This window comes from Nicotiana tabacum, chromosome 4 (assembly GCF_000715075.1).
Source record: "Nicotiana tabacum cultivar K326 chromosome 4, ASM71507v2, whole genome shotgun sequence".
Lineage (NCBI taxonomy): Eukaryota > Viridiplantae > Streptophyta > Magnoliopsida > Solanales > Solanaceae > Nicotiana > Nicotiana tabacum.
In genome coordinates, this window is record NC_134083.1 from 77,315,893 (window position 1) to 77,387,981 (window position 72,089).

Genomic DNA, 72,089 nt, shown 5'->3' on the forward strand with positions numbered 1-72,089 from the left:
TCTTTTAATCAGCTCATACTTTTGTTTTTCCCTGTGATCCTCCAATATGTGCCCAATCTTCAAAGACACTGAATTTATTGTCTCTTTAGGATTTCTTTCAATATCAGCAAGGAGAGTTCTTGGAAACCCTTTCAGACAATAGATTAGCTAGTTGCCCCACATGTCTTTCAAAGTTTCGAATGGTCGTGCCCTGTTCTATGATAGTTGCGCCATGGGTTTCAAGTCTCTCATCTGTCTTAATAATAATGGCCTTCATCAGGTCTTCCATGCTAGATTGATTAGACTGTGAATGCTGATATTGTTGCCTCTGCTAATTTTGAAAACCTAGAGCTCCTTGTCCCTGGGGTCTGGAGTTATTTTGCTGCCATGCATTTGCACTACCACCTGGTGAACTCCAAGAGAAACTTTGGTGCCTCTCCCCCATGGAGTAAAAATTGTTGCCACTTTGGTAGTTGACTCTATCAAAGCTCCCCACAACATTTACTTCAGCTAAAGCTTGACACTCATGTGTAGGGTGTCCCATTCCACAAAAGTCACATGCTGCTTGTGGCTCACTTACCTTGGCCAATGTTAAATTTTTTTTCTCTCTGGTCATGGTGTCTAGCTGGGCTTGCACTGATGTTTTTGAGTCTACCTGTAGACTCCAGCTGACTTTCTTCTATTTACTCTCAGCAGACCGTTGGTTAGCATCTTCAGAGAGCTCATCAAGAATTGCAACAATCTCCTCAGGAGTCTTCTTCATTAAAGGACTTCCAACTGCAATACTCTAAGTTCATCGTGAGCAAGGTGTCAGTCCATCCAAAAAGTCCTGGAGTTGCATCCATAATGCAATCCCATTTTTCTGATACTTTCTCACTATCTCTTTGAATCTTTTCCAAGCCTCGAAAACTGTTTCAGTGTCCCTTTGTCAGAAGTTATGAATTTCCCTTCTGCATTTCACTATTTTTGACAGCTGAGAAGTATTTATCAAAAAACTTTTTAGTCATATCTTCCCATGTCCCGATCGACCCAGTTGGTAAGCTACGAATTCAGTGCTTCGAGACATCCTTCAGTGAAAAGGGGAATGCCTTTAAGTAGACCGCATCTTTTGATACTTCATTGTACGAGAAAGAGTTCATGATTTCATCAAAGTCCATCAAGTGAATGTCCAGATCTTTATTCACCTTCCCTCTGAAGACACAGTTGTTCTGGATAGTTTGAAGCAAACCTTGCTTCAAATCAAAATTATTCGCTGCTATGGGTGGAGGTCTAATACTGAGCAATCCCTGATTGTAGGCTGGTCTGGCATAATCATGATGCTCTATCAAGACCGGGTACCATATTTTTGAACTGGTATTCAACCAAGGGTCGGTTTAGATTGAATCTTCGACCTCCACCATCTTTGATAGTGTCCTTGGTGGCTTTGAGGGCTGCCTCAGCTGCTATCCGTGCAGCTTCTCGTGCAGCCAAATCAACTACATGCTCACTGTTTTTAGCCATGTGTTCTTGGGTTGAAGGTAGTCCTAAGATTTTTTCCGGTGAATTCTTTCACTTTCCTCAACTATTGCGGACACTTTTCCACCTCTGGATTGTATGAAATTAATTCTTTTGACAAAGATCGAGTCATACACTAGAGAAGTCAACCAATTGCCTGCACACGGAAGAGAAAACCCGTGAAGAATAAAATAAAATAAGTTCCTGAATCAACACCAAAAACTATTTTAAACACTATTGATTGTCAATCCCTGGCAACGATGCCAAAATTTGACGAGCATAAAATACAACACGAAATTGATGTTCACTAGCCAAAGATAGTATAGTTAAATTATCGTCTCCACAGGGATTGGATTTAAACAATGCTCTAGTAATTTCTGGTTTAACTGCTATTCAGGATGATCAAAATTTGATTTTGATTGATTACGAATTACGATTAACTACTAACGTAAAGCAATTGATAATTGACTGCAAAGAACTAGAGATTAGCAGAGTTGATTTTTTTTTATCAATGTGAGTAATAAAGGTCATGACAGGATAGGTGCTAGATAGCTATTTGGGATTTAAAGCTATTAAATTCACTCTAATGTTCTAATGATTCTCATGAATTCACTCGATAATTAGTTCAAACGTGTAGTCAAGACTCCTCTCTTGATTAAATCTTACCTCTACGAGGTGAACTAATATAAGCACCGTGAAAATATGCAAGCATGCGTTAATGGATTAGTCTTTAGGAAAACGTCTCTCGAATATTCTCCTAACTTGATTTAATCAATAATTCAACAAGCTCGTTCGATTACTTAAGAGAACCACTGAATAAACCAAACAAAATAATGCAAATATAATCACAAAAATTTTCCTCTTTCGATTAAATAAATCGGTGAATAAAGTTGCATCAATTCAAAGCTCCATAAACGAATTCAAGCAAAGAACTAGAGTAAAATCCATAAATATTTATTAAAATACTATATCCGTCAAACCCTATGGGAAACTACCCCATAATCATGGAAGAAGTCATCACAACTATAATCAAAGAGTAAGAAAACATTAATCGAACGTTATGATCCAAACTCTCGTATTGAATTATTGTAAAAATAATGAAATTCTATGTCTTATAGCCTCCAATACTCTCCCAAAGCTTCCAAGGTCAAAAGTCCCTTCAAAAATATTTTTTTGGTATATTTATATCATGTAGGAGTGGCCCCGGATGAAACTACATTTTCCAAGCCGAAACAGAAAAATACTCTGAGAAAATTGTACAGGCGAGCCGCGCCATGCGCCTCCCCATGTCGGGCGCTAGTGGGAATGTTCAGAGAGCAGATTCTGACAGGGCAACGGCAATTTACACTGCCGCACTTCCCCATGCGGCGCGACAGTGTTAGTTTTCCAGAGTAATTCGTTTTCTTCAATTTTTGACATCCAGAATTCGCTCCCGACCCCCGAATGCAATCCCGGTTTAATTCCTTTGGCTTTTACTCAGACTTCAAAGCTCCAAATTGTTCGATTTAGCTCCAGATTATCTTCTTAACTCGGAATCACTTCCTGCAAGGTATAAAATACATAATAAATGCAATACACTAACATTTAAGCTCAAATACAAGTAAAATGCAGTAATTGGAGTGCAAACTACGACTAAAATATGGGTTTCTAGCCTACTATCAATGCCTTTCATGTATAACAGTCACACTCTAAATCTTACCACTGAAGTTAATTAAACATGAGTTTATCAAAAGATCTGTGTTTTTCCCAATTTACACATCAGATAAGACTTTTCATTTACCATTTAGCATGAGAAAATGCATCTTTATGCCTACATGTCAAGTAATCAGATGTCATGTCATTGTCTAGCATAAGGAAGGTGCATCTCTATACCTACATGCCAGATATATATGTCAAGTAATCAGATATCATGTCGTTGTCTTGCATGAGGAAGGCACATCTTTACGCCTACATGTTAGATATACATGTCAAGAACTCAGTTTTACAGTGGGATCGTTAAGTGCACACAATCTTAGCACACTCCAGGCGCCTGGCCTAAATGGCCCAACAATATCACCACGGATCCATCAAAATAATTACACTTAGAATTGTACGGGTGCCTGGCATAATTGTCCATCATCAAAGCACGTATATGAAATACTATGTCTGCACCCACTGCTGGCATGTCACACTCCGGAAGGGCGAATCCTACCCAAGCGCTAATCATAATCACTTAGCCCAAATTATGGGTCCTGGTGCCCGCATAACCTCAAATCAGTATAGCTTAGCCCAATGTGGGGCCTGTATACGCCTCACCTCGATATCAATATAACTGTTGCGGTGTGCAACTCGATCCAAATATCAATATAAATACATCTCTATAGCCCATATCAGTCACGAATCTGCTCAAGTCTCAATATACAGACATCTCAGAGAAACACAATCCAATTATATAACTCGAGGATAACATAATATGTCTCAAATACAATTCAAACTCGTGTCACGTACGTGGACACCAATAACACGTGAGGCTGCATATCTAAAGTGCACAGAGACCGAGATATAACATGCGAGTATAACTATAATGACTGTACAATATGACTACGGCTAAGACAAATAGCTCAACATGGCGAAAATTACCCTATCATGTCTCAAACATATGAACAGGTAGCCTAGGCATGATTCCTAACATGAATAATATCCCACGTAGTCACATAAATGGAGAAAAAATGAAATCAAAGAAGCATAATATCAAAACAAGGCATATAATAGCCTACAGACTACCCGGATCATGAATACCTCGGTGCACGTACCCGCACCCGTCACCTAGAACGTGCATCACCCTCAACCCATCTCAAATATCACAATTCTCAGGGATATCTACACCCAAATCCAAGTTTAGATATGTTACTTACATCGAACAAGTCAAATCTAATATCGAGCAAGCCAAACAATACTCTAGAATGCTATCCCGTGCAAATAAACCCCCGAACGGCTTGAAACTAGCCAAAAGCAACTCAAAATTATCAATATTACCAAAGGAAATAAACTCAAACGATAAAGGTCGAATCATTAATCAATTACTCAAAGTCAACCAAAAAGTCAAACTCGGGGCCGCATCACGGAATCCGATAAAACTCACAAATTCCGACAACCCATACGAATACGTGTCAAACCATACTAATTTCACTCAAATCCGACTCTGAATCGATGTTCAAAACTCAATTAATCACTTTAGGAAAGTTTAGACAAAACTCCCCAATTTCTCTTTTGAAATCATCAATCAAATTCCAAAATCGAAGATGGAATCACGAAATATTCAAAACCGAGTATAAAATACTTACCTCATTCCATGTGGTAAAAATCGCCTCCAAAATCGCCCAAATTCGAGCTCCATAGCTCAAAATATGATAAAATAACCAAGACCTTCGAAATAGAGTACTATATACACTGCTCCAGGGGTACCCTTCGCGAACGCAGAAGAAGCCTCGTGTTCGCGAAGCACAAACATAGTTGATCACATATTTACCCTTCGCATTCGCGACACATCCCTCGCGAACACGATGCACAACAAAACCAAACTCCGTGAACGCGAAGACAAGACCTCAAGCTCCCAACTCAGCTCTACGCGAACGCGATTACATTGACCCGAACGCGATGCTCATGCCTTTACAACCTATGCAAACGCGATTGCCCAGTCGCGAACACGAATAAAAAAATGTGCATTCCATATTTCCTCTACACGGTCGCGAGCCTAGCTCCGCGATCGCGATTCTCTGCAGATACACCAGGAATCAGCAACATAAAAACCACTGAAAATGGTCCAAAATCAATCTGAAACATACCCGAGCCGCTCGAGACCCTGCATGAACATACCAACAAGTCCTAAAATATAACACGGACCTACTCGAGACCTCAAATCACGCATAACAATATCAAAACCACGAATCGCACCTCAATTCAAATTCAATGAACTAATGAACATTTCCAAATTCAAAACTAACGGCGAACAAGACTAAATACATCGAAATGACCTCAAAGTTTGCACACAAGTTCCAAATGATGTAACGAACCTATTCCAACTCCCAGAACCACAATCTGAACCTGATATCATCAAAGTCAACTCTTATCCAAACTTATGAACATTCCAAACCTTCAATTTTCCAACTTTCGCCAAATAGTGCTGAAACCTTCTAGAAACATCCAAATGCAAATTCGGGCATATGCCCAAGTCCAAAATTACTATCATGACCTAACAGAACCATCAAAATTCCGATCCGAAGTCAAATACACAAAAGTCAAACTTGGTCAACTCTTCCAACTTAAAGCTTCAAACATGAAAATCATTCTTCCAAACTAATTCCAAATCACCCGAAAATCGAAACCGACGATACACACAAGTCATAATACAACATACGGAGCTACTCATGCCCTCAAACCACTGAACAAAATGAAAATATTCAAAATGACCGGTTGGATCATTACAGGTCCAGTGCCCATGCCTAAAAATGAATGGGCTTAGTATATTGGGCTTCTATTTGCCTAAGGTCCAAGACGTGGCCATTTTCAAGGGGACCTTAACTTCAGAGTGAGTTGGGACAATGATGGCAAGGCCCAACTTTCATTTCTTTTTTAAGTGTCTGGCAGATTGTGTTTCTCGGGTTCAACACTGCGATTAACTCTACCAGGTCCACACCTATCCATTTGTTACTACCAATGTTACTTCTAAGATCCAAATCAAGTTGGTCACTTGGAACTTATAAGCTTATTAGTTCCAAAGTCATTTCTTTGATTACTTGAATTCTCTTTTAGACACTTGCTAATGATTAGCCTCTTACGTTATTCTCGTAGTTTGCCAAAAATCAAAGTGTTAACATTTCTAATAGATCGAATCGACTCTAATATTTTCATTTCACTTATTTTCAAGATTTGTTTAGTTTCGAGTAAACTTTAGCACGTTAATAGTTCAACCTTTTATCCCCTAAATAATCGCAAAGCTCGAGTGTGCGCAAAGTATTAAGTTATGAATATTTCTAATGGCTTAACAATTCAAGTGACATTTAAAATCTTACACACCCTGCTACAATAATCTCCATAAGCTATGCCTCACAATAATCTCAAAATTAATTTAGGAAAAATAAATACGATAGTTGCTTTAGGCACAACTTAACAAAGTTACTCATCATGGTTATGGGTCGGTTTACGTGGCATAACTATGATGCATAAACCCAAATTCAAGTATGCGCTCACACGACTTGACTAATTAACTTCAAACAATAATAAAGTGTTACTAATCATGAGTACATGTACATGGCATGTTTTTTGGCACACAACCAAAACAAGGATATGGTTCATGTGACTTGTTCAAGATAAATTCCATAACTCCTTCAATAAGCAATCTAAAAGTGAAAATATGTAAATTTCCTAAAAACATAGAGTATCCGGATTAATTAAATCAAGTATAATTATTAAGCAACCATACTAGAACCATAGGACTCGGGGAAGTGTTTTACACCTTGTCCTCGGTCAACAGAATTACTTACATGATCTTATGTGTTCCCAGACCATACCCGGAGTCAAAACTTTTACCTTGAAATACCAAAATCAAATAATTTCAAGTGGCAACTTCTTTAAATAATAAATCAATCTCTTTTCAAATTGTGTCACTTTAATTGAAAAGCCTATTTTTTTCACGATCCCCGAAAAAAGGATGTGTGACAATATACATATTGTTATTTTTCAAAAATTGTAATGTTTAATATTACAAATGGTATATTACGTCTTTTAAATTGAATATTTTGAAATAAGAAAGAAATTGAGGCGTGGAAAAACAGAGGAGAGAGAAAAGAACCATGTGAGAAGAAATTACGACTGTACAGCGTGGAGAGGAAAGAGGAAGAAGTAAACAGATGCCGTAAATTAACTTGTAGTAACAACCTATGACTAGTTGGGAAAAGTTCACCATTGATATTTAAGTACTGGTTCTCTAGAAATTAGCAAAAATTGACTTTGAATATTTGATTGAATTTTGAGAGAGATGATATTATCGCAATGAAATATTGAGTAAAGATACGTGAGAGAATCTTTGAGAGAGAATCTAGTCCATTAAAACGTAAAATTTGATAAGTGACATATAATGATATTAAAAATTGAATAAAATTTTATAAAGTAGGTATAAGGGTAAAATATATATTTATATACTATGTTAAAAGTACGAATATCCTTAGCGAAATGTTGTTCGCTTTTTTTATCCTTTAAAATAAATTTTACATTGAATAAAATTATAATTTAAGTTATTTTTCTAAAATATTTACATTAATTATATCCTAATATTTAGGACTTCAAAATTTATCATTCGCCTTTTTTATCCTTTAAAAAAAAAAATTACATTGGACAAAATGATAATTTAAGTCATTTTCCTAAATTTTTGACGTTACCTATATCCTAATATTTAGGACTTCAAAATTTTAATATTTCATGTGAAGTAAATATTACTTATACTCTTTCCTTATTTGAATGCAATTTAAGACTCTAAAAAGATATCGGGCTAATAATTACTTAAAATTATTTGAAGATTTTACGTATTAATTTGGACGCTGGTAGAAAAGGCATTGGATTGCTACATTGAGTTTTAGTTATTACTTGGGATTTTTTTATATTTCTTTTATTTATTTCTACGATGCGTAGAAATTTTTGTTAGAAGGCCTAATATTTAGGGTTACTCCTTTTCTTTTCCTGTACAAAATGAACTCTTTCAAGCATCACAAAAGGTAACATAGTGTTTAAACACCAAACTCTTCACAAAATTTAGATAAGCTTATATTTAAAATTTTGAAATTAATTGTGAATTTTTACTTTAAGTTTCCAAGAACTTAACCTTCGAAATTTTATTTAATATAGAAAGAAGTTCGTTAGAATTAAATTCAACATGTTAAAAATACACTCATCTCATGGAAAATAGATTTTTTTAACAATCTGCAATTAGCGATGAATTTCTACTATTTAACTACAAAATACTATTTCTTTTATAGTTGACATGTTTAGAATACATAATATCTCAAAATTATTTCATGCGATGTTAAAATAAAATAAGGGGATACATAATAGTCACGTAGCTTTCAAAATTATCTAAGTTATTTTAATGCTTAGCTAGGTCATCCAGTACTTTGTTGACTAAATATGATTCATATTTGTCAATTTCAAAACTTTATATTTTTAATTTTTATTTATAACTCAAACGAATTACTTAATAGTATTTGTGATTTTTAAAAATTTTAATTTATTGAATAGAATGCGCGTCTTAGCGAAATATTTTTCATATTTTTACCCTTAATAGATGGATCTATGGGTTTATTTCAACGGAGAATAAATTAAGCCAATATGTCCACTATTGTCTTTGTTCTTTCCCCAAATTTGTGGGTAGAGAAAATGTGATCTATTATTTCTTGCGCCTTACACCTTCATATAACAAATATATGGGAGTGATCAGTGCCCAACTCTAAAGTGTTCAGTTAAAGGTATCAATGGTGGTAGAAAAAAATGTGTTCTCCTGTGATGATCATGGGCAGAATTTCTTTCTTGATTATATTAAGTTAGCTAAATACGATCAACTATCAATAATCATCATTTTTGAAAACTTACACAGATTTTTTTAACTTTTTATTTTATGAAATATTTTTATGTGAATTTTTAAAATTTGCACTCATTGAAATAGGGTATACGTGTAACGCGCGTATCTTAAAACTAGTGAGGTTAAATGTATAATGAATGTATACCACATAGATTTTTTAATGTTAGAACTCATTTTATCCCTGCCCATCTCAGCCCAACTAACTTTCATATAGGTCATACCGACCCGCCCATTTCTTTAGTACGGGTCATACTGACCTTCCCATTTTATTAGCACAATATCATCAGTCTAACACACTCATTTGACCCCTAAATTCCAATTTTATCTCTTCAACCATAATCCTCCGCTTCTCATCATATCTCGTGCTCGCTATACGTCAGCTTGGTTCTATTTTTCTTGTACAATAATTTCTATATGCTTTTTATGAATTTGTACTCCCTCGGAGCGATAATCCGTTGGATTTTATTAACCAAAGAGATTAAAAGTAAGACAAAAGTGATCAATATATTTTTATGCTTGTTCCTGAAATATAAAGCAGTCCATTTACTTTTGAATAACTTTTTTTGTTCAAAAGGGCTTATGGTTTATCGGCAAATGTCTTAATATGATATACGTTTTTTAATTTTTAAGTACGTATCTCAACAAAATAAATTTTTTATCTTATGGTAGTCTGCTCCCGTCCTTGAAAACCTTTTGTTATTGAGTTAGCCATACACGATGGCATATTTCTATCATTCGCATAGCATTATCAAATGATTCTACGGCCCCGTTTATCCATAATTTTTTTTTTTTTTCAATTTTATTTTCCAAAAATACGTTTATCCATAAAATTCTGCTAGTCTTTAAAATTTTTTTAAAAATGAGTTTTCAAGATATCATTTTTTCCCCAACTCACAAAAATATAATATTTTTTGAAATAAAATACATGTCCAACTACTATTGCAAATTACAAATAACATTTTTAAACTTAGCTTCAAATACAAAAAATTACAATTTTTATGTCCAAAGTCCTACTAGGATAAAAATCTGCCGTGCCCTTGTTACCCGCAGCTTCCTAAAACAGGGAAGGCGATGAACAGCTGCAGCGTTCCCCTGTTCTCCAAAAATGGTCTCACCACTCCTCAAATCATTGTCGCTCTTCTCAGAAATTCTCCCTTTCCGGACTTGTCCAATTTATATCATTGAATCATTGGTACGCACTTTGCTTCTAAATTTGTTGATTCTCGTAGCCTTCAACATCGTTACATGTTTGATTCCAAAATTGAAAAAGTAGATCTGCTTTAGTTGCTAATTACTTTCCCTAATTTATATTTGTCCAGTTGTGTGAATGTTCAAAGGTTTTCTTTCATCAAGTAAGGTAATATTTTATAATAAAAAAATGGCACAAAACAGGTGCAATTAACTGAGAATGGCACAAAAAGCAAAAGCTCAGTTCCTTTTCTGCACAATGAACTGAGAAAATCTATCAAGCTGTCTAGCTCTGATTATGTGAATTTTTAAAGGCTAATAAAACAGAAAAAGGAAAGCTTTTTTTAAAGGTTTTAATATATTTGCTTGTGCTAATTTTGATTTGGTGCCCTTTTTGTTGGGTGCGTCTTTGAAAACAAAAACAACTCTGCTTCAATCCCAAACAGATTGGGGTTGGCTATATGAATCCTCATTTTTCCATTTAAGCTCAATTCATATTATCGTAACACCGTCAGTATATGTATTATGAAGATTCATCATGAATTGACTAGTTTTAAGATTCTCTAATTTTTGTCTACTTGATTGTATACGAGGTTTAGTCCCATCATATCCATAAAACTTAACTTCTACAGAAGAGGAAAGTACTGTAGAGCAGGGTTCCTTGAGAGTGAGAATCAACCAAAACTTCCAAGTAAAACAAGTCTTAACCCATAATTTGCTCTTCTCTATCAGCTCGCAAGATAAATCTGATATAGTGATAACCATCACGTAAATGATACTGATTACAACCAAAGCATTTGTTGTATGTTGCCAGTGACGGCTTGCTTCTTTCTTATACCAGACGCAGAAACTCATATCTTTGGATATGTGTGTGATTTAATATTAATAAATAATATATGAAAATAATATGAGGTATCAAGGTTAGTCCTGTAGGTGCGTACATGCAATTTTAGAGGTTTTTGTGCTTTCTTTGATATGTAATGTAAACTTTTAGGAGTTTCATTGTTATAGCAAATGTACGAGTTGTAATAAACAAATAACGAAATTAACACTCAAATAAAGGATATTGATTTTGTACAATTTGTAGTTATGTTTTCTAGCACTGGCTTAGTGCAAGCATTTATAAAATCTTTGATTACTTATCTAAAAAAAGGAAAAAAGAAAGGATATTGACTACAGCCAGTGCAACATCTCTATCATCATTTCATCAGAGATCAGCGGGCACACTTTCTCCTTATGCACCATAACAAACTCAATATCCCCATATCCTCCAAACAAGAGTAATATCCTATAATCAAGTTATGGCTTCTAGCTGATATCAGATCCATATTGGCAGAAAAGGAATTTGGTCAGCATTTAGCCTTCTCTTGGCGTCCTATGAGGATAACGCAAGGGAACTGATAGTACCAGAAGAAAGCGAACCAAGTGATAAGGAAATAGTTTGAACTTTGTAAGTTAGAATGCAATACAAAGAGTGGGAAATGTTGTGTGCAAGGATTGAACATGTAAGCAAAGGTCACTTTTGCACCCCCTTAACCGCTGGGCCAACACTTCAGCAATGTCAACTACAATAGGTTTTTGCACATTTCTTGAAAACAAGTGAACCCATTTAGGGGTATTTGTCTTCTAAAATAACTTATTTATTTATAGGAAAAAGGACACCTCAGGAGTATGACACGGGTGTGGGTCTCATGGGGGTAATTATAATACCCTAAAAATTAGCAAAATACTTCACGAACTCATAGTGGATACTAACACACTTCATTTGACTAGACACGAGGTTTAAAAAGATAGGAAGACTTTTGTGACATAAGTTAAATGTATATAGATGCCTTGTCATTTCTATAAGAGTATTTTATTAAAGGTAAAATAGGAAAGTTAGAAGTATATAGTTTCCAAAATATAGATGTGCCAATCTTCTTGGAACGGGCTAAAAAGAAAAAAGATTCATATAAAATGGAACAACGGGAGTAATACGTATCTGTGAACGAGTCCATGTAACGTCAATCCAAGTGCAAATAGCTCCCCAGCAACCACACACCGGAGACTGTGATTGATAGTTTAACAAACCCTTTCATATTTTACGCGTCAATGCCCTTGGCAAATTCGGCTGAACAAATCTCATGTCAATAAGCAAGGAATACCATGGCATTAGAATATTGTGTTTCAAATATTCCCAGAGGCAAAGTAGTACTAAAAGTAACATGTCTCTATTTGATAAAGTGAAATTTTTTAGGCAGAGAACTGAATAATAACGTCGGATTTCAAACGCAATAGTTCTGTAAATTTATACAAGCATATCCATAGTTTAAAATTGGTTATAGGGGTATATGTTATATGAAAGAGACTCTATTTTTATATTGAGAATGTCCATTTGCCTAGAAAACAAATGAAGAAAAGTCTATTTTGGTATTTAGAACTTAAATTTACGATCTTCTGGAAGAATTTCTTAATAAGTATCTAGTTCCATGATGATACAAACACAACCTCTTAAGTGGTAATTTATTATCTTAAAGGCAAAACAATGATAATCTTATCATTTAAACCCTTAATAACTGTTCAATATGTCCTTAGAACATAAGCCCTGTTATTTCTATTATTTTCGCTCGTTATTAGCTGATTCATTGTGCTATTTATTCCACGATGGTCGTATGAATTGGAATGTGAGACTATGCATGGTTCATCTAATTTGTCATAGGTTGTAAAATAGTGAATCCAAAATCAATAATAAAAAGTGAAGTCAATATCATCTACGACAATACTAGTGAGCTGAAAACGTATAAGACGAATCACACGACATTGTTGCTTAGCTAGAGCGCCGCACTTATTCATCACAGGTCTCCTATATCTTCATTAACGACTAACACTCTGTTTGGATTATTGTTACCCATCATTTTATAATGTATCGTATTGTATTGTATCGTTTTATGAATACAATGTTTGGTTAGATTGTATTGTTTGCTGTTGTTAATAACATTTTGCTATTTGGTTTGACTGTATCGTACTGTACCTGATATGTTTACTAAAATACCCTCAATTGTTTAAATATTTAATTTATCAAGAATTACGCATAAAAATAATTTAAGAAACCCCTTTCTACTAATTTATCACCAATTATGTCTTATATATAAATTAAGCAATTAAATTCATGCAAATTTTATTGAAATTAGTGGAACAAGTTAATAATATTAAAAACAATAATAAGTACACTTTGCACACTTGAAAACAACCAATATTATACAACTAATTGGAGATAAAGTAATTAGAAGTGGAATTAAAATCAAAGTAGAAGAAAGAATGAAACAAAAGGAAGGCAAAACCTATACATAACGTTGGAGTTGGAAGCGGCAGAAGGAAAAAAGAGAGACGAAACGTAGGTTATAGGTTGGAGTTAAAATAAAAAAAATAAAGGGTAAAATAGAATTATAAGGTAATAAGTTAGGGCATAATTGGAAAGAAAAATAGAAAACAATCCCACCATACCAAATCGGTTGTTTCAAAAAATGGGACTTTTCATTGTTTCGGAACAATAGATTTAACAATACAATACAATCAATTTTAATTAAACAATCAAAACAAACATTGTTTAGGGATAACAATATAATACGATACAATGGGTAGCAACCATCCAAACAAGCTGTAAGTTTTTATTTCTAATCTAACATTCATTTAAAGATTAAGGATCAGTGGTACTGGATTCATTAGCTTGAACGAAAATAATATATAGGCTTCAAAAAATCATGAGCACTTGTATGCAAAGCATATAACATCTATAAAACATATCTAGGTTATGGTTAAAGCCTAAAGCAAGCATGGATACCTGTTTACTTAATTAAAAAAAACAAGGTAATCTTCGACAATTGGTGGGATACCTGTTTGCTTAATCAAAAAATAATAATTCTGCAAGTCCAATAAAACTTGGTAATCTTCGACAATTGGCGAGGACATACACATAAATTTTATGGTTTCCAGTTTGATTCATTCTCTCTCTCTCTCTCTCTCTCTCTCTCTCTCTCTCTCTCTCTTCCTGTTTTCTTTTCCTTTTCCTTTTTAGTATTCCCCCCTCTGTTCTTTCCTCTTGCTTTAGCACAGCAGCTTCCCATTGTAGACCTTGCAAACTAAGTGATTTGTCGCCCGTAGGTAATTGAGGCAACTGGTGCTAACTACTGTTCTGTTCAGTTCTACTTTTGTCGGTGCTTGTCATTTATAAAAAGGGCAGCGCGGTGCACTAAGCTCCCACTATGCGCAGGGTTCGGGGAAGGGCCGGACCACAAGGGTCTATCATACGGAGTCTTACCCTGCATTTCTACAAGAGGCTGTTTCCACAGCTCGAACCCATGACCTCCTAGTCACATGGCAACAACTTTACCAGTTACGCCAAGGCTCCCCTTCGGTGCTTGTCATTTATATGAGCATAAATTGCACTTCACCAGTAAACATCTATCTCTACATTTTACAAGAAGTTGATGTACTTTTTTTTGGGTAAGTAGCAACAAGAGCAGCAGTAGCAGTACGGGGGATTGGTTCTGGTTTAGCAGAAGAGCAGGCAGAAGGTTGTGGAAGCCTAATGTCATTAATCTTTGTTCAATTTTGTTAACTGCATTAGTAAATGTCAAAATTGGCCGATTTGTCAAAAAAGTAAATGTTACGTGGAGATCATAATAGCATGTAGACTCAAAGCCGTAACGAGGTTATATTTCGTGCACTAAAACTATTCTTCCACTACTACACTCAGAATGGGGATTGATGCTGGTTTAGCAGAAGAGGAGGAAGAAGGTGGTGGAAGCCACTAGATTCATTAATTTTTGTTCAATGTAGCTAATTGCATTAGTAAATGTCAAAATTGGCCCATGTGTCAAAATATTAAAGGTTATGTCTGAACATAATAACATGGAGATTCAAAGTCGTAATGAGGTTATCTTTCAAGGACTAAAACTGCAGTTTACCCCTTCAAAGAAGCCTCCACTTAAGTGCATTTCAGATTTGCTCCTATTTCCTATTCATAGATCTTAGATTAAGATGTTATTAGGAAAGGAAACTTAATCATTTAATTCCTTACTGAAAATAGATCTGTAGTAGTTCTCAGATGAGGGATTCTTCTGTTACAGCCCTTAGGAGAGCTAATCAGGATATCTTTTCATTGCTAAACTCTTATGGATACCTGGGATTAGGAGAGCTAATCAGGATATCTTTTCATTGCTAAACTCTTATGGATACCTCGGATTCGTAAGATATTTCAGATAAGATAACCTTATTCCAAACACTCAACCTCATTTGTAGTGGTCAGTTTTGAGGCAATCTAATATATTGTCTTCTTGCATTATATAGCCTAGCAGAATCAGTCTGTTGCTAGATCTTGAACTGAATCTAATTCATGATGACAATTTTGTGATAGGCGTACCCAAACTAATGGAAGACTTATCTACTTTGGAAACAAAGTATAACTATTTCCTTTTCTCTACTACTTCTACTAGAATAGTAGTAGAACTCATTTAATTGAAAAGGGGATGATGCTTGAGAATTTTCTGCAGCAAAGCAAAACTATTTCCTTTTCTCAAAGTTCGATTGCTCAAATTCACGAAGAAGGCAATTGAACTTCAAGTTTCTTATAGTGCGTAACTCATGTACCCGTTTCCCAGTGATTATAATCGATTTTAAGAATGTTCTATCTTGCAGATGCTGAAGCTACAAAGTGAGTGCCCATGGTCTAGATTTTCTTTCCCAAATAAAAATCCCTTATGCTGCTGCAGTTATTTACTGATCTGTAAGTAATTATTGCAAATTTCTATTTTTGTGGCTGATATACATATAGTAGTCTGTAATCTTTGACTTTCTAAATTGTGAATCATTGTATTTGTTAAATTTGGATAATTACTGTCCTTATTGGCATTAACTTAGTGAGTTTTGCTAATGCAAGTATATTTTGACCTCGTATTATCTATATGCCCACAGCAAAAAACAAGCTGACTGCTGATGAAGCATGAATTTCTGTTGTTGGTTTTATCATTTGATCATAGCATAAAATTGATACTTTTGGTTTGGTTTATGGGAATTGCTTTTATTTTTTCGTTTTGGTTTATGGTGACACCTCTACCACTTGTGTACTTGAGTATTAAAGAGATACACAATGAAGCTAATAATCTGCTGCCATGTTCTATTGCAGCAGATATTGGAATTAAGAATGAAGCTTAAGAAGATTAAAGTTGAAAGCACAGGAATTTGGTAGTGGGTTTATCTCATCTTTAATTGAGAAGTTTATGAGTAATCAACAAAGATTTTCAGTAATGATTAACTAAGAATTTTGATTACTTTAGTGAGCCATTTTTGTTAGTGGTGCGATTCATGTCTTCTTATTCATCTGTCAACTGTTAACCTTTCAAAATAGTTTTATGTCACCGAAATATCTCAAAGCTAAAAGGTCATGGGTTTACGGCTTTCCCCACCTCAAGTAAAATGCATTGACTAAGATTTTTGATTCTGAACATTCATGTTGATGTGGTCAATGACCAAACATACAACAACGAATGGAGGAGCAGTCAAATTGATTAAAGTTGTAAAAACAAGCATAACACCTGAGATGACCAAACAATACATAGCTTATGATAAATGAAATTGGGATGGACTGAAATAAAGCAGATAATTATGCCAACGTTGGCCTGAAATTTATAACATTTCTTTACTATTTAATATGGGGGCAAACTCATATATTTCTGGCTCCAAGAACAGCAATGACATCCTGATGCTTAAGAAAATGCACCAGCAACTCCTTCCTTTTAGGCTCCATTTTATCAGCATTATTTTCTTCATCTTCATTGTCATCCGTCCCATCAGATGATAAATAAAGTGGAGGCAGTAACTCCCCTTTATCTAGCAAAGCAAGGCTCTCTTTGTAAGTGCCAAAATAAAAAGAGTACCTAGTGCCAAGAATATCGAGGTGCAGCTTTTCTTGTGTCTCAGGATTATATGAAGTTAGCATCCCTGATATCTCTGTCAACAGTATTTCAGTATCATTATGAAAACCCAGTATCATGCCAAACCGCTGGTGGTCGAGTTGCTGGTGGTTGAGTGCAACATTATATTCCATGCTCCATGACTCAGTGTCTCCATACTGTTTCATTACCCAAATGGAACAACTGCTGCTCCAAATACGTGTATTGTACTGATACACAACAAGTGATTTCCTACATTCCGCAGCAGTCAGATTCGTAGGTGGTTCATTAACCAAAATTTCTGGTAATGATATTTCCTGAAAAATCTCATCATTTAGATCAAACACCATTATCAAGTTCTCCACCCTTCTTTCCTCCCCAGTTATCTTGTATGCAGTCCAGTGGACTTTCCCACAAACAACAGCTTGTGTCCAAAAGTACTCTATAACACCATTGTCTGGAATAAAACCATCAAATTCCTTCCAAATTCCTGAACTAAGTGCATATACCTCAACTTTAGGTGGTACCAAGTACCCACCATCACCACGAGCATAGGCCATCCTCACGACCTTGTAATCTCTCGTTTTAATTGCATAGCCAAACCCACAAACAAGCATATAGTTGCCTAAGTTTTCAAGAGAAGACATTGGGAGGGTGATAGATCTGCCTATCATTGGGTTCCAAAGCACCAAAAGATTTTCAGATACAAATAAATCATCTGACAAACAGAGGACGCCATTGCATAGGCCCACGATCCTATAATAATATCGCACTATGCCATTAAAAGGGGCTCCTATTTTGAATTCAGTTTCAATACCGGCTAATACATCAATGAGTCGAATAGAGTATATTTCCTTTCTTTGAGTTAGTGAGAAGTATCTGATGATTTTACCTGCTGGCGGTTTTTGGAGAATGTTACAGTAGGTGTGCAGCGATATGAATTCAGAGCTTGAGATTAGTGAGTTCCACGATCGCGATATGCACCTAAATCGGAGTAGAGATTTGGGTGAGAGCCTTGAGAAGATTGGAACCATTAATTCTTCAGGGATATAGTCTGACATTTTTCTTGGGGTATGAAATTGAAGATCTTGTTATTTTTTCCCTCACTTTTCTATTGTTTGAGAAGAAAGGTTGGGTGGGGGAGGGGTAGTTCTTGAAAGAGAGACTGCTCGCTGGTGAGAGCAGGTTTTTGAAGTTGATTGCTAGTGAAGAGAGCTTCAAAAGCAAGTTGATGGCAAGAAGACAAGAGAAAGCACTATTTATACAAGGTAAATAGAGCAAAGACAAGAAGTTGTACCAGAAAAGTAGATGCTGGCTAATCCAGAAAGGGAAGCTGTTTAATTACTTGCTCAAAATCTTTTCTCACATTTGGAAGGTAGGAAATGAAGAAAGCAGAAATTCTTTTTGAGCTAGCTTATTTGAAGCAGGGTAGTAATTGCGGTTCAAACTCTTATTGAGTTTCTTAGAAGAAAACAATAGTCCAATTAATCACTTGCCTAATATCATTTATCTGTTAGTTGACCTTTGACAATCATAATAAACTAAATATATACTTTTATCACTTATGGTAATTGGGTTTTTCTATAAGTTGGTAAGTAGCTGATATAGTGATACTTGCTTACATCGGTAAGATATTACATACCAAATTTGGACTTTTAGGGAGGAAATTTATTTAGTTGTTAATAGTAGGAATGATGGAATTTCATAAAAAAATAAAGGAAGTGAATTTGAACTGTTCTTTTTCTTTGGAATTTTCTTTGGCTTGCTTACATTGTAGTTAAGGAATAAATTTACGTTGTTGTAATATACATAAAAGGTCCAAATACACCCCTAATATTTGTGATTTGTTCTATATATGCTCTCCATTTACTTTCGGCTCATAGGAACCCCTGTGTTATCTTTTATCTCAAATATGCTTCTCTTACTAATAGGTTTCCATCATCCTACTATTGGACCTTTTCAACTGTTTAGGGATATATTTTGACATTTTCAATAGTCCGGGGGCATGTTTCATATTGTTGTAGAGGGTGTATATTAACCAATTTGATAGTTTTGCGATAAACTTGGATATGATGTTTGTCTACATAGGCAACTGTCAAAGCCAAGCTGGGTAGTTGTTCGCGGGAGGGGAAAATATGAGACGAAATTAAAGGTATGGATCAAAAGGTAAATGAAGGGAAATTGAATACTTTGATTTGAACTTTCTCCCTTCATTAGCTTAGCGCGCACATATTTTTTCTCCCCGCGCATCTTTTATCTCAAGCATGCCCCTCTTACTAATAGGTTTCTACCGCATAAAAATCGGTCACCTTTTCAACTGTTTAGGGATATATTTTAATATTTTCAGTTGTTTAGGGGCATGCTTCATATTGTTGTAGAGGGTATATATTAACCAATTTGATAACTTTGCGATAAACATGGATTTGATGTTTGTCTACATGGGCAATTCTCAAAGCCAAGCTGGGTAGTTGTTAGCGGGAGGGGAAAATATGAGACGAAATTAAACCCTAAGGGACCAACGATATTTTTTATGGTTATTAAACTTAAATTGGATCTTGTTCATGTTTAGTGAATAATAAAATTATATACTTTTACTATATTTTTGACAAAATTACCTCTTCCCTAACAGTATATGAAGCTTAGTTTCTCGGATTAAACAAAAATATCTAACATGATACGTACATGCTTAAACACAAGAACAACTTTTATTCTTGCCTGCTAGTTTCAACTCAACGAACTCATGCATACACTTCTCAGACGAAGGACAATCTCTCAAATACACTTGTTGATGCTGTTGACACGTTTGTCTTTTCTTCGCTGAATCCTCTTAATGAAATTTTTCATGTTGCGCTAAGTTACTTATGGATGTATGCATGTTGTCCGTGAACACTTTGGAGTGAACACCCATCCGAACAAGTAGGGTCAATAGTTCAACATTTAGGCCATAACATTTAGCAACAAAAAAATATTTAACCTAACAAGTTATAGATAGCAGATTGACACATCCAATGAACCAACCAGTACGGCAGACAATTACTTTCTTATTCTAGGATTGGAAGATCCTCTACCTATTAGCGTACCCGTACCGGCAGTTAGACTAGCACTCTCTCCCCAATCAATCGCAGTAACTGACGGTAAGAGAGTTGACTGTCTACTATCTATGTCATGCCTTTGTCTCACTAGTTGATTTACATGAATTTTTGTGTAGAAAAAACGAAAGGAGATAATGTTAATATTTGAAACCGCATGAAAGGCAAACATTGCTAGCCTTAACCTCAAACAAGGGCTTTTTAGTTAGCCTATAAAAGAGTATATATTATCAAGTCTATCCAACTATGACTGTAAGGTGGAAAGGACAACTTGTCTGCAAGGAACTATTGACATAGGTTTTTACAATGTTGTTAAAAGTGTGCCTTTCCCTGAAGTTCGGTGCAACACTACTTAGATGTTTTGCCTCCTTACTATGGTTTAGTGACCCACTCAAACGAGGGCTTTTTAGTTAGCCTATAAAAGAGTATATATTATCAAGTCTATCCAACTATGACTGTAAGGTGGAAAGGACAACTTGTCTGCAAGGAACTATTGACATAGGTTTTTACAATGTTGTTAAAAGTGTGCCTTTCCCTGAAGTTCGGTGCAACACTACTTAGATGTTTTGCCTCCTTACTATGGTTTAGTGACCCAGACCTCACATGTGGGATTACACTGAGTTTATTGTTGTTGTTGTTGTTGTTACTATGGTTTAGTGAAGGCACCTAGGGGCGAATCTAGGATTTAATCTCTATGAGTTCAACCTTTAAGGTTTATAGTATTGAACTCATTATATTATTGAAGCTACGGGTTCATATCTACTATTTATTACAATTTTGATGAATTTTTACGCATAAATTTATACACAATATGGAAAGTACTAGGTTCAATTGAACCCGGTAATGAAGAGTTGCACCCGCCCCTGAAGGCACCATAAAGATCTCAATGTGAACAATCTCTATTTTTAAAAGGACAACACTAAATAACAAAAATAGATGACAAAAGTACTTTACGGATAAACATACTAGTGGTCAACAATAGGAATTAGAAATTTATTGAAAGAAAATTAGTCACAACTCTGAATTAAAGTCTTGCATATAGATCAAGTTAGAATGATTTTTGAACTCGAATGACATGGTTTTTACTTCATACATCCTATTTAATTTTAGTTTTGAGTTCTTTGGTACAAATAAGTATTGTTTCATTTATAGTTATCCTTTTTCATAACATATTGAGTATATATATATATTTTTTAATTTTTTTCTTGATCTTTGTCTTTCTTCATTAAGCTACACTTTAATTGTGTTTTGCGCTTAAAACCCCTGTAATCACTTATTACTCTTCTACGGCTTTGCTTGTGGTAATAATGGACTTATCTAATGCCTCGTGAAATTGAGTTATATAGTTTGAGTACCGGTTTGTAGAAACAATGAGTGTAAGAGATATCCATGATATACTGGTTGATAATACTCCCTCCTTTCCATTTTATTTGGCGGGTTCATAGTATAATGGTCAAATTACTTAATATTCTAAGTGAATTCAAACATAGATTCTTCAAATTTTTTGAAATAAAATTTACATATTTGAAAATTTCATAAAAACAGTATGAGTTACAATAGTAAATAATTTAAGATATTTTAGAAAATCGAGTTCAAAGAAGAACCTCTTTGACTCGTCACATGGTAATAGTACCCCATAAAATGGAATAGAGGGACTGGTAGTTAGATGAGGCTATTAATTGGATTGTGTGTTATGGTAATAGTGATGGGTTTTTAAATAAGCTATTGGCTCATAATTTAAGAAACTTCTAGTGAATTGATGGTTCCTGTATGAGCTAGTGCATGAATCTCTTTTTGGACTCGTCTGTTTATGAGAGGATTGGGTTGCTGTGTTTTGGTACAGGAGTCATGATTTTGGTAATCTCAATGTTTTACTGTTTGGGTACTGAACTGCTTTTGGAAAATGGAGTGTGCGACTGAGAATTTTTGTGGATTTGAAGCATGATATTTCAAATGCTATTGGGATCAGAAGAAATGGGTAGTGTCTGTTGAAGTAGCATATCAGGAATCTTGATTTTGTATGATCGAGCACATAAATTTAGGATAGCAATATCGATGATGGGAGAAATAATTCTTCTTGAGCAACTATGTTGAGAGTCTACTGTCCTTTGATGGAAGCAATGAGAGTCTAACACAGCTGTTATGATGAGGATATTGTCTTACCGCCTCAATTGGCGTTGACACTAAAGTTCGAGCTGTTGAAGTGCTGGTTTTCTGAGTATTCTTTTTGCAAAAAGCAGTTTCCTTAGTTAGCGTCTGTGTTCTAACTTCGTACCTCCATATGTTTATGACTAGTTATAAAGCTGAAGATTTTAAGGTTTTTGCGTTGAAGAAACTTATGCAGGATACTTGTGTGTACTCTAGGCGTGTGTTGGACAATAGAATTTTTGAAGGCAACAAGAGAAACATTCTTTGTCTTAAGTTTAAGGTTTTACCTTTTGCTTTTTGGTGCAAACTAGTACGGGGTATAGATGCCATGTTAGACATGATGGGGGAATTGTAGAACTTGTAATTTCTTTTTTGATGCACTAGCTTAGTGTTTATTCATCTTTAATAATATACCTTATCATTTAGCAAAACATTGGTGTGTATTGAGTATTAACTAACTTATATTGTCCTGAATAACATAGGTTGGGAAATCAGCTGCTTGACAGGGCTTTAGACAAACTGGAACAGGAAATTTGCAGAGGGGGAGGGAGGGATAGAATCTGATGGAATAAGAATTACAGGGGTAAGTTTTACTGGTAAAGGTTGCCAATGTGTTTTGGCAAACATGAAATATTGTATACTCCCGGCCATGGAAAAGGATATGGAAAATTAAAGCTCCAAAGTAATTTCTCTCCGCTGGATACTGATGTGTGAAGCTTTCTTAACGCAAGACAACTTGTTGAAGAGAGGATTTAAACTTTTGAATAGATGCTTTCTATGCAAAACATTTGCTGCTACACTGTGTGGTAGCCAGAGATATATGGAGCATGGTCTTAAACATTTGTGGAATTCAAGGGGTTAATTCCAAACAGTCCTAAGGATGCTTTGGTAAGCTGGTGGCTATGGAAAGTGGAGAAAGGAAAGGAAAAAGATACGGCAGGTAGTACCAAGCTGTATTTCTAGACACGGAGAAAGAAATGCAAGATGAAGATGCCTTGAAGAGACCTCTGGTACGATCCCTGCACTAAAAGCAAAATGCCTCTTGAACCTTTTTTGTTGGTGTAAGCAGAGGGATGTGACTGATGTAAATCTATTTTTGGACTTCATTGGCACCTTGAGTTTTGCATAGGGGTCATTAACGCTTTCCTAACTATGCATCTTCTGGATGTCAGTATTAATAAAAGTTTCTTTACTTCATCCAAAAAAAAAAGGCTTATGTCATCCTTGTCGTCTTTTGGCGTAAGTGATAAAATGCTAGATGCAATCAGTACCATGATGAAGTTCACTTTGTGTTTCTGAATTTAATACTGGCTTCACCACCTTAATGATCCCAAACTGGTTTGCAAATTACTAGTAAGTCCACTTAGGGGTCTTTTGGTTGGGCTTTTAGGAGATATATTCTCCTCATAAAAATTAATATTAGTTTATACGATGTTTGATTGGGATTTGAAGATATTTAATATCCTGCATGACAATCATTGCATTACTAATTCCTGCATTACAATCTCGGCATCACTAATCCCTACATAACTTATTTCTAAACCAAACAGCCATTTAATTGTGCTACAAGTTGCCTGTCCTTTCCTCATTCAGTAACTACTTGGACTGCTGCTAGGATGTTTGCATTGTACAAGTGGCTAACAGTTTTCTTTGCACAGTTACGTGCTATGATGATGAATCCTTCTAAAAAAAAAAAGTGCTATGATGATGAATTAATTCAGAGAAATTTATTTATAATATATGAGTTCTTTCTTCGTTTTAATGATTGGTGCCCAACTAACTTTTGTCTTGTCGAGTCCACAGAGGGGAGGCCTAGAATGAAGAAGGTTTTTGTTTACTGAATCCTTACATTGAAGTTTAGTTATGTCGTCTATAATCAGGTTTCAGTGTGGAGATTTTTGGCTAATACTTAACTATGAACTTGAAGTTCTTTTGTCCTTTGCATTTACTTATTCTTGTGTGTAAATTTATAGTTGTCTGTCTAGTAATTGCTTTTCTCTGTGTTTTTAAATTTATTTCAGTTCAAAAATTGACATCTTTTCTTTATTAATATGCTCTCTTACAGTATTGGACTTGAAGCCTATAGATTTGGAGATAGGTCGCGAGATTGAATAGCTCTCTATGTGCATTTCTTTGCCATTATGGCAGGCGGGTTTACTTTCCCTTCCTTTCCATTTTCACTTTCCAACCCTTCCCTTCGATAACTACTATGACCCCCCCCCCCTCCCACCTCCTTTGTTGTATCTCAACCGTGGATACCACCAAAATAACCTGATTTAACCTCTATGAATCTAGATGAGACAACAACCCAACCTTTTTAAAAAAACAAAAAACTAATTACCCCCTTTTCCTGCACTGTTGGGTCAAGAAACGCGGATACAGTGTTCTGTACCAAAGAGTTGCAGATGGAGAAAGATTCAGGTGACGAACTTAACGATGATAACACCATACCATTATCCCTGGAAGACAAGAACAGACTGTACCTCCCTTGGAAATTTTCAGTTATTATCAAATTATTCGGAAAACGAATGAGCCACCAATATCTTAAATCAAAATTGAAAGATCTGTGGAAGGTTTCAGAAGAGTTATTGTTAATCGATTCAAGATTTGACTACTTCATAGTCAAATTTCTCAAGGAAGAAAGTATGCAAAAAGCACTTCACAACGGGCCTTGGTTTATCAATGGTTTCTTTCTGTCAATTAAAAAGTGGCATCCAAATTTTGTTGCCTCTGAGGCAGAAGTCACCTCCTTGACTATTTGGGTCCGTTTACCAGAACTCCCTACTGAGTTCTATGACACAATTATCTTATCTAAGATTGGAAGCAAGTTGGGTCGTCTTCTTAAAATTGATACTTGTACATCTGCAACTTTAAGGGGCAGATATGCTCGTATTTGTGTTGAGGTCCCAATTGGAATACCAGTCAAAACACACATCACTATCGGAAGGCACAAACATAATCTTTTCTATGAAGGAGCAGATATTTTATGTAAAACATGTGGCAGATTAGGGCATATTCATCTTAATTGTGCCTATAAGACAACAACTTCACCAACGGAGATCGAGTAGGAACGAAGCACTAAACCTCAACATGGTAGGGGGAACCCAAACCCCACCACTTATTTACAACGAGGATGACACCTGACAAACTGTTGTTTTCCCCCGACGAAGAAATAGAAGTAGCTCTAAAGCGACGGCTCCCGGTCTCCCACTACCGGTGAGAAAAGAAACGGAACAAGGTATAAATGTTAAATTATATCATGCCACCACTGGTAAGTATCTTGATTCAAAAACTTTTAGTTACAAAGAAAAATCTAATTCTAACTCTTCTTCAAAATCTGTCTCATATGCTCACCTTAATTTGACTGCCGTTGACAATCATGAAAATGGTCTGACTAAGCCGCTAGCAAGCGACAGTGAAGCCGCTAATCAGGGGCAACTTAACTTAGAGTTAATAAAACCCAAGCTACAATCTAACCTAACTCCTTTAATGGCCCCTACTCCCAATCAGTCAATTGGTTTTGATAAAATAGAGAGCGCCCAGACCGCTAACATTCACATTTCTAAAAACAATTCTGGCAATGCTCACAATGATAGCCTTGCATCAACTATTATTGGAGACAAAATCATGGACGAAAATTCTTCTTCTGATGTTTCAAACTTGGTCCATACTGGGAAGCAACATATAGATGTTCACCAAAGTGAACGTCTAGGTAAATTAACCACTCCCACTGTAATTTCTTTACCTAATATGTTCGAAGCTCAACCTGAGACACAAATTCTCACCCCTGAAATAACTATAGACATTCCCGTACACACTTCACCCAGTTCTTCTATACTAATGAACCAAGAGGATTCCAATGAGAATGATATCAATTCCATAACCATAAAGAATTCTAATCTGACTTTTCAACTTGGTAAATCTACCAATAGTAGTGCTGATAAAAAACCCTTGATATCCTATCAAATTACACAACGACAATCCACAAGAAGAAGCCTCAAACCTAAGGCTTCAATTGTGGGGCAAACCCCTAGCCTTTCACACGAACACCCACTTCTCCACAATCTTGTGACCCACTCTCAATCTAACACAATAGAGAAACTAGATCAATCTACCAAACCTTCATCTATTGCAGATTCTCCAAGCAGTTCCACTGTCCCAACAAGTAATCTGGAACCATCTCACACTTTCTTCACTTTAAATCCACCAACTCTACATCAATTACTACCAACAGGAGCTCAACTAAGCGTACTAGTGCTGGCGTCCATGTCACAACCACCAACACTAGTAGTGACTCAAAAATGAGAGATAACATAGGAGTACAACTCACCGAACGCCTCACTTGCTGAGTTCAAAGCACTCAAATCTTCAGGGGGAACCAAGGAAAAAAGCATGTTTCCATCATGCAAATGAAACCATGTCGGGGCTTATTACTTGTGAGCCCTGTGAACCTAAACAATCCATTAGCCCCAATGAATAGCCACACTAACTTTGTCATATGGAACTGTAGAGGTTCCAATAATTCTGATTTTAGAAGAAATTTTGGATTTATGTTAGACTATCATAAGCCTTGCCTAGTTGCTCTCCTAGAGACCAAGATGGAGAATCACCAAACCCTTAGAGATGATTTCCTTTTCACGGATATGATTGAAGTGCCAGCTAATGGTCGCTCGGGTGGTATTGTGTTCCTTTGGTCTAGTAGACTTATCACTGTTGACAGAATCACCGTTACTAGCCAAGAAATTCATGCAATGGTTAAGGTATATTCCTCAACTCAACCCTGGCTCTTTTCTGTGATTTATGCTAGTAACTTATTTAATTGTCGCAAAATTCTGTGGGACAATCTTATAGCTCTTCGTGAAACTTATAATGGTCCTTGGCTTATTGGTGGTGATTTCAACGAGGTGCTCACTGCCAATGATAAATGGGGTGGTAGACATGTTAATAATAATAGAGCAGACATTTTTTGGTCATGTATAAACAACTGCAACTTATTTGATCTAGGTTTTAAGGGGAGCAAGTATACTTGGTCTAATAAACGAACTCGAAATGATTTGATTCTTGAAAGACTTGACAGATGATTCATTAATGATGATTGGCTTAATATTTTCCCAGACGCTCATGTTAGTCATCTACCTAAAACTTATTCTGATCACAACCCTTTATTTTTACATCTCCATGGTAATAACATTACTAGTATTAGCAAGCCCTTCAGATTTGAAACCATGTGGTGCTCACATCCTGATCTTGTTAATATTATTAATGACTCCTGGAATAGTAATCTTGACCTCCTACAAGCTACCTCTCTTTTTCAATATAACATTACCTGGTGGAACAAGAATGTTTTTGAAAATATTTTTACTAAAAATAAAGACTATTTTAGCTAGACTTACTGGTATACAAAATTCTGCCAAGTATGCCACTAGCTCATTCCTCCAAAATCTTGAAATCTCTCTTATAAAAGACTTCAATGATATCCTTAGGTTGGAAGAAGAGTTCTGGAAGCTGAAATCTCGTATAAACTGGATTACTGATGGAGATGCAAATGCTAAATTTTTTCACATCTCGACCATTAATCGAAGAAGAAGAAACTGTATTATCTCTTTTATAGATGATACTGGTAACTTGATTTATGACCAAGCTGATATAGATGCTCATATTTTCAATTACTTCAAAGCCTTGTATTCCACTATTCATCTTGACGCCGCTAATCACTACAATCATTATCCTTTTTTCATTCTCACAGATTCAGACAAAATACATTTAGGAAAAGACCTCTGTGACCATGAAATCTTAGAGGCTTTAAAATCTTTTAAGCCCTTCAAAGCACCTAGACCAGATGGTTTACACCCTTTTTTCTATAAGAAATACTGAAGAATTATGGGTCCCTCTGTCCTGTCACTCTGCCATAATATTTTCACCACTAGTACCATCCCTCCGGACCTAAACCGTACTTATTTGTGTCTCATCTCAAAATTCGAAAATGGCAATAATATAAAGAACATTAGACCCATTGGCCTTTGCAATACTGTCTATAAACTTGTCACAAAAGTTATTGTAAACCGTATTAAACCCCTTTTAGACAAGCTTATTGGTCCCTATCAAGCTAGTTTCCTGAAGAATAGAAGAGCGGCCGACTGTGCGATCATTGTTCAAGAAGTTGTGAACCACTACCAAAAGATGAAAGGTTCAAAAGCTAACATGATTCTTAAAGTCGACTTTGAAAAAGCTTTTGATCGATTGGAATGGTCTTTCATACATCGCACAGTCACTTTTTTCTAATTCCCTCCGAATTTTATTAAACTTATTATGTCTTGTATTACTTCCTCCACTATGTCTATCCTTATCAATGGAAGTAAAATTGAATTTTTTTTCCCTGGTAGAGACATCAGACAAGGAGACCCCATGTCTCCCCACATCTTTATACTCTACTTAGAAATGCTCTCTAAAAATATTTGTCATGAGGTGGATCTAGGTTATTGGAACCCTATCAAAATTAGTAGAACTGGTCCCCAGTTATCCCATCTTTTCTTTGCAGATGATCTAACCCTGATGGTCCGCGCGGACAACAAGAATTGTGACTCCATTTTGAGAACTATGAATTCTTTTTGTGCGTTATCGGGTCAAAAAATAAACCTTGATAAATCAAAAGTCCTTTTCTATGCAAATTGTGATCCCACCATCAGGAAAATTCTCTCTCATGCCCTCCAAGTTAAGCAAAGTTCCACTTTCGGTAGATACTTAGGTTTCCCATTTTCCACCAAAAACCAAAGTCAAGAGACTTCCAATTCGTCATTGATAACATGAATAAGAAGCTTACAGGTTGGAAGACTAGATTCCTTAATATGGCAGGTCGCACTACCCTTGCTACCTCTACTCTTAATAGTATTCCAAATCATATTATGCAATACCACAAACTCCCCAAAAATATCAATAGACTCATTGATCGAACCCAGCGTAATTTCATATGGGGATCTACTGCTGAAAAATCCAAGCTTCATCTTGTTAATTGGCATACCTTGACTGATATTAAGAATAATGGTGGACTAGGTATAGTCAGTGCTGAAAACAAGAATTTAACTTTCACACGAACCTTGCATGGCGACTTTTTAAAAACCCTCATTCCCTTTGGGCCCGAGTTCTCATTAATAAATATTGTTGCTCTCATAGAAACTTCCAGTCCCAAACTTAAACCCATCAATGTAGAACTGATTCAATTATCTGGAGCAACATTCTTAAGGGATGGTACTTTTGTAACCAAGGTATCCGTTGGATCATTGGAAATGGTAAAAGCATTAATTTTGGCATACCCAATGGTTACCCAATACTCCCACTCTTAGAGCTACTATAAAGGGTCCTTTAACTGCTACTGAACATGCTCTAAATATTGCAGACCTTAATGAAAATGGATCTTGGAACCTCAAAAACATCTCTTTTGACCTACCATCCCACTTACTTAACACTATTAATAATGTTCAACTACCATTATTCCCTGAACATGAAGATAGGCCAATTTGGAAACTAACAAACACCGACTGTTTCAGCTCAAAAACTGCTCGGATGCTTATCAAATCTAGCCACCCAAACACTCTTAACTTCTCTTGGATTTGGAAGCTGAAGACACCAAATAAAATAAAATTCTTCATTTGGTTATGTTATCATAATCGTTTACCAACCCGAGTCTACTTAAACTCAATAGGCATTAATATTGATAGACAATGTTCCACCTGCAGATCTTGTGAAGAAACCCTTGATCATATTTTCATTGACTGTGTGGTTGTTAAATCCTTTTGGCAAAGACTTGGTATTACTAGTATTCACATTCTTGGCAATCACCAACACTGATTGGACATTATTGCAAACCTCTCCCTCTTATATTACCAAATGCAATTTACACATGGAAATAATTATTTTCCTTTTGTCTTTGGCATATTTGGATCACTAGAAATAACAACCTCTACAATAACCTCACAAGATCTGCTTCGTTTGATCTGGTACATATGCAAGCTACAGAGTATGTTGCTCTAGCAAGAAATGACAGTAGTACCAAACCACCTCTAGCTCTCCATGTCAAATGACATCCTCCTAAACAAAATCACTTCAAACTCAATATTGATGGAGCATTTAAAGATGGAGCAGGAGGTTTTGGCGGAGTTTTCCGAAATAGTAAAGGGGATTTGGTGCTAGGCTACTAGATGCAGATTCCTCAATCTGATAATACATATAGCGAGCTCATATCACTTATACATGGTCTAAAATTAGCTTATGCTCATGACCTTCATCCCTGGAAGTCTATACAGACTGAACAGAGATTATTAACATGTTCACAACTAACTCCCCACAATATACATCTATCTTACATGATTGCAGGATACTAAGACAACGGCTAGGAGATCCGGAATTAAGACACTGTTTTCGGGAGCAAAACAAAGTGGATGACTTGCTAGCTAAGGAAGGACTGAAAATTGAAAAAATTGGTGGTCCTACTGTTTTAGTACTACCACCATCTACTATTTTGCCTAGTCTTATGTTGGATATTTCTGGAGCTACATATCGTAGATCTATCTCTAGTGATGTTTCTAATGTTTTGGCTAACCTTGGCAACTTTGATGCTCAGGTTGTACGAACAATATTTAAATTTATATATTAGCTTCTCTTTTGACAAAAAAAAAAAAAAAAGACAGGCGGATTTACAAGCTAGATTATGGGGCACGTGAATCCATGGTCTCTCCGCCAAACTGCTTATTCTATGTATGAATGTATTTTCTGGAATTGGTCCAACATTATTTGTTGGCACTCATGCTCCAAAAAGGCTAAATGGTGCACTTGGTTGAATACTGAGTTATTTATCCAAAAGTTTACTTATTCTTGTGTGTAAATTTATAGTTGGCTGTCTAGTAATTGTTTTTCTCTGTGTTTTTAAATTTATTTCAGTTCAAAAATTGACATCCTTTCTTTATTAATATGCTCTCTTACAGTATTGGACTTGAAGCCTATAGATTTGGAGATAGGTCGCGAGATTGAATAGCTCTCTATGCGCTCTCTATTGCCATTAGGGTTTAAGCAAGGTGTACTTTGACTCTTAACAAATTTTGATTCTAATAAATGGAATAACAAAATGTTGTGACATAGGTTAACAATAGATGCATCAATGTAGCTGCATTTTGTTTTGCTTTGGTCTTGTTTGGGCATTAGTGCTTGAGTGTCAATGCAAAGCAGCTTTTCATTCCCTTTTTTCGTCGTGGCACATCTCTGGTAGTAGGCTCAACGTCGGCCTCTAAATCTGCAAAACATGTAAGGAGTGAGTCTACAACTCAGTAAGCATCACAGAGTGCCCATTAATAGGTGAGACAAGTCTCGTGTAATCACAGTGACTCACACTCATTAACTATAACTATACTCAGAAAGCTAAACTGGATACAACAACAACAAACCCAGTAAAATCTCACAAATGGGGTGAAAGCTAAACTGGATATCTAAAGTTGAAAATTCCCACCAAGATTAATTGGATCGTGTTAATTCTATTCTGACAGTGTGAAAATTACACTCCTATTTAAGTCATCCCAAAAAAAATCTATGGGTAGAAGGAGAAAGACATTGAGATAACGCTTCAAATCTCACCTAATAGAAGGTAAAGGGACGAGTTTAGTAAAGATCTAAACAACAAGCTTTGATATTTGAGAAAAAACCATAGGGCTTCGTTATTTTTCTATGAGACCCGGGAGGGGGATCTTACTTCCAAAGAAATCAAGCTTAGGAATGATTTAGTCATAAGCAAGATGATGAATGAAATTAGCAGTGTTTAAATTCTCAGTTAATCTAAAAGCCCAGTTCTATGTGGAAAAGAGATAAAGCTCAAGGGTCCATTGTATTCCATTTGCTAACAGGGTTAAGAAGAGGAGTAGCCAGTTCTTAAAAATCTTCATTCTTTAGCCTATGTGGAAGCCAGAATTTTAAGATCAAAGTTTATTACTAAAGTTTCTTCTAATTCATCTTTTCTTTTCCGGGATCTTATACAAATAGCCAAGTCGATTCATTGTTCATGGATTATATACTGACACGGTTATACACATATTATACATGATTTATTTTTTTATATATTCGCATGCCATTTATAGTTTAAGCGACTAAGTGTAGCGGTTGGATGAACGGCTATATTTAAGTTAATTCTTTTTTTTAAAGGTAAATGCTTGAGGCCCAAGAGTAGGGGCGGATACACCTTGCGGTAAGCGGTATCACGTGACACCGCTTCGTCGAATTGTTTGTTAAATATGTGTATATAGATAGTATACAAAATAAAAATGTTATGAATAATATAAAAAATAACATATATTGACACCGCTTACCAAAAATCCGGCGAATAATAGTGACCAAGAAAAAATGACAGTCATAGAGTAACGGTTCCCAAGGGGAGAACTCATCCAAGGATTTGTTAGCAAAGATACCCATGTCATAGCCTCAATCTAATGTCAAAGAACAAAGGAAAGAGAACACTCGGGAATGTTTCTATTAGCAAAAATTCAAGAAAGAAAAATATTAAGTACTAACTTCTCCTATACCAATCCCCCCACTATTTAAAGAGAAGACTAAGTTGAAAAATCAAATTAAAGAGAAGAAAAACAAGCCCAAATCTCCAATTATATTAACACTCCACATTGGCCTTTTGAGCCAAAGGAATAGCAGCAATTGCATTGTTATCACCAGTACCCACAGCTCCAGGCAACTTCCTCTTAGGCTTGGCCTCTTGCAACATAGACACAACGTCCCTCATCGATGGCCTGTCCGCCGGATTCCGGCTCGTGCAGAGCAATGCCACCCTTAGCAACAACATCATTTCCTCCCTCACAGAAAGACACGAAGCGCCAGCATTTTTATCCAACACGTCGTATATCCCATTTTTAGTCTTAATCTTGGACCTAAACCAATCTACAATACTATTTCCATCACCAAATTCTGGTTCTACTGATCTTTTCCCTGATAAAATTTCCATTAACACCACACCATAACTGTAAATGTCACTCTTCTCATCAACTTGCAATGTATACGCGTATTCTGCATCATTAAACACATAAACATGTTTAATAGTAGTAATAACTATGATGTCAAGTCTATAATAATGGAAAGATAAGAATTAAATAGTTTGTTATCATAGCAATTTGTCTGCTAGCGCAAAAAATGTTTGACTTTTGAACATTTAAAGTCAGGGAATGTAGTACTAGTACTAATAAATCAAAGGGGTTAAATACAATTTTGTATGACTAGCTTCACAAAATCTTGGTGGGTCCAAAGAATAACAAAAAGCAATAGTTTAAACGTAAAGGCGAAGGGAGCAATTCACGCGCAGTACTAGTGCGCAATTCTTCTGAAGCACTACAAAGTCGTGGCTAAAACTGCAAAAAGAGAAAAGAAACAGACGGTGGTTCCGCCGCCCTTACTCCTCCGCTTAAAATTTAGCTTATATAATTTTCACTTGAATTTTATTTTAAAATATATTTATGTTAAATTTGAAACTTCACAAAGAATTACGAGTAAAGAAATACTTAATGACCCTTTACTTAAAATTTTAGACCACCTCTTTTGCTAAACTAAAGAGACACATATGAGTTTAGTTTTTAAGGTTTTTTTTTATCATTGATGTTTCTAAAATTATAGGTTTATATCTACTATTTGTAGCAATTTTAATGAATCTTTAAATATAAATTTATGTTCTGCGTCAAAAATTATAAGTTCAATTGAACCATATGTTAGAAGACTATAGACACGGCTATTATCCTAATAAAAAGTTCAATCTAGAGATATCAGATTGTTGCGCTCAAATTCAAAAAATGAATTTACTGCTACTATATCTGGTTATGGTTAAAGAAGATTCCACTAATTTGAAGCAGTTGAGGCATTTGACATAGAATATTAACGACAAAAAAAAAACAAGATATATCATGCTTTCACTCAAAATGCATGATGTTAGTGACAATGACACCACGTTTAGCACGCAAGTGACCCCTTTTTCGTCACCCTACAAAACGAACTAAACGGATATGACAAATATTTTTTGGATAAACATCTAAAACAACCATGTAATTTCTTCAAAAAAACAAACAAAAAATTCTGTCAATAACAATTTAATTAAAGAATAAGATAAAAAGTTTAATAAAACTTACCAGGTGCAATGTAGCCATAAGATCCAGCGATTACCGACATAGATTCATCACACTGAATCAATTTAGCAACACCAAAATCAGCAACTCTAGCCTCCATTTCACCATCCAAAAGAATATTACTAGGCTTAAGATCGCGATGAACAATGACTGGATCACAATCATGATGCAGATAACAAATCCCCTGAGCCACCCCGAGCGCGATCTTGTACCTAGTAAGCCAATCAGCTACCAAATTAGCGTCCTTGTTCTTCCCATGCAACAAGTCGTCGAGGCTACCATTGGGCATGTACTCGTACAACAACATCGTACACTCGTTGTTGCTGCAACAACCTAACAATCTTACGATGTTCCTATGTCTTACGTTGCCTAAAACATCGACCTCGGCTAAAACGCCACGCCTTTTCCTGATCGTCTCCTTGTGTTTTCCCCATAGCTTTTTCACCGCTATGATCTCGCCACCTGGCATCTCGGCTTTGTACACTGTCCCTGTTGAACCCATTCCGAGGATCTTGTCCGTCATTGTCAAACACTCCAACACATCATCCGCCGTAAAGTTCAACCTCTGAAATGCCGTTAACTTCCACGGCCCAACTTCCCTTTCTCCCGAAAATCGCCTGCTGTAATTGGCGTGAAAACATCGGCTCCCGGCTATAAGGACAAACAACCCAATACCAAAAGCCGCAGCCATTATCCAGACAACTGCGCCAGCTGTCTTTTTTGGCTGCGGCTTGACTTCCAGGGCTCCAGCAGCGAGCCCGCTGGTCCCGCAAGGTTTTTGAACGACAGTACCACAAAGGCCTTCGTTTCCAACGAAGGACGAGGAATGTAGGCTTGAGAATATTGAGCCCGAAGAAGGCACTGGACCAGTGAGTTGATTATAGGACACATTGAAATTTTCCAAAGTACTGGAATTGGCAAAATTCGAAGGGATTGTTCCAGTGAGAAAATTATGAGACAAATCAACTTCCGTTATAGAAGGAATTGCAGATATTTCCCAGGGAATGATTCCAGTAAGCGAATTTCGTCGAAAATTCAAGCAAATGAGCTTCTCACAATGCTCAATATCCCATGGAATACTTCCTGTTAGATTGTTTCCTTCAAGCTCAACTTTGTACAAACTTCGACATCCTTTGAAATTGGGAATATTTCCGATTAGGCCACTGTAACTTGCTGAAAATATCTGTAAGCTTGTCGAACTCCAGATACTATCAGACAACTCACTGTTGAATGAATTCTCTGATATGTTCAAATACTCCAATTTGACAGCATTCCCAAAATCTTTTGGAATTGGACCGGAAAAATTGTTTTTGCTCATGTCCAAGAACGTTAAATTGGGCAAAAAACCGAAACCCAAAGGTATTGAGCCGTTGAGTCTGTTGTTTTGAATTCTAAACCGCGTTAACGCAGTGCAATTTGCTAAGGAAGAAGGAAGCTCACCAATAAACTGGTTTGAAAACAGGATCAGTTTAACTAAGTTGTTACTGAGACAAAGATTTGGTGGAATGGGACCTGATAATTGATTTGAAGAGACGTCAAGTTTTTGTAGCTTTGCATTTGAACCCAACTTCTGTGGTAAAATTCCAGTGAATGAATTATTCCACAAAGCCAACATTTCAAGATTAGGAAGCTCACCAATTCCTTGTGGAATTTCACCTGTTAAGTTATTGTTCATCAAATTCAAGAGGGTAAGTTCCTTAAATCCTGAAATCCCTTCAGGAATAGTTCCTGTGAGATAATTGTCGGATAAATCCAACGATTTCAACAATTTCAGTTTGGCGAAAGACAGCGGTATTATACCAAACAAATGGTTCTTGAAAAGAAGCAAATTTTCAAGCTTTGTCAAATTGCCTATCCCAAAAGGGAGAAAACCAGAAATGTTGGCTTGAGAAATATCAAGATAGTTCAAATTTGACAAAGAAGAAAATTCAACAGGGATACCACCACTGAAATTGTTGTAACCGATCTCTATATGTTCAAGCTGTTTCAACAAACCAAACTCAGGTAAAATTGGACCTGTTAATACATTTCCAGCCAAGTGTAAAAACTTCAGCTTTGAAAAGTTACCATAAGTTTTTGGAATTACACCCTCGAAATAACTTCCGCCAAGGTTAAGGTACTCAAGATTAGGAAGCTGAACAATTTCTTCAGGCAAAGGGCCTATGAAATCATTACTATATGCATTTAAGTGTGCTAAAGACTTGAGTCTTGAAATGCCAGGTGGGAACGTGGAATTAAAAGAGTTGTGACTAATGTCAAGAGTTTTAAGAAAAGGGAATTCGAAAAGGACTGTTTGGAGAGGACCATCTAAGGAATTTCCACTTAAATTAAGGTGGTGAAGGTGTACTAAGTTTCTGATATATGTTGGAATTGTACCAGAAAGATTTCTCCTTGAGAGATCAAGTGATGTGATTTGGCTAGTTTTTTTATCACATTTGATGCCAGACCAAGAACACCAAATATGTGAACTTGGTCTTGAAAAGGCAAGTGTAGGATCCCAGTCATGGAAATTGTTGTGAGGGTCATGAAAAGAGGATTTTAAAGACAAAAGAGAAATGAGTTGTAGAGGAAGATTTGAACTACTAATTGAGAAAACAAGAGAAAATCTTGTTAGAAAGAAGAAAACTGAGATGGCTGTGGTGAGAAAGAGAGAAAGGGAGTGTTTCATGGTTATGGTGGAATAGGAAATGGTTGAGAAATGGGGTGTGAAAAGAGAGGTAAATTTAAGGGAAGGGAAGGTTTTGATTGTTAGAAATTGCTTTTTAGGAGTGCTAGAAACAGAGTTTTTTTCATAATGATTTAGTTTGCCATCAGTGGGTTTTGTTTGGTGTGAAGAGAGAGAAAAGAAAATTTAAAAAGAAGTCCAAAAATCTAAATAAATATTTTTGATTTTCTACCCAGTGTCCGGTACGCACATTAGAACGAAATTGTATATTCGAATTCGTGACGCGTAAGGCCTATTAAGTGGGAAGCTCTTCTTAATATAATTTTTTCCATACCCAAGGCTCGAACTCGAGACCTCTTATTAATGATATGGGATCCTATTCATCACACCCTAACCCATATTGGTTAAATAAATACTTGTACTATTCCTTCTTCTTGTTGGTCTTTAGTTTCTGCTTCTACTTCTGTTTGTAACTCCCATACTACTACTCACACAATTCATCTGTTTTCTTTTGCTTTAATTTTCTTTGTATGTCTCTCTTTCCTCAGTATTTTTCAACTTTTTTCTGCTCTCTTAATACTTTTGGTTTTCTTAGATTTCATTCCTCTTTTTCTTTTTTAATTTTTCCCCACCACTTTTGTATCATTCCCTGTTTCCTTTATCTTTAGCCAACCAAAAATTTTGATAATAGAATTTGGGCAGTAGTATAGTGGCAATGTTTAACGCAGGATCCAAGAAAGTTTGTTTTTTATTTCCCACTTCCCCACATTATTCCTTTAAACTTATTTGCTCTTCCCTTTTTTATTCTTTGTAATTCTTGTTTCTTTCCCTTTTTTCCACTTTGAACTAGCAAATGAAAGCACATTGTGACATTGGGTCATGCTAGGAGAGGACCACATCTTTAATTGGAAAAATTCTTCAAAATGTTTTTTAATCATCAGGTGCCTCTAATATTAACTTGATTAATGATGATTAATATCAATCATTTTTAATGTGGACACAAGTATATACACAACATTTATAATGGTCCATTATTCAAGTACTTACTTTAATAGGAGTACAAGATTTTGAATCCGTTATCCACTGCTCTCCCCTTAAAGGCAAAGCAAAGAAGGAAGAAAACAAAAAGATAAAGTTCAACCAAGTAGGCAAAGAATCATGAGGTCCTGAGTTCAAATTTTAATAAAAGCAAAAATATTAGGTGATTTTTTCCCGCCTATCCAAACTTTGATAGACATAGTTATATGATATTTATACTAGTGGAAAGTAGCAGGTATCTTGTGAAATTAGTTGAGATGCGCGGATTTTCGAACACCTAAATTATAGAAAAACAAAAAGATAGAGAGAGAACCTTCAAAAGAAAAAGAATAAAAACAGTATTACTATATGTGAACAAGTGTGGCCTTTTTAGAGATAGTACATTGGGATTCATTAAATCTGCTAAGTACCCCAAGTATTTATCTTGAAACGCCTGCCATGTACGGTACTGGGAACTGTTTTACATTTAATATTGTTACTTTCAAGTGGGAAATTTTCACTGTACCGAGGTTGTAATTCAAAGTCTGGAAAATGTACAAAATATAGTAAGGATATGGGTGACATGAAACGATGGGCATCATCAATTAAATTCCAGCTATTTTTACACCATTTTGACTTTTGTAAGATTTTAAAATGATGGGCAAATTTTACTTTGTATCATTAATGTTTTAAAGTGTATTCATTGATAAAGATTAAAGTTTTAAACACAATGATTCTCTTCTCTCTAGTGTTTTCCCTCTACCACACTACAAAATGTAGAATCCAAACTTCGATTGTACGAGTACTTTGGTTGATAGCTAAATAGTTTTGATTAGTGGCGGCAAAATGGTTAAAAAAATAGTTAATTACTCATATTATCCACTAAAAAAATGGGTTGGATAATGAACTTTTTATAAACGGGTCAAACATGGATAAGAACCATATTATCTATTTTGAAAATGGATAACCAATGGGTTTAACTTTTACATTTGTTAAACCTCAAATTGAGGGTTCCTCAAGTTTGGGAGACTAGGAATTCTCCCAAAAGTGATCATATTCATGAAGCCATGGATCCGTCGGTTAGCTCATTTTTTATCTGCATTAAATATGGGTCGGATCGAATAATTTATCCATTTTTCATTACACGTTTTCGACTCTTTCCATATCCGATCCGACCCGCCCGTTTGCCGCCCCTAGTTTTGATCACCTACTACTATTGTACTTTACCTTTACTCATAGTATTAGATCAATTTTGCTTGACATTTGGCTGTGATGCCCACCTCTTGTTAAGGTATACTTATCACCTTAAAGGGAAAGGGATAAATATACGACAACTTTAATCATAGTGAAAATATATTGTAATTCTATTAAGTATAAAACACAGCAAATTGCATTACATAGGACATTAATCATGACAGGGACCCACTACACTTGCACTCTTTGTAGTATAATTTTACTCGTGGTTAAATGGATTGCTAGAATTAAGGGTTTACGTAGATAGACTAGATAACCACCATCACTGCCCTTTGGTCCGTAGAAGTTTCATATCACCTAGTAGCAGGTGTGTACGAAGGAAATCGTCAAACCGCATCAAGTCAATAATACGAGTCAAATCGAAAAAAAATCGATTATAGTTTGATTTGATTTGATTTGGTGTTGAAAAAAACCATCAATAATTGATTTGGTTTGATTTAACTAAAGAAAGTCGAATCGAAACTAAACCAACCCGACATTATATGCATACAAGTTTTTAAAAATATTTTTTATATAAAAATATATATTGTAATGTAATTTATTAATAGTTCTTAAACTTTTTCATAGTTCTCTCTTTTAGCGTATTAATTCAAGCTTGAACTTGAATTTTTGAATGGTCCAATACGTTATATAGCTCATAAATATAGTAACATAAATAAAGCCTAAAACAAAACCAAATCAATATTAATACTAACAAAAGAAATTTAATTCAATACTAGGAATGATAATAGAATTGAATATCTATTTTTTTTTTGTATTGGCTTAGACAATGAAAATGCATAACTTTTTTTTATTGCTTAATCATGTAATTAATATTTAGTACTTATTAGTCGTACTTTGATAAGTTTTGTGCCTTTTTGTTTTGATGATTTAACAAATTTAATATGAGAACCAAATAGGGAACCTGATACAAAGCCTCTCCGCTCTAAGACCAATAAGTCAAATATTTGGCACAAGTTCCAATGCAATCAGCTAAGGGAACAATAGAGGAACATATGGATATCAGTTCTTCCGGTCACAGATGGATATCAGTTCCTCCGGTCACAGTACAAGTCTACTCTTTATAGTGGACTCTTAGTTTACATCAATTGGTATCAGAACAGGTTCTTTCTTTAAGGCTAATACCTAGAAATGATCTTCATGGCTCCTTTACCAAATTTTGAAGAAGGTAAATCAACTTGCAAACCACCAAGATTCAATGGACAATACTATGGATGGTGGAAGACATGAATGCATGATTTTATCATGGCTGAACATTCGGAGCTCTGGGATGTCATCTGCGACGGACCCTTTGTTCCTATGAAGACCATTGGCGAGACAGTTGTCCAAGTTCCAAAGACAAGGAAGGAGTACAATGATGCCGATCGTAAAGCCATCGAGAAAAACTTCCGAGCAAAAAAGATCCTTGTCTATGGTATTGGACCAGACGAGTACAACCAAATCTCAGTCTGTCAATCTGCCAAGGAGATATAAGAGGCTCTCCAAATTGCACATGAGGGTACCACTCAAGTCAAGCAGTCAAAAATCGACATGCTCACTACTAAGTATGAACTCTTCAAGATGAAGGAGGATGAGTCCATTCAGGACATGCATGCTCGTTTTACTTCCATCACCAATGAGCTTCATTCTCTAGGAGAGGGTATCCCAAGGAACACACTGGTCAGAAAAAAAATACTCAATGTGTTACATGCTTCCTGGGAGAGCAATGTCAATACTATCATAGAGGCAAAAGATCTGTAAAAGCTAATGATTGACGAATTCATTAGAGATTTGAGGACCTACGAAATGAAGAAGAAGAAGAATGATCATAAAAGAAGAGAACCCAGAAAGGAGAAGAGACTCAAGTGGTGATGATGCTGACATGGCCTATTTGACACGGAGGTTTCATAAAATAGTTTGTAGAAATGGAGGCATTCTTAAAAAGGGGCTCTCTAGCATAACAAAAAGGCTATGATTGCTGTCACAAATTCGAGAAGCCGGGACATTTTATCAAAGATTGTCCTCTCCACAAGCAAGACCATTACAAGTACAACACAGGCAAGACGGCCAAGAGGAACCCGGTCCCCGACAGGAAAATCAAGAGAAGAGATGTCGCTGATAATATTATAATACAAGCTCTTACTGCATGGGGAGATTCCTCTAGTGAATCTGAGGGTGATGATGAACAAGGCGACACCTCTATGATGGTCATTGAAGGCGAAGCAACAAACTATGACTCCATATTTGCCCTAATGGAAAAATTTGATGAGGATGAAGATGATGATGACGATGACGATGAGATAAACTTTCTAGACGTTCAAAGAAATCTGAAGTCTTATTCTCAAAAGAAGTCGGTGTCTTTAGCTAATGTCTTGATTAATGCTTACTATAATTTCATTAATGATAAAAATACTTTAATTGAGAAAATAGGAGAGGTAGAACATGGGAGAGATGATTTACTGGTCATAGTTGTTGATTGGAAAGAAAAAATAGAGGATTTAAAGAAATAAAAAGATGTTCTAAGTGAGAAAATTGAAGAGGTAGAACATGAGAGAGATGACTTGCTGGTAGTAGTTGTGGATCTAAAGAAAATGGTAGAGGAGTAAAACAAAAGGGACAATAATTCTGTAAAAACTTCAATAGAAAATTGCATGAACTCTTCAAAGAGAAAGGAAGTGGCGAGTGAGGCACACCTTAAGCTTGAAAATGAACTCAAAAAGACAAAATTGAGTCTTTGTGCTGAAATTTAAAAAATAAATAGACAACCTTAAAAAATTTAAGTAGGATTAAAAATGACGTAGATAAATCTCTAAAATGGACATGGTCCTTTGACACAATCACTTATATGTATAAAAGTAATGGGGGAACGGGCAAGCAATCGGGTTCGAAAAATAAAAGACTCCCTACAACCCACATAGCAAGTATGTTAATGTACCTGATAACTTGCTTTGCACTTATTGTAGTAACACTGGCCATTTCAAAGATTCATGTAAAGAAAGGTTTTAGTCCCAACAGAAAAATAAAGTTTTTGTTGAAAAATTATCCACTGCTAAGGAACCTGGTTCTCTAAAAAAGAAACGTGTAATTCCTTCTTGGACAAAAAGAAGTTTAATTCGCCTCTTTCCTCATTACAAGGGACTCAAACTTATTTGAGTTCCTAAGTCTAATATCTGATTTCCTTGTGCATGCAGCCCTGAAAGGAAGCAGCCAAAGATGGTACATAGATAGTGGTTGTTCTAAACACATGACTGGAAGTAATGATGATTTCCTTTCAGTCAAAGACCTGCAAGGTAAGAGTGTGTCCTTTAGTAATGGCAAAAAGGGATACATCCTGGGAGTTGGAAAATTTGGTAAGACACTCACTCATTCAACTGAAAATATGTATTATATGAATGGCTTGAATACAGCCTGCTGAGTGTCTCTCAAATATGCGGAAAAGGAAACAAAATGGAGTTCTTATCAAAGTCTTGCATTGTCACCAATCTTGTAACAAGTGAAGTGGTTTTGGTGGCAAAAAGATTCAAAAACATCTATGTTGCACACTTTGAGTCTCTGAACAGTGGCGATCTTACTTGTTTGAGTGATGTTCATGATGATGTTGAGCTGTGGTACAGAAGATTGGGGCATACAAGCTTCTCTCTATTGAACAAGATAATCAAGAAGGACCTGGTTCGTTGGCTGCTGAAGTCAAAGTTCCAAGATCACAACGTGTGTGATGCATGTGTGAAAAGGAAACAAGATAGGTCCTCATTCAAGCCAAAGAAGGAAGTAAGCACCTTAAGGCCACTAGATCGTCTCCATATGGATATGTGTGGATCTATGAGGATGCCCAGCAGAGGAGGAAAGAAGTACATCTTTGTTATTGTTGATGATTATTTCAAATTCACATGGACCTTGTTCCTCAGAACCAAGGATGAAACCTTTCCAATATTTGATGCCTTTGTGAAGCAGGTCCAATTGAAGATGAGCTATAATATTGTGAGCATAAGATTTGATCATGGTACCGAATTTGACAATGCAAAATTTGATGAATTTTGTGCTGAAAATGGTATAAGTCATAATTTTTCAGCTCTTAGAACACCCCCAACAAAATGGTGTTGTAGATAGGAAAAATAGAACTCTCGAAGACATGGCAAGGACGATGCTAATTGACAGTGGCGTACCAAAGAGCTTTTGGGCTGAGGCAGTGAATGCCTGCTATTTGATAAATAAGTGCATGATCATGTCCCTCCTAAACAAGACCCTGTATGAATTGATAAACGAGAGAAAACCAAAGCTGACTTACGTGAGAGCATTTGGTTGTAAATGTTTTGTTCTCAATAATGGTAAGGAAGCATTGGGAAAGTTTGATGCTAAAAGTGTTGAAGGGTTGTTTTTTGGTTATTCTTAACAAAGCAAATCATAGAAGGTCTGCAACAAAAGAACTCAATGTGTGGAGGAAAGAGTACATATAATCTTTGATGAATAACACCAATCAAGTGGGAAGGATTCACATGATAAGAATGATCAAGATGGAAAGTATTCAAAGGTTCCTGGAGAAGTCATTGATATGGCAAATGGGAAGGCAGATCCGAAGAGTCAAGTCAAGGAGTCTAGTGGAGAAGATGCAACAGAACCTCCAGCTAATTCAGAGGAACCCGGTCCCTCTATCACAACAACTAAAATGGAAAATAGAGTTGTTAATGTTGTGCAAGGCACCCCTAATGCTGAGCGTAGAAGTGGTACTCACACTTCTATGGATGCCAATGATGGGTCTCATACGGTAGAATCTGGTCCTTTACACCCTAAGATTCAGGTGTCTAACTGGAAGAGCAAAATCTCATATCCTCCGCAGAATGTAATCACTCCACTATATTCAGGAATTCATATTAGATCAAAGTTAAGAAACATGTTTTCTTTATCAGCTTTTCTGTCTCAAATTGAGCTGAAAAATATCAAGGAAGCATTGAAAGATGCTGACTGGATTACTGCTATGAAAGAAGAGCTCCATCAATTTGAGAAAAACAGTGTATGACACTTGGTTCCTCGACCAACAGATATAACAGTTAGTGGAACTAAGTGGGTGTTCAGAAACAAGCTTGATAACTTTGGTAATACAACAAGAAATAAGGCCAGGCTGGTGGTTCAAGGCTATAATCAAGAAGAAGTGATTGATTATGAAGAAACATTTGCTCCAGTTGCAAGAATGGAAGCTATCAGAATTCTTATTGCTTTTATATCTCATTTGAAATTCAAATTGTTCCAAATGGACGTTAAGAGTGCTTTTATGAATGGATATTTGAAAGAAGAAGTCTTTGTCAAACAACCACCCGGTTTTGAATGCCATGAGCATCCTGAACATGTATTCAAGCTTGACAAGGCCTCTATGGATTAAAGCAGGCCCCTCGTGCATGATATGAAAGGTTATCCAGGTTCCTTATGGAAAATGGCTTCACTAGAGGGAAAATTGACAACATTCTTTTTCTAAAGAAAAGAGGGAGGAACCTGCTAATTGTGCAGGTCTATGTTGACGACATCATCTTTGGTGCAACAAATGACTCCTTGTGTGAGGAGTTTCCAAGCTTATGGGAAGCGAGTTTGAGATGAGTATGATGGGGGAACTAAACTTCTTCCTAGGACTACAAGTTAAGCAAACCTCTAAAGGAACGATGACAAGTCAACATAAATACATTAAGGAGATTCTGAAGAGGTTTAAGATGGAAAGTTCAAAGACCATTGATACTCCCATTGCTACTGCCACTCGTCTAGACACAGACGAACCATGTTCCCCTATAAATGAAACCATGTATTGGGGTATCACTGGTTCTCTCTTGTACCTAACAACCAGCAGACCTGACATTGTGTTCAGTGCGGGGTTGTGTGCTAGATTCCAATCAAGTCCTAAAGAATCTCATTTGAAAGATGCTAAAAGAATTCTGACATATCTCAAAGGAACACAGGACATGGTCCTCTATTATCCCTCAGGAGACAATTTTGACTTAATTGGATAAGGTGATGCTGATTATGCTGGTTACTTGGTGGATAGGAAGAGCACATCTGATATGGCTCATTTTCTGGGATTATGCTTAATTTCATGGGGAACAAAGAAATAAAATTTTGTAGCCCATTCAACTGCAGAAGCTGAATATGTAGTAGCTGTCTCATGTTGTGCTAAACTACTATGGATCAAGCAATAATTAGAAGATTTTGGTGTATTCTCAGACTGTGTACCACTGTTGTGTGACAACACAAGTGCCCTCAATATGGCAAAGAACCTCATTTAGCATAAGAGGACAAAGCACATTCATGTGCGACACCATTTTATGAGGGACAATGTTAAAAAAGGTCTCATTTGTATGAAGTTCTGCAAAATAGAGGACCAAGTATCTGATATCTTCACCAAAGCACTAAAAAGAGAGCGTTTTGAAAAGAATCGCCTGGAGTTAGGATTGAACAAATTAAATTGAGAATTTGGTCCCTCAATGACTGGCTATGAAAGGATGGTAAGGTAAATTATAAAAAAGTATTTTCTAGCAACTTATAACTCAATTCTATACCATTACAGGTAAACACATATGGAAATTACAGGATAAAAAAGCAGCTAATGACATTGCAGTCTGTTAGAAGGATGATGCTCATATTTGCAAAATTAGTCAGGGAACCTGGTTCCCGTGACTCAGGTTAGTAGTTCCTCTTACACTCACATATATTTTGAACTGCTAAGTGTGACATGTCATTAAGTATGTCCGCCCTTTTCCCATATGTCTAAAACCCAAATGTCACACCCGTTACAAACCAACCCGACTACCCATTCCATCACGTCCATTTATAACTGGTCCCTCTTTTCCCTCTAAATAACCCCAAAAGACAAGTCTCTCTCATAATTATCTATATCAAAGCCATCAAACTCTCTCTTTCTCTTTGAAAACCCTCTCTTTCGTGTCTTCACTCTTAAAATTAATCATGTCTTCACAAAAATCAGAGTCTCCAAAAGCCACCACTGAAATCCCTATTATTCTTTTGTCTCACGAAGCACATCTTTTAGAATCGGAGCCTCATCTTTCACCTACTAAAACCCCTATCACCAACCAACCACCACTCACTGCTTCCCCCCTACTTCATCGAGTTCTGGTTCTTATCGTAGCGGAAAACCCAAACTCCTAAGAAGTTTGTCGCTTTGACATCTCCCTCTGCTACAACAAAAAAAATGAAAGTAGAAGGACCGGAAGGGGAAGAAGGTACAGAGGTCTCGAGTCAGCGGGTTGAGGAAGAAAGTGTGGACCGAGTGGTTGTCACTGGTCTTGGTAAAGAATCTGGTGTATCTGACACCCCCTCTATTCAAAATTTTGATCTAAACATCCTATCTCCATCAGGTAATGCTTATCTAGCTCTTACTAATACTGCATTGCTAGAAGATTTGGGTGAGAAAGAAGTTATAGAAAATATGTTGTCTATTGCTACTAAAGGATGCCCCGTTGGGAGTCTGTGTCTGGTTGTGTGAGTATTGTGGCTCAGGGGGAAGCAAGAGAATAGGGATGGAAATGAGGACCTGGTGCCTCAAGGTGACTTGGTACTAGTTAGTACTACAAGTGAGCTAATAGAGGGACCTGCTCCCTCTGCCTAAGAGGAGTTCTCTGCTCCTACTTGGTATGAAACTCCATGCTCCACTAAATAGCCCATGGACAGTACTGACCCTCCTCATTTCCCTCACCTAGATGCAACTCCTTTAGACTTTGTATATCTAGAAATGAAGTATGTGTGAGAGGAAAAAGGGGATGGGAGTGAGGAGGATTATGACAATGTGTCTGTAGCCAAGTTCCTCGCTGCTATGAGTAGTAGGACAACTTCTAAAGAGTCTATTCTTAAGAGACCCACTACTAGGCAGCAGAAGAATGACGCCCTCAAAAATATCTTAAAGCAGAATAAGGAGAAAAAGAAGAGAAGAAGATTGATGAAGGCGAGTTGATTAATTGATGTAGAGGATCTGCCTCCGACCAATGTTGTGGAAGTTGAAGACGAAGAGGTGAATGAGGAATGGGAACCATGGGTTGCCATATAGGTTCTTGCTCACTAAAGTTTTTGAACATTTCAAAGTCCCCTTGGGAAAAGCAGTCGTGAGAACTCGTAAGCAAATGTTCTCAATGAATACCTTGGAGGAATGCGAGTGTATTGATAAGAAGGGGGGAGTTGACAACAATTCTACAATTTCTCAGTTGATTGATGCTCAGAGTGCTGCTAATGAGGAGATAAAGAGGCTGAAGGCGCAAAATGCCATTCTTGAAGGAAATCTAAGACAAACCAGAGAGGAACCTGGTTCTAACAGTCCTCAGGGTGCAGAAGTTGCCCGCTTGACGGCTGAGAATGCAGAGCTGAGGAAACAGGTTGAGAACCTGAAAGAGCAGCTGATTAATGAGCAGAGGGATGCAAATGCTCGAGTGGATAGTCTCCCCAAGGCTCTTGCCCCTTCGTCCTTCCCTCCCACTTCTAGTGCCCCCCTAAAATGTCCCCTTGTCAATGTTCAGTTTATCAGTCCCTGTTCTATCTCCCAGTGTCCTGTTTTGATATATTGTCCCTATGACTGTGGTACTTTAGTAATGTTTATTTTGTGAATATTTTGTAATGATGGTACTACTAGTTTTTCTTCTCCTTAAATTTAATGAGCATCTTAGTTCTCTTTCTATGCATGTTATACTCTGGTGCTCTGTCTTTAGCTATGTTGTGTGCACACAAGTGACATGAGTTAACTTTCCTGGACTTCCTTTTGTGTTTACTTGTAAAATTATTCTTATGATGCCAAAAGGGGGGAAAAATTGAAGAGGAAAAACAGGTTCTCAGGAGAATATGGCTAATATGCAGGGGGAATAATATGGAGGTTTGGTTCTAAGGGGGAATATCAATTCTAAGTTTTTCATCATCAAAAAGGGAAAAATTGATAAGTTATGTGCCTTTTTGTTGTGATGATTTAACAAACTTCATATGAGAATCAGATAAAGAATCTGATACAAAGCCTCTCCGTGCTCAGACCAACAAGTCAAATATCTGGCACAAGTTCCAATGCAATCAGGTAAGGGAACATCAGAGGGAACAGATGGATATCAGTTCCTCCGGTCACAGTACAAGTCAACTCTTTACAGTTGTTAAAGTTGCTGCACAGTACATGCAATAGTGCAACAGTTATTGTTGAAGCATATTGTGTACTTGACACTTGCTTGCATCATCTTTAGTGACCTCACCTATATATTACCAACATGAGGCAAGGGATTAGATACACTTGCAAAATCCTAAAACACATTTTACTCTCTAGTGTGCAGCCGCCTTCATTTACTCAAAGACATTGAAGAACAAAGCAGCAACAAAACGAAGGACCAGATCCCAGCATTGAGTACATCATGTGTCCTTAATATTGTTGTATCTTTGATAATGTTATTCACTTGTAACTCCTACTCAGCTTATTTAGAAGCATCTTGTAGGATACCTTTGTAAACCATAAACCTTGTGTTTGTGTTTGACTAGAGTTAGTCAAAGTGGTTAACTTTTTAATAGCGTTATTACCAAGAGGCTTGCAATATAGTTATTACAAGTAGGTGAGGATTAAGAGTTTAATTTCTAGGTTACAATAGGTTGTAATCTAAAGTTACTCGGTTAGTAAAGTTGAAATCCTACGAGTGTAGGTCGTGATTTTTAATCGCGTGAGCTGAAAGTTTTCCACGTAAAATGTTATTGTATTATTTACTTACTGTTGTGTATGTGTTCTGTGAGAACTGATAGAGAACCGGGTTCTCTATACAGTTTGGTGGATTCTTAGTTTACATCATACTTATTTTAGCATGACTTAGAAATTTTAGATTATGCTCATTTTCATTGTGGCTTATTAATAGCAATATTTATTTTATGCGATTTCAGTATTTTTATTATTGAATATTTTAGTATAATGTCATGACTCATCTCACATTAGTTTGTGTTATTTTCTTGGTTAACACCTTATATAGTTGTATCATACTAGGACCAAAGAAATATTTGGGGAACATGTTATATGTTTTGTGTTATGAAGTTTTTATCAACAAAAAAAATTGAAAAACTCAATAAAAATCGATATTGAAAAACTCGACTTTTGTTAGTTTATAGATTTAAAAAATCTGACACAATTGGTTTGAGGTGATAATTGAAGAACCTAAACCAACCCGACTTATGTATACCCTATAGCTTAGAGAACCAAATATTTTTTGAAACTGAAATAATTGGTTAGGTTATTTAACTAATCGACAAGCATATATATACCCACACATATATATGATCTTCGCTTGTAATGTAAGAAAATATATCATGTCAACTGTTTAATCGCACTTTAGCTATTTTACGTAGAGCTGAATTAGTTTGTTTTAATGTTTTCGTTGAAGCACACATGCATATTCCTTACTTCTGGGACATTGATCTAAAGCTCGAGTACGATCATATGCGTCATTTTTCTTCTCTCTTAGGCTATCGTTGACCGGCTCCACGAGGCCATTTCGATCTATACACATGGCTAAGCGCTATTGGATGGAACTTTCTCAATCGAAACAAACTACGTGTATATATAGTTTTCTAGTTTTTTTTTTTTGTAGAGAAAGAAAAACAGTGAATTGCCCTTTCAAATGATTACTTAGCAGAATAATAATGATAAAGTGGTTAGTTCTAACTGACACTAGTTCTCTTATTTCATGGTAATAAACGATGTGGGAGGAGGACAAAGATAGCTAGCAAGTGATAGCATGATTCTCATGCTTGCATTGCCAGGAAAGTTAAATTTATTACTCGTATTTTATGTCAAATTTTTATTAAAAATGTAACCAACAAACAAACATAACTCACAAGGAAAACGGTTAGTGGCACACCTATGGCACTTCTCTTGCGTACAAACAAACAACAAGGAATAAAACAAAAAGGAAAAGAATGAAAATTCGAATAATAAATGGAAAAAGAGAAGGGTTCCGTACTAGAAAATGCATATGAGAGCTACCCTTTCGTCACCTCCACTGCTCGAAACTAAAACTAGTTATGGGATTATATTCTTTTTTGCTGGAATATACTAACAATTGACATCACATAAAGAATTGCTCTTTCCTGCTCAATTTGCCAATTCGACTGACCAAGATTATAAAGCAAAATAGTTTTTGAGTTGATTAATATTCGTGGACAATTTAGAGTTATATTTTGACTTTTCTATTTGAAAAAATAATGAAGATGAAATAGTATCGAGAAAAATGTGATTTTTATATATTATTTTGTGTATTTAAAATGTCTTAAAAACATAAAAACCCAAGCTTTAAAAAAAAAGGTAAAAGTCATTTACATCCCCTAATTTTGTTTTAAATCTATAGTATTGACTTACCTATAGAACAAATAAAATTTAGGTTTAAAAAGAAAAAGATAAAAAAATATTATTGAGCATATAAATTAATGGTGTTTAATAATAAAAGAAATGAGCAGAATAAGAAATTAGGAACAAATAATTTGCTCGCATCATATTTTTTTCTTCCTTTAATAGTTTGGATCAATCATGCCTTTTTGTTACAAAATAGCATAATCTTTTATATTAGAATTTAAATATGCCAACTAGAAATTAGAATCAAATAACTCAAAATTTAAAAATAAAACAAAGAAAGAAAGAGAAAAATTAAAGATTTAATATAATCTCAAAAAGGTGGTCGTGGTAAAATCTTCTATATAGTTTGCATATTACAGTGACAATTTTGATTTTTCTTCTCCTCAGCAGTTTCTAGTGCTTATTAGTTCGGTTAGTCAATAAGGACAAATATAGACTCAGTTTTTTAATAGTAGAACATGTAGCTCAACTATTAATGGAGGACAATTAAATTATTTTACATAATTTAGGAGCAAATTTTACCATTTGCGCTACTATATATAACAAAAGGGACTATTACTCAATCCATCAATTACCTACACGCATAATTGTCTTCTTTTTTCCTTTTTGGATCATAAAAACACAGTGTAGAAAACCAAATAAGGATTTTCACAAATCCTTGGATAATCTCAAATACTAAAAATTTCGGTATTTTTATGATATAAATGCTATTAATTGTCTCAAAAGATGAAATGTAAAAGCAATAGTTGACTTGGGGCAATGAAAAATAAATGTCAACAACGAAAGGTTAATTGACTCTTGGTACAAGAGAAGAAAATTTGAGTTAACCCAAGTTAAGTCCAGCCTCGTAAAGTGTTTCTAATTAATTTTGTCATAGGTAGTTAACATTGGGTATTGGAGCATTGCTCAACAGTCACCAATCGATTCTACTTGTACATTTTCCAATTCTGTTTGTTTGCTTTATCTAAACTTGGATCTTTGCTCAACAGTCAACAATCGATTCTGCTTGAACATTTTTCGATTCTAGTATATGTTTTTTTCCTTCTAAACTTGGTAAACTTACAATTTTCTCCGAATTAATTGCAAGTCTATCTTTCCATGTTATGTGATATAATTTTTTTATTTTTTTTCGAAATTTATTTAATCTTAATATTTTTATTTTATTCTTAGTGACATGACTTGTCTGATTAATATAAATTTCTTTCTTCTATTGGAAGGGAGAAAATTAAAAGACAATAACTTTCACCACACTACATAACTTTGATACTTAGCATATACTCCCTTTGTTCTTTGTTCCTTTTACTTGTTCAAAAAATTTTAAATAAAAAAATTACTTCGCCATTTTATCAAATTAAGAGAAGATTAATTATATTTTCAAATTTATCCTTGTTATTAAGTAATGATTTTTCAAACTAACTGAAGTATCTAGTAGCCAAATCTAGATATTCAAAGTACCATTAATGTGGATAATTTAATAAAATTAACACTTACAACTTGTTTGGATGATTATACCTATTGTATTGTATCGTATTGTTACTTTAAATACGATGTTTGTTTTGATTGTTACTTAAATTTTATTGTATCGTATCGTTAAATTCGTCGTTACATAACGACGAAATGTGCAACTTTATGTAACGACCGATTTGGTGTGGTCGCGTCGTTACCTTATCTTTTTATCTCAATCTCACACTTCATTATTATTAAATAATTTTATTTTATCATTACCCTACCTTTTATATAGTAATTTTACCTCATATTATAATTTTTCTTTATAATATTGCAAGTTTATTCTTCATATTGTTGGTGCGTGATATCATGAAACGATGACAAACGTCACAATCTATTCAAACATTGTATTCATCAAACGATACAGTACAATGCAATACAATACAATACGATACGATACGATACGATACATTATGAAACAATATGTAACAACCATCCAAACAAGCTATGCTTTCTTAAGTAAAATACAAAATACAAATTGGACAAGTAAAAGAGAATGAAATAATTGATTCACGTGTACAAAGTACTTCAAGGGAATAATAAATAAAATGAGGTAGAAAGAAAGCAGAAATTGTGGATGTATTACCCAATGAGACTGGTCTTAGTTGAATATTTTCGTAATTAGCGGTATTTAATAAATGGACTCCGTCTCTTTGCCGGTTTACCTCCTTCTTCCCAATTTCTTCTCCGTCTTCACCAAGAATACCTTAATTCTTCATTTTGGAACCTTAAATTTCTGCTTTGCGGTTGAAAATTCAAAGTTAATAGTTAATTAATATTAAAAATATTTAACTGTTAATTAATTATGCTTAAACTTTTAGTTTAAATATCAATTTAGTGATTTGCTTAAAAAATCTCAAAACTTCATTGTTGGTCTTTAGAAAGTTTTGAAGAAGACAAGGTGGGTATTCTTGATTCAGTGATATTTGATTAGATTGACTACTGTGGATCATCTATGTTGGTATTGGAGACTTTGTTTCAAATTTAAGATCATTTAGAGCAGATTTGAGATGGTTTGATCGAAATTAGAATTACAAATTTGAAGAACATTTTATTGAGCAAAATAGAAAAATTATACGAATGGAATAGATTATGGTGAATGATTCAACAAGCATGTCGATTGCAGATAACACAAAGCTACTTCGATTTGGTAGAGTTTGGTAAACAATTAAACAAGTACAAAATTATGCCAACCGAATAGAATTCGTGAATAATTAATAATATAAGTAAATTAAATATAACATAAATTCTATCTATCCAATAGAAAAATTCATGAAGAGTTGCACGGTCCAAATGTTATTTTTTAAATGCATTATAAAATGAAGACAATATTTAAAGACAAACCCCTAATAAGGTCATTCCTATTAATCACCCCAGTTACACAAGAGGTGGTGGCCCAGAATAATGCGGGCCCTACAAAGGGGTCTGTCTCCCTCATACCCACCACGCCCATTTTACTTTTGTCTGTTGATCCCTTAACACGTGTCCACTCACGCGTCGCTCGCGTGACTGGTAGGACCCCGATGGACCCCACAGGATGAATGATGGGCGTGACACCACAATCCGCTCGCTCGAACTCTATGCCGTTGTATTTTTCACTTTCTTTTTGGTTGTTGTATAATGTATACAACAATACAACAGATGCAATTCTCACTTTTATTGCGTTACATATAGAATTTAGAATACATCGTACTACAGTAATATTTTATAATATATGTAGAAATAAGTAACGTTTTATTAGAATATTAGTAAGGTAAAGCTGATCTGTTGTTATGTGTATGTTATACATTATTTGGACCCTATTTTAGGTTTAATAATACATATTCACTAGTTCATTAGGCTTTCGACATATTGCAGCTTCCAAGTTTTCTTTTATCATCTTGGCATCAACTTTGTTCCTTTCGTCCGATCATGTATCATACACTATATTAAAAGGTAATATTTTATTCGTTTTTTTTATTCTTTAAAAATTAATTTTATATTAGACAAAATAATCATTTAATTATTTTTCTAATATTTACGAATAGACATTTAGTTATTTTTCTAATATTTAGAAATTGATATTTAATTATTTTCCTAAAATTTAAAAATAAATATTTAATTATTTTCCTAATATTTAGGATATCTTTTCATTCCTTTTAAGTTTAGAAGTCTTTTTCTTTTTCTCATAGTTTAACGTGTTTACATATTTGTTTACCCGAAAAACGGATAGAGTAGAATTTATACGTAGTTCTAAGGATACATGGTATAACTTGGTACAAATTGGAAAAATAAGTAGAGATATATTGAATATTGACCGTAAAAAAGAATGAATACAAATCCAAATTGAGTAGAGAATGATTGATAAGATGAATCAAAAGCCCAAAAAATAATAATATTTGCTAGATGTTATGTAAATCTCAATAATCTCTGAAGGTGAGAGTGTATGAATGTATATCAATATGTGAATCAATGAATGCCCCTTTATACAAATGATAGCCATTCTTAATATAGTAGAGGAATCTTACTTTGGATATAATTAAAAATACATAGTGGGGATCCCATGATAAATTAATTAACTAGTTTTTCCTTGATTTCCGTCGAGATTCTCTTCCCTAGTACGGCTATAACGACTCTTTGTCTCTCGACTCGATTTCGATATTGGCTAATCTCGGTATTGGTCGGTTTCTTTACCCTCGACCCTTGATATTAACTCGAGCTCGGTATCGGTCGCTCTCTGGGTCTCGTGATTAATACTGACTTGAGCTCAGCGTCAGTCGGTCTCTCAACACAACTTCACATCACAACTTGATATTATAATAACGATCCTCGGTCCATCATGTTTCAATCTTGATTAAATACACGAAGGGCAAACTCGGTTTTGACGGTATACAGATAGTCCCCTCGTTTCTCGGAAAGAATGTGGAGAGAAACGATATGATTTTTCAACCTTTGACTAGATACACACTGACGTCTGCGTCGAGCCCGATTATGACTTATGTGACAAATGTCCCGTCGGTCCAGTTACCAAGGCATTAAATGCACGTCAGACGATGGTCGACCACTGTCAATTTTGAACCATCACTGTGAAATCTATAAATACCCCCTTTCTTCATCATTTCAAACCTTTACCTTCAAATTTGTTCATTCCAACCTTCACAGTTCTTCGTCTTCTCCAAAGTTCTCTATTTCCAGGTTTAAAAATTTCTTTGCTTGTTCTTTACCAAACACCAAAATATTTCAATTTCCCATCTTCTTTGTTCTTGAAAAATTAGATGGCCAAGATATCTAAAACCATTCCTCAGAAAGAGGTTGCTTCCTCCTCTCGGCCGACCGGTGAGAAAACCGGTGGTGGAACCATGCCTCGAAGAACTCGTTCCCGGGGGATATGTTATCGATTCCGACTTTAAGGTCGAGAAACCCTCATCGGTTGCTGGTCAATGTGAGCCGGTATCGAGATATATATGCTCGACACCTCAAAGCCTTATTGATTTAGTGAAGAAAGATTGTGGTTGGGAAAACAAAGAGGTTGTGATACCGGCACCGGAGGAAGCGATCACTACCCACGTGGAAGAGTACTTGAGTGTTTACACTTATCCTTTCACGCTGGGTCCCCTCAATCCGGTCATCATCGACTTCTGCTAGAAGTATCAAGTGACCCTCGGCCAAATACACCATTCTTTATGGAGGATTGTAATATTACTTCGTTTCTTTGTAAGCAAAATCGACGGGCTTCATTTCACCCTCGACCACCTCGTAAGATTCTATAGCCCTCGTCTTTACCGAGGTGGGCTGATAAAGCTTCAACGCCGGGCCACCAAGGCATTCACCTCGATCATAGATGAAGACAAAGATCGGGGTTGGATGAGCCGCTTCATTCGAGTGAAGACCTTAGACCTAATCCCGACTGAGAGTATGTCGTTTCTCGAGAAATGGAATATGAACCGTAAGTGTGATTTCATTTTTAGTTTTTGTTATTTTTACTTCTTTATTTTTTCTTATAAGTGTTTTTATTGATACAATCATTGCTTGGATGCCGGGTGCGGTTCCCCATCTCGAGAACTGGGTCAGGAGGCTGGTTTCGACGTTAACATATGCCGAGTGCGCATTGTGTGATTTGTCAAAGGGCCGGTGGGAGGCTCGTACTCATGGTAAACCTTCCTCTTGGCTCACCGATTTGCTTATTGTTCAACTATTTTTTCAGGCATAAGTTTTACTTACTTTTCTTTCTTTGTAAGGCTCGGAAAAGATGCGGTTGTGAGACCCCCATCAGGTGATGAAGAAGTTTTACCGCCTATCTCAAAACAGGAGAATGTGATTAAGAGAAAAAGGGCCTCGGACTCCGAGGGTCAAAAATCCAAAAAGAGAGCAGCTCGTAAACCCAAGGTGAACATAATCCCTTTGACTATGGAGTCAGTCCTGAGTTTAAGAGATGAAGAAGAAGAAGAAGAAAATGATTTCGGGTTGTTGGCCCGTGCACGGGCTAACACCGATACTCAGAATACTTCGGTATCGGTGGGAGTTGATACTGCTCCGTTCAGGCTTGATGAGGTCGAGGAGGGGACTTCGACCCAAGTTCCTGAGCTGAGGGAGATCGAGGATGTTTTACCTCGGGGCAAAGAGACTGTCGAAGAAGCTGCGGATGCCGGTGTGCAAATCGAGCTTGAGGCTCCCCAAGATAGAGGCAACTCCCAAAATGACCTACTCGGGGCAGTAGAGATCGGGGATTCCCCCTCTTTCCCTTCATTTTTCCAGTCGATGATACATGACACTCAAGCTGTGGAAACTTGTCATGGGGAGGGATCCCATGGAGAGGAGGACCCTTTTTGTGGTTATTTTATCGGGGTAGAAGATGTCACCGACCCGAGTGACTTGGAGGCTCCAAAGAAGAGCTCGAGCGAGGTGGGAGCGCCTTGCCTTTTCAACGAAGCCCAACAGGCCCTGAATCGAGTAAGTTCGTACTTTCTTTGCCAATTTTCATACTTGTGTTTTTCTTTCCTTATATAATCTCTTCTTTTTATTTTTATAGGCTTATGTGCTTCATCACGAGGCATTTTTCCAATCTCGAGGGGAGCTGAACCGGTACGAAGCCGAAGTTCGAAGGCTTACTGAGGAGAGAGATGCCTTAAAGCTTCTCAGTGAGCAGAGAGAAGGAGAAGTAAAAAGACTTCGGGCTGAGCTGGAAGCATCTCAAAAAAGACAAGCTCAGCTGGCCGAGCAGGTAAAAAGAATCTTTGAATTTAATGATATTAACTCGGGAGTGATGGCTAACAGTTTGGTCCCACAGGTCGAGCAAATATTCGATGTGATTAGGCAGCTTCGTGTTGAAGTGGACATAGTGAAATCAGAGGCCGAGGAATGGAAGAAGAACATGGACAGCTTCGCCTCCGAAAAGGAGACTGCCCTGACTCAACTTGCTTCGGCTGAGGCCCAACTCTGAAACTTGACAAAGAAAGCCTTGGTGCAAGCCAAGAAAGTCGAGGAGTTCCAGTCTTGGTTGAGCTCAGCAAATTCTGATCGAGAGAGACTGGCCACAGAACTTGCAACGCCTAAATCGGAGGTCAAGAAAACCATGGCCAATGCTGATACAATGGTGGCCATTTATCGATCTGATGCCGAAGCTGCTCTGGTTGGAGCAAAGGAGGTTGCTGAGGCTCAAGTAAACTGGGTTGCCGAGCATTCTAAATGCCAGTCTCGAAGGGAGACTCTATAAGAGATCCATGCTCGTGGTTTCGATCTTACAGTCGAGACTGAGAAAGCTAAGGAGCTTGAAGCCAAAGCCAGAGTGTTGGCCTTTCCTGATGATGATGATACTGGGAGTGCGAGCAGATCTGAAAGTGAAGGGGGCCTCGAGGGCGAAGACGCTTCTCCCGGAGAGGACTAACTCTTAGTATTTTTTGTGTTTCTTATAAGACCGTTTTGGTCTTTTGTAAAGAAATTTGATCGGGCCATGCTGCCCTTGTAAATGATTTTCGATATATATAAAAAACTTTCTTCCTTTCTGCCTTATAGAATTGTGAAGTTTGTATTCTAAGGCCGGGGTTTAGATAATATGGTCAAAATCGAACTAGTGTGGCCCTTAGGCCTTTTGATCGAGTGAGTGCTTGCTCAAACTCGAAGTAAGAAATAGCCCTTAGGCTTTATGGTCGAGTGAGTGTTTACTCGAACTCGATGTAAAAAATAGCCCTTAGGCTTTATGGTCGAGTGAATGTTTGCTCGAAGTAAAGTAACGACCCTTAGGCTTTATGGCCGAGTGAGTGTTTGCTCGAACTCGAAGTAAAAAATAGCCCTTAGGCTTTATGGTCGAGTGAGTGTTTGCTCGAACTCGAAGTAAAAAATAGTCTTTAGGCTTTATGGTCGAGTAAGTATTTGCTCGAACTCAAAGCAAAGTAACAACCCTTAGGCTTTATGATCGAGTGAGTGTTTGCTCGAGCTCGAATTAAAAAATAGCCTTTAGGCTTTATAGGGCTTGATCTCGTTGTTTTTTCGGATGTCAGTCCCCTATTTATGGGGTAATCATTCGAACTCCGATCATAGTCGGCCATTAAGCCTGTTTACATAATAGACCGAGAACATGAAGTAGAGGAATCTTGTTGAGATATGAGATATCGGTAAAGAAGAAATTTCTCTTTATAAGTCATTATACATGCGTTCATTGTGCCAGGGATAGAGCGAACTATGCAGGCATGGTTCGTTTGACCATCTGGCCCTTACAAATTTTTCCTATCGAGACCTTGTTGCCATGAAGTAACTTTCTTGCATCGAACTTGATATATTCTAGGGTAAAGCCCCCCAGTATTCGAGGTTGATTGTAAAGAGGCCTCAGATACTGTTGAATTGTTCTCAGTTAGCATGATCAATGGTTGCCTCATTAAAAACCTCGTCAAAAAACCCATTTGGGACAAAACCGGTCTAAGGGAAAAAGAGTGCAACACGTTCTTTCAGACCTAATGGCTTCGAGTTGAAGAATCTATCCCTGTTTCTGATCGAACACTTGCAAGGGTTAATTTCGAAATACAAATGAACATGGGAGGGTCGTACCTTAGTATTCGTATCGTTTTAGGTGCGATACATTCCAATTGCTCGGTAGTCGTTTGCCGTTTATCACACCGAGCTTAAAGGATCCTTTTACAACGATTTCGAGCACCTGATACAGTCCTTCCCAGTTCGGACCCAGTTTCCCTTCATTCGGATTTCGGGTGTTGAGGGTGACTTTCCTTAGCACCAAGTCCCCAATTTTAAAATGTTGAAGATTGGTTCTTCGATTGTAGTACCTTTCGATCCGCTGCTTTTGGGCGGCGAAACGGACGAGAGCGGCTTCTCGTCTTTCGTCCAACAATTCTAGGCTCGTATTCATGGTCTCATTATTCAACTCCTTTGTTGCATATCGAAACTAGGTTCTCCGACCTCAACCGGGATTAGAGCTTCGGCGCCATAAACCAACGATAATGGCGTTGCTCCGGTACTGGATTTCGATGTTGTGTGGTATGCCCATAGGACCTCGGGTAGTATTTCTCTCCATTTTCCTTTGGCGTCGGTCAATCTCTTCTCAAGATTTTGGATGATGGTTTTGTTGGTCGATTCGGCTTGTCCGTTCTCGCCGGGATGATACGGTGTTGATAGGATTCTTTTGATCTTGCGATCCTCGATAAATTTAGTTACTTTGCTGTCGATTTATTATTTTCCATTATCACACACAATCTCGGATGGCATCCCGAATCGACATATGATGTGGTTCCAAATGAAGTCTATCACTTCTTTTTATCTGACTTTCTCGAAAGCCTATGCTTCAACCCATTTAGAGAAATAATCAGTCATAAACAAAATAAACTGAGCTTTACCTGGGGTCGATGGGGGGCGACAATGTCCATTCCCCATTTCATGAAAGGACATGGAGATAGGACCGAGTGGAATAGCTCCCCGGGTTGATGAATCATGGGTGCATGTCTTTGGCATTTGTAGCATTTTCGAACGAACTCCCTTGCATCCTTGCCCATATCGGTCCAATAATACCCTGCTCTGCCTGCTTTGTGGACCAACGAATCGACACCAGAATGGATACCACAAGTGCCCTCGTGAATTTCCCGTAGGATGTAGTCGGTATCTCCTGGTCCCAAACATATTGCCAATGGTCCATCGAACGTCCTTCTAAACAACGTTCCATTTTAGTACAGGGTGAACCGTGCTACATTTATGCGCAGAGCTCTCGATTCCTTTGGATATGATGGAAGCTTCCCGTTCTTTAAGTACTCTATATATTTGTTTCTCCAATCCCAGGTTAGACTTGTGGAGTTTATCTCGGTGTGACCTTCTTCGATCACTGATCTTATGAGTTGTACGACAATCCCCGAGTTGAGTTCGTCATATTTGACCGATGAACCTAAGTTTGCAAGAGCGTCGGTCTCGTTGTTCTGTTCCCGGGGTACATGTTGCAAAATCCATTCCTTAAATTGATGTAGAGTCACCTATAATTTATCTAAGTACCTCTGCATTCGATCTTCTCGGACTTCGATACCTACAATCATAGCCTCATACTAGGCCTCATTGTTAGTCAATTTTGTAGTTCTGATAGAATGTCTAACTGCATTACCTGTGGGTGATTTTAGTACGATGCCTAGTCCGCACCCCTTTGTGTTCGAGGTACAGACTCCCAAAGAGGTAATCGATTTTATCAGTAGTTCTTTTTCAATCTCGGGTACAAAGGCCGGCGTAAAGTCAACCACGAAGTCCTCCAAAATTTGAAATTTGATAGCGGTTCGGGGTTGATACTCAATATCGTACCCGCTAATTTCTATGGCCCATTTGGCCAATCGACCCAAAAGCTCGGGTTTGTGCAAAATACTTTGAAGAGGATAAGTTGTTACAACATGTATCGAATGACATTGAAAATATGGTTTTAGCTTCCTAGAGGCACTTATTAAAGCAAACGCTAATTTTTCTAAGTGTGGATACCTAGTTTCGACCTCGTCTAAGGTCCGACTGACATAATAAATAGGGAATTGCGTACCTCGTTCTTCTCGAAGTAGGACTCCACTTACCGCTATCTTCGTGACAGCTAAGTATAAGTAAAGCTATCCGTCCACTTTCGGGGTATGAAGCAGAGGCGAGCTCGATAAATACCGCTTCAGTTCCTCTAAAGCCTGGTGGCATTCCGGAGTCCATGCAAAGTTGTTTTTCTTCTTAGGTAGTGAGAAAAATAGGTGGCTCCTATATGAGGATCTCAAAATGAATCATCCTAGGGTGGCTATCCATCCTGTTAGCCTCTGCACGACCTTTACATTATTTACTACCGTGATATCCTCGATAGTTTTGATTTTATCGGGGTTGATCTTGATTTCTCGATTGGATACCATGAAACCAAGAAACTTGCCCGAGCCAATCCTGAATGCACATTTTTCGGGGTTGAGCTTCATATTGTACTCCCTCAGTATATCGAAAGTTTCCTGCAAATACTTTAAATGGTCCTCTGCTCACAGGGACTTAACTAACATGTCATCAATATAAACTTCCATTGATTTTCCTATTTATTTTTTGAACATTCGATTTATTAGGCGTTGATAAGTTGCACCAGCATTTTTTATACCGAATGGAATTACGTTATAACAGTAGGTTCCGAACTTAGTAATAAACGAGATCTTTTCTTGATCGGGGTTGATTTCGATTTCTCGATTGGATACCATGAAACCAAGAAACTTGCCCGAGCCAACCCTGAATGCACATTTTTCGGGGGTTGAGCTTCATTTTGTATTCCCTCAGTATATCGAAGGTTTCCTGCAAATGCTTTAAATGGTCCTCTGCTCACAGGGACTTAACTAACATGTCATCAATATAAACTACCATTGATTTTCCTATTTGTTTTTCGAACATTTGGTTTACTAGGCGTTGATAAGTTGCACCAACATTTTTTATACCGAATGGCATTACGTTATAACAGTAGGTACCGTACTTAGTGATAAACGAGGTCTTTTCTTGATCCTCCGGGTTTATTCGTATCTGGTTGTACCCGAAGTAGGCATCGAGAAAACTGAGAGTCTCGTGGCCGGCCATTGGCATCGATCATACGATCGATATTAGGTAAAGGAAAATAATCCTTTGGGCATGCTTTACTCAGGTCTTTATAATCTATACACATTCTAAGTTTGTTTCCCTTCTTAAGGACTACCACTACATTTGCTAGCCATTCGGGGTATTTTACTTCTCGAATGGATCCTATTTTAAGAAGTTTGGTTACCTCATCCTTGATGAAGGCATGTTTGACCTTGGACTCGGGCCTTTTTTTTTTGCTTTATCGGATGGAATTTCAGATCCAAGCTTAGTTTATGAGTGGTTGTTTTCGGTGGGATCCCTGCCATGTCAAGATGGGACCAAGCGAAATAGTTCATGTTAGCTATAAGAAATTGAGTAAGCTTTTTCCTGAGCTCGGAATCTAACCCCGTGCCCAGGTATACCTTTCTCTCGGGCAGATGTTCGATTAGCGTGATTTTCTCTAATTCTTCGACCGTTGATTTGGTAGCGTCGGAATCATCGGGGACCACGAAGGATCGAGGGATCCCATAGTCATCATTTTCGTCAGTCTTCTAATTTTCTAGTTGGGTCGAGGCTGACGTTTGTGATTGCTATTTGGTATCCCGTTTCTCCTTCGAATATGATCCCTTTGTCAATGATAGTGAAGATATCGGAACTACTTCATCGACGACAAACATTTCCTTTGCGGTCGGTTGCTCCCCATAGACCATTTTGATTCCCTCCAATATTGGGAATTTCAGAACCTGGTGAAGGGTCGAGGGTACTGCTCTCATATTGTGGATCCATGGCCTCCCGAACATGGCGTTATATATCATATCACCCTCGATCACGTGGAACTTCGTTTCTTGGATGGTCCCAACCACGTTTACCGGCAAAATTATCTCACCCTTAGTAGTTTCACATGCCATATTGAATCTGTTTAGTACTAGGGTTGCGGGCACGACCTGGTCCTTTAGACCGAGTTGCTTTACGACCCTTGATCGAATGATGTTGTCCGAATTCCCTGGATCAATTAACACACGCTTAACTTGAGTTTTATTCATAAGTACAGATATTACCAGCGCATTGTTATGGGGTTGAATAATTCCTTTCGCGTCTTCGTCACTAAAGGACAAGGTTCCTTTAGGTGTGTAATCCCGAGTCTGAGATTGCTTCTCTCTTACAATCGACATCTTAGTGTGTTTAAGCACCGGCCCCTAGGGGACATCGATCCCTCCGATGATCATGTGGATGATGTGTTGTGGCTTTTCTTGTTCGTTTTGTCTATTGAAATCTCTGTTTTTGAAATAGTTTTTGGCCCGGTCACATAAATATTCTCAAAGGTGCACTTCATTGAATAACCGGGCTACCTCCTCTCTCAACTGCTTGCAGTCTTCAGTTTTGTGGCCATGGGTGTCATGATTCTTGCACATTTGATTGGTATTTCTCTAGGCTGGATCGGACTGCAGAGGTCGAGGCCACTTAGAATCTTTGATGCGTCCGATAGCCGACACGATGGCGGATGCATCAATGTTGAAGTTATATTCTGATAACCGTGGTGCTTCCTTAGGTCTAGTATGTCTGTCGAACCCATTCTTGTTCATCAACCCCCGAGACCCCTGGTCTCGATCACTTCTTCTTTCGCCTCGTACGGGGTTACGTATAGGTTCGCTACCCTTACGATCTCAGTTATACGACCGATATCGGTCCTTGTTCGACCTTGGTTCTCGATCGATGTCCCTTTTAATAACGGACCCAAAAACCAACTAGTTGTCTTTGACTCTAATCTTTGATTGATATCGATTATGTACATCGGCCCAGGTAACAGCCGGGTACTCGATCAAGTTCTGCTTTAACTGTCGTGAAGCTTCGTTCGTTCAGTCCTTGAGTGAGAGCTTGAATAGCCCAATCATCTGTGACCGGTGGTAGATCCGTTCGTTCCATTTGGAAACGAGATACGAACTCTCTTAGCATCTCGTTATCTTTTTGCCTTACCTTGAAAAGGTCCGAATTCCTGGTCTCGACCTTTATTGCTCCGGCATGTGCTTTTACGAAAGAATCTGCAAGCATAACAAAAGAATTGATAGAGTTAGGCTGTAAATTATGATACCATACCATTGCCCCCTTTGACAGAGTTTTCCCGAACTTCTTCAATAATACGAATTCGATCTCGTCGTCTTCTAGAATGTGTCCTTTAATGGTACATGTGTAAGAGGTGATAATTTTCGTTGGGGTCGGTCGTCCCATTATATTTAGGAATTTGGGGCATGCAGAACTTTTTGGGGATCGGTTTGGGAGCCGGGCTCGGGGGGAGCCGAGCTCGGGGGGAAAGGCTTTTGTATGAATCTTTTGGAATCCAAGCCATTCAATACCGGTGGTGCCCCCGGGATCTGATCAACCCCGGAGTTATAAGTTTCTACTTTTTTGTCGTTTTCTTCAAACCTATTTTCTCCTGACTCAATTCGTTTTGTCTATCCTAATAATTTTGGGATTAGTCCCCGATTCTTGTTCATTTGATCTTACTACAGCTGGCCCTGTTTTGTGGGTGACTTCTCAGGGTGGACCGGGCTCGGCTCTGCTCGGTGACTGGGTTTGGCTCTGCAACTGAGCTATTGCTACCTGTTGAACTTTTTAAAAATCATACGCATGATGATCCCGTCTTCTCCAACATTTTGGATATTTCGAATTGCAGATCGAGTACCACCATGAATGCTATTTTCGGGGTCGGAGCGTTAGTTCGTCTCGATAGCTACATGTGAATTAACGTCATTTGGATCTGCGGCCCGAGTTCCAATGGGATCGACGAGTGGCCTTTCATCCCCGGTCATCAGGTTGTTGTTCTCATCTTGAAGGTTAGCTTTGTTGTCGATAGGTAGGGCCATTAATTGAAAGTTCGTTGTTTTTAACCTGAAATCAAAGACGCTTCCAAGAGCAAGTGTATAATGGTGTGTTTTGTAGAGATTCGTACCAAATAACCACTGTTATCCTTAGCCCCACGGTGGGCGCTAAACCGTTTACCCGAAAAATGAAAATAGTTGAATTTATACGTAGTTCTAAGGATACGTGGTATAACTTGGTACAAATCAGAAAAATAAGTAGAGATATATCAAATATTGACTGTAAAAAAGAATGAATACAAACCCAAATTGAGTACAGAATGATTGATAAGATGAATCAAAAGCCTAAAAAATGATAATATTTGCTAGATGTTATGTAAATCTCAATAATCTCTCAAGGTGAGAGTGTATGAACGTATATCAATATGTGAATCAATGAATGCCCCTTTATACAAATGATAGCCATTCTTAATATAGTAGAGAAATCTTACTTTGGATATAATTAAAAATATATAGTGGCGATCCCATAATAAATTAATTAACTAGCTTTTCCTTGATTTCTGTAGAGATTCTCTTCCCTTGTGCGGCTATAACGGCTCTTTGTATCTTGGCTCGATTTTGGTCTTGGCTGATCTCGGTATTGGTCGGTTTCTTTACCCTCGACCCTTGATATTAACTTGAGCTCGGTATCGGTCGGTCTTTGGGTCTCGAGCTTGATATTGACTCGAGCTCGGTATCGGTCGGTCTCTGGGTCTCGAGCTTGATACTGACTTGAGCTCGGCGTCGGTCGGTCTTTGAACACAACTTCACATCACAGCTTGATATTATAATAACGACCCTCGGTTCATCATGTTCCAATCTTGATTAAACACATGAAGGGCAAACTCGATTTTGACCGTATACAATATTAGTTTTTGAAATTAAATTTTAACCGATTACCTGTAAACAATTCACCACTTTCAGTATCTTTTAGATTTTGAAGTCCTTTTTTTGTCATATTTTAGGATGCGAGTAATTTCTCCCATGTAGCTATCTAAATAGAAAGTATAATACGTTATTTTCTTTGCTATAAATAATTACTAATTAATTATATTATTAAGTTTGAGTCGTGGAATTCCGAAAAATATATCGCCTTGACATAAAAACGTTATACTTTTAAACTTTAGATCACAGTCTTTTGAATCCTCCTTTCCTTCTTATCCAATCATTTCTATGTTCAAGTTTTTCGTATAGTTCCTTTTATCTTATATGTTGCTTTTTAAAAATATAGAGTTAGGATGTACTTCGTATGACTATCTTTATATTAATTTGTTTGATAAGTACTATGTTTATACTATAATTTACATTACAAACATACTATTGATATCATACAAGTTACGGAAAAAATAATTCATATCAAAATATTTTTAGAAAAATAAACATGTAAAGTATTTTTGTAACTTATTTATCATAAAAATGTTTTTACAAATATAAAAAGATAAAATATTTTTTAAAAAGTAAATCAGACTTACTTAAAATCTTAATTAAATGAGAACTGATTATATAGATACAAAAAAAAAAAAAAATCTATGGGATTTGGTTGAAAGAATAAATTGCAATTATAATTTTAACATAAGTTTCATATTGTTTACTCCTTCTAGGATAGTATTGACGTATTTCTTTGATTAGAAGTTTAGAACTCATCAACTGCAAGTAATTTCAATCACAATTATTGTTGCACATGATTATATGCTTGGATAGAGAAAGAAAGCTCTCTTCAAAACGAAGAAAAGTAGATTAAACAGATGCAATAATCTATAAAAAAACAATTCATATATTATTTATTACTGATTAAAGAAATAAAACAATAAGTACTTTCCTTGCGAGAAAACTATAAAAGAATACATCTTTTGTTAGTTAGTTGATCATGTTTGTGTTTTCTAGAGCGAGTCCAAACCCCGTCCATGATTACTATTTTTCATTTTTAGGAACATGTAATTTTTTGTTAATTTTTATTTTATATTGCAAAAACAACTTTTGAATGTTATTTATATTATTTTTAAAAAGTATTTTTTATCATCACAAGGTGCGCGCGCAACGCGTGTACTTTACGACTAATGTAATACAAATTAGTAACTAATTAAGTAATACATTGTCAGTGTATTTAATCTATAATATATTAAAAACATGAAACCCTTAATTAAAAAGTTAAATTATTTTAATATCCCTCTTATTTTTATACACTATTTAATTTTTATTTTCTTAAAAACTACAAGAAAACTACTGAACATAAATGAAACGACGCTTACAAAAAGGGGGAAAAAGTGAAAATAGCACGGCCTAGTCATTTTTCAGACCGGTAATTGAAAAATAGTCAGCGTTTGCAAAGTCATTGAAAAATAGCCACTATTTTGCGGCAACACGGAAAATTCCAGCATATTATACTGGAGATTGGTGCACCTGTGTATGAACTTCCAGCTATTATGCTAGAACTCCAACACACGAAAAGTTCCAGCATAATATACTGGAGATTGGTGCACCTGTGTATGAACTTTCAGCATATTATGCTGGAACTCCAACACACGAAAAGTTCCAGCATAATATACTGGAGAGTGGAGCACCTGTGTATGAACTTCTAGCATATTATGCTGGACCGGTATATTATGCTGGAAGTCCAGTATATTATGCTGGAAGTCCAGTATATTATGTTGGAACTCCAGTATATTATGCTGGAATATTTTTCGAATTTTGAATAGTATTTTCGTTTAGATTTATCTTTAGATGAAAAGTGGCTAAATTTCGATTACTTTTGAAACTGTCGCTATTTTTCAATTACCACTTATAAATTTGGCTATTTTTTAATTTCACCCGGAAAAAAAAAAAAAAAAAAGAACCCTTGCAAAGAGACGCCAAAATTTGCGTCGCTTCGATTCTCTTTTAATTAGGGCTTCTTTTTTCAAATTTAATATTTTTTTCTCTTTGTTCTTGACCAGAGTTGAGGGGTCACGTGCACCTCGGCAAAACTCTATGCATATTCAAATATTAGCTTAAGATTCCGTACCAATCTTTATTAGTAGTGATAAATTTATATTAAATATTATAGTGACCACGACCGACAAATCCTGGGCACGCCTCCGTTCTTGACATGAGGTTTTGTTCAAATTTGTTGGTTTCCTACGCAGCAAGGGAAAAGCAGAAAAAATTACAAAAACTTGATACAGGGAAGAAGCAGATGAGGTTTCACATCCCGAAAATCTATAGTTCGCCGGAGAAATTATTATGTAATCATAATTCAGGTAACTCCAAAGTCAATTGTGTTTTAATTATATATTTAATTAGACGTCTTTTGCTAGATTTTATTATGTCTACCATATAAATCTTTGGTTACTTCTACAAGTATTTTTTTCAGTGTTATTCCTCATATATTTACTTCTGATTCTTTTGATACATGTTTGTTTTCTCTTTAATCGTGTGTTTTAATTTCAGGGGAGCAAATTTTTGATTTTTAATGCTATGATCGCACTTCTATTTTTACCCATTGCAAAGATAAAAAGAATTTTTTTAGTTTGATCCGGCTGCCATTAGTTTGGTTTGGTTATATTGGATCAGGCTAGCGGCATAAATATATGTATCCAAATTGGTTTGAGATAGAATTCGAAAATAATGTACTCTAACAATGTGCAAAAATCTCTTTTATATGGATATAAAACTACCTTTTAATTTTCTTTCCTCGGTTACTTTTGTGGATTCTTCATCACACAAACTAGAGTTTTTTAGGAGGGTAGGAGCAGAGTCTTCTTGTGTGTTTGACTCATTGATGCACAATATTATGTTCAGGACCAAAAAGCAAGTGAAAATTTACAACGTAACTGCGTGCAGATAAAATTATTTCTTGAATAAACACATAATGACAATATGACATACAAATTAAGGGATAAATAAAAAATCGGGTATGAAAGAAGTTGACGTGAAGTTGAAAAGGTAAGTGGAAAGAAAATATCTGAGTTATTCTGATCCCTCCATTTCTCATAAATTATAAGTAAAGAGAAAATTTAATCACCTTTAGTCTAGACGTTTGCTTTTGCTATATTTTGATGTACTACGAAAATAAAGCATGATGTAAATGCTATATTTGATTTCCTTAATAATTATATGAATCGTAGTGTACTCACTTTTGTAAATGCCAGATAAGTTTCTTCCAAATGAATGATGCATTGTCATGTAAACTGCGGTATTTATTTATTTTAATAACTAAGTTAAGCCTTAATTTTTTTCCATCTTCTAATTTTCTTACTGTGAACTTTATTTTTGTATACGGTCAAAATCGGTTTCGACCTTCGTACGATTGGTGAAGATAGACCGAAGAGCGTCTTCATAATATCGAGGTGAGATTTGAAGAAGGCACGAACGAGTTTCGAGTTTCAGGGTCAGATTAAATACCGAACTCGACGTCATTATTGAGCTTGAGCCCAAATCGAGCTATGATGAGAAGCGATGGTATCAAGCTTCAGAGCCAGAGACCAACCGATACCAAGCCCGAATCAATACCGGGCCTCGAGTCAGCATCGAGCTCAAGCCCACATCGAGCTCTAAACCTGGAAACCGACCAATACCGAGTCCAATCAAGATCGAGCCAAGAGGCAAGAGCCGTTAAAGCCGCACTAAGAGAGAGAATCTCGACGAAAATTAGGGAAAACTGATTTATCATGGGTCCCCACTATGTATTTTTTATTATATCTAAAGTAGGATCCCTCCACTATAAGAGGGATGACTATTATTTCTGTTGGAGGAGAGTCATTAATACACTATAACTCAAATACTGTTGAGATATTCCCATATTAAGTGATTATACTTTTTTAGCTTCATACATAATTCCATTTTGCTTGTTCATAAATCATCTTCCTTTCAACTCGGTTTGTATCCTTTCTTTATAGTCAATATTTGATATTTCTACTTACTCTTAAGATTTGTGTCAAGTTATACCACATACCCTTAGAACTATGTACAAATTCAACTCATCCGTTTTTCGGGTAAACAGTTTGGCGTCCACCGTGGGGCTAAGGATAACAGTAGTTATTTGATACTAATCGGAAAAACACACCATTTTACGCTTGTTTTCGGAAGTGTCTTTGATTTCGGATTAGCAACGACGAGCTCTCAATTAAATGGCCTTACCTATCGACAACGAAGCTGGCCTTCAAGGTGAGAACAACAACTTGACGCCCAGGGCCGAAAGGCCGCTTGTCGACACCGTTGAAGGTCGAGTCGAAGTGCCATTAGACGTTAATTCGCATGTGGCCATTGAGGCAAACCTACTTTCTGAACCTGAAAATAGCATTCATGGTGGTACTCGAACTGTAGCTCGAGATACCTATAACGTTGAGGAAAACAGAATTAACTTGCGTATGATTTTCGAAATGTTGCAAGCTCAACATGCAACAATAGCTTAGTTGCATAGTCGAACCCAGATACCGAGCAGGACGGAGCCCAGTCCACCCCGAGAAGTCACCCACAGAACGGAACCAGCTATAGTAAGGTCACATGAGTAAAAGTCGGGGACTAATCCCAAAATTGCTAAGATGTTCGAATAACTAACCAAACGAATAAAATCAGGAGAAAGGAGGATCGAGGCAAACAACAAAAAGGTGAAAACATATAACTCTAGGGTTGATCATATCGTGGGGGCACCACCGATATTGAAGGGCTTAGATTCCAAAAAATTCGTACAAAAGCCTTTCCCCCCAAGCCGGCTCCTAAACCGATCCCAAAGAAGTTCCGGATGCCCGAGATTCCTAAATATAACGGAACTATCGACCCCAACGAACATATCACATCTTACACATGTGCTATTAAAGGGAACAATCTAGAGGACGATGAAATCGAATCCGTATTATTGAAGAAATTCGGTGAAACCCTGCCAAAGGGAGCAATGATATGGTATCATAATTTACCATCTAATTCTATCGATTCTTTTGATATGCTTGCAGATTCTTTCGTAAAAGCACACGCTGGGGCCATAAAGGTCGAGACCAGGAAGTCGGGCCTGTTCAAGATAAGACAAAATGATAACGAGATGCTAAGGAAGTTCGTATCTCGTTTCCAAATGGAACGAATGGATCTACCACCAATTATAGACGATTGGGCTGTTCAGGCTTTCACTTAAGGTTTGAACGAACGAAGTTCGATGGCTTCACAGCGGTTTAAGCATAACCTGATCTAGTACCCAGCTATTACTTGGGCCGACGTGCATAATCGGTATCAATCAAAAATTAGAGTCGAAGACGATCAGTTGGGTTCTGGACTCGATGTTAGAAGGGACATCAATTGAGAACAAGGGCCGATCAGGGACCGATACTGACCATATAGTAGAGACCACAGAGGGAATGAATCGAGACGTAACCCTAGACAAGGCAATAAAAGAAGTGATCGAGGTCAAGGGTCTCGGGGGCTGATGAACAGAAATGGGTTCGATAGGCATACCGGACCTAAGGAAGCACCACGGTTATCGGAGTATAACTTCAGCATCGATGCATCCACCATCGTATCGGCTATAAGACGCATCAAAGACACTAAATGGCCTCGACCCATGCAGACCGATCCTGCCCAGTGGAACCTCAATCAAATGTGCGAATAGCATGGCACCCATAGCCACAGAACGGAAGATTGCAGGCAACTAAGAGAGGAGGTAGCCTGGTTATTCAATAAAGGGCACCTTCGAGAATTTTTAAGCGACAGGGCCAAAAACCATTTCAAAAATAGGGATTTCGATAGGAAAAACGAACATGAAGAACCACATTACATCATCCATATTATCATCGGTGGCGTCGATACCCCTCAAGGGTCAGTGCTTAAACGCACTAGGACATCGGTTATGAGAGAGAAGCGACCTCGAACTCAGGATTACGCACCCATAGGAACCCTGTCCTTTAATGA

The 72,089-nt window shown here is 36.7% G+C and overlaps 2 protein-coding genes and 1 long non-coding RNA gene across 3 annotated transcripts; 1 reads left to right on the forward strand and 2 right to left on the reverse strand.

The window, feature by feature from the left end:
- Window positions 1-10,080: 10,080 nt before the first annotated feature.
- On the forward strand, window positions 10,081-31,301 carry LOC107785246 (uncharacterized). Its single transcript, XR_001647834.2, has 4 exons — window positions 10,081-10,274; window positions 15,947-16,034; window positions 22,919-23,446; window positions 24,502-31,301. It is a non-coding gene; the product is annotated as an uncharacterized LOC107785246 (long non-coding RNA).
- Window positions 16,050-19,434, reverse strand: LOC142180330 (F-box/kelch-repeat protein At3g23880-like). Its single transcript, XM_075252048.1, has one exon. The coding sequence runs from the start codon at window positions 18,258-18,260 to the stop codon at window positions 16,971-16,973; it is 1,290 nt and encodes a 429-aa protein (XP_075108149.1). The 5' UTR covers window positions 18,261-19,434; the 3' UTR covers window positions 16,050-16,970.
- Window positions 31,302-32,864: 1,563 nt separating the features above from the next.
- Window positions 32,865-37,360, reverse strand: LOC107785244 (leucine-rich repeat receptor-like protein kinase TDR). The gene is made up of 2 exons (XM_016606497.2): window positions 34,595-37,360; window positions 32,865-33,488 (listed from the first exon to the last, which is right to left on the reverse strand). Exons 1-2 carry the CDS (start codon window positions 37,257-37,259, stop codon window positions 33,079-33,081), a joined length of 3,075 nt encoding a protein of 1,024 aa, XP_016461983.2. The 5' UTR covers window positions 37,260-37,360; the 3' UTR covers window positions 32,865-33,078.
- Between the last annotated feature and the right edge of the window lie 34,729 nt (window positions 37,361-72,089).

What these genes read in the sequence shown, in the direction of transcription:
- LOC107785244 (XM_016606497.2), bottom strand. Translation starts at nt 37,259, where the DNA reads ATGAAACACTCCCTTTCTCTCTTTCTCACCACAGCCATCTCAGTTTTC. An exon ending in TTATGGCTACATTGCACCTG is followed by an intron (nt 33,489 to 34,594) that starts GTAAGTTTTATT and finishes TTAATGATGCAG; the next exon opens with AATACGCGTATACATTGCAA.
- LOC142180330 (XM_075252048.1), bottom strand. Translation starts at nt 18,260, where the DNA reads ATGTCAGACTATATCCCTGAAGAATTAATGGTTCCAATCTTCTCAAGG.